This window comes from Homalodisca vitripennis, chromosome 1 (genome assembly GCF_021130785.1).
Source record: "Homalodisca vitripennis isolate AUS2020 chromosome 1, UT_GWSS_2.1, whole genome shotgun sequence".
NCBI lineage: Eukaryota > Metazoa > Arthropoda > Insecta > Hemiptera > Cicadellidae > Homalodisca > Homalodisca vitripennis.
In genome coordinates, this window is record NC_060207.1 from 163,920,288 (window position 1) to 163,992,376 (window position 72,089).

The following is a 72,089-nucleotide window of genomic DNA, read 5'->3' on the forward strand; positions in this document are numbered from 1 at the left end:
TACGAATAGTGTGGCCGATGAAAGCACCCTTTACTAACGAACAATATAGTATTACTTTAAGCTTAAATCTTTTATAAACAAACAAAAATTTGAATTTGTGACTACCGAGGGGGGGGGGCGCCCCTCGCGCCCCCCCTCTGGATCCAACCTTGCTAGAAGGAGTTGTATGAGGATTTCGGCCGAGCGTCATTGAAGCTCGTCATTCAGTAGGGTTAAACACTTTTGCATCTCGGGGGATTTAAATATGTTTTCTGTATGGTGGGAGTGAGTCTATCTGTCCTCAGAACATCTAAAAATGATATCTATATACTAAATAGACGTGTAAACTCAGGAAATCTTGTTACGGGATATGTATGCTGGCGTTTTAATACCTTGGTTTTATTATTAGTCACTGAAAGAGCCGCTTAACTCACATGATTCATAACTTCTTCAGCTGGGTAACAAACTAAAAAGAACGCTAGTCATGATACCCCTTATCCGATTGGCTGAGAGAGAGAGAGAGTGAGAGAGAGAGAGAGAGAGTGAGAGAGAGAGAGAGAGAGAGAGAGAGAGAGATTTAAGATAAGTTCAATAAATATTCCATATACTATGTTTAGAAGAACTTCTGAAAAAACAACCTCAGGTAATCGATACAATTACTGTCATTTGAATAATAGGTGTATCAAGGATATATACGTAGTATTTGACTTTAGCCGGATCAATCATCTCTCGGAATTGACTAAGACAATAACGATGGAACCGACAGCCACTATGTCTATTGTTCCCTCTCTTGTACGTTAATTATACAGTTTAGCTGTATACAATGTATAGTGATGTTTCGTCTGTTAACTAATGTAGACATAAATCACTTTAGTCGGTTACTCCTAATAGTTTGTTTTCTCCAAAAGTCCTATAATGTACTACATAATTATGTGTATCAAACATAATTTCCTTATTAGTAATGAATTAAACGGCATATAAGCATACAATTTAATGTTTTATTTATTTAAATACTGACATTTGTTAACGCCTGTTTTGAACTTCATCTAAAAGTGTCCACAGCTATTTCATGTTGATTATCTTTCGTAAATATTATCATTATTATTGTGAACCCCACCCAATCATACCGAACAATTTTCCCATTTTTCTCTTTATAAAAAGCTTTCTTGTATTCCAAAGAATATTTTAAAGAAATAATTAGCCAAGTTGGCGAAGTGTTCTCGAGATTAGTGTTTAGCGATTCATTTTATTTACATATTAAGATTGTGTCTTAAAATCAAGTCACTATATATGATTTGGTATGTGTTGGAATACTTAAACTACATTTATTAATATATCACATGTTTAATTCTCTTATTAGTGTATTGAATTCATTTACAAATTCATGTATTTTCAAAGTTTCTAGATAATAACATTGTTACCCACAGCACAAATGTAAAAATATTCACTCATGATCAGCAAAACACCATTGAGTGACATGCATTATAATCGAACTCAGTGTTGCTCATATAGAAAGAAAGCTTTATGCACAATTTTTATGTGTATGTATGTCAGATCGTTTTTGAGATATCTTGCGGGGACACGAATAGATATACAGACTAACAGAGAGACAGAAATGAAATTTTTATAGCCCTAAGAATGATAGGCAACAATAAAGCTCAGCCATTGATGAACTAGTTTGTTTCATATAAACATTTACAAAGTTATTCATCTTGAGCTTACAGTATTAGCGTAAAGTTCGGTGTCCCAAACTGTATAAGGAGCATAGAAAGAATGTTTCTTTTATTAGTTATCAACCCTAGAGTCAATTTGAATAACATAAGCACACAGCTTAGGTTTTGATGACATCAATAAGATGACTGAAAATATAAAAATAATGTAAATTTGGCTCACAAAAAAAAAAAAAATCGGAAATCTTCATAAAAGTTAAACTAGCGTCAGCCTACGAATTAAAGATTTATTAATTCACAAAAATTACTATTCTCCGTCATTTCGTCTCATTAGTTGACGCTTAATAACTATGACCGAGTTGTCTAATCGTTAGCTGTTAGCTTATAAGGTTTAAGCAAATAACCTGTTATACATTTATCTTAAGTCATTTCCATCGTTTTGTACCCTCTCATTATAACCTGATTAAAAGTAGTAAAGTGGATAATAGTATTCCTTTTTAGAGAGTACTCTTATATTTTTAAACATAACTAGGCTGTGTTCATTTACAAATACAACGCAATACCTTATCTCCCCCTCAAAACTATGATAAAAATTAGTGTTTTAACAGTAAATTGTTCTGCAAGACACAAGAAACCCTATGAATATGTTGTTTTTTTATTTAATGTCCATTAAACGGTGCTTAAAAGTATATATATATATATATATATATATATATATATATTTATATTTATATATATATTATATGGATTATTTACTTCTACGGAATCAACTATAACGCTCCGGTTTATAATATAGAAATACAAAACTGTAGAGAGTTGACTTAAAACCAGGTAGATTTTTGACATATCTGTGCTTCCAATGCCGCACAGGTAATGTATTTGCTGATAGAGACCTTAATCTACTCTAATTGCAGTTATTAATAGCTCTTAAGATTTATATAATAAATCATCACTAAGTCTATTATAAAGATATTTGTACGATACACACTACGTATACACTGAACGTACAAGCATGGATAAACAACTGATAAACTTACAGCTATGTCTCAGAATTTCTTTACTTATGATTGTCAATTTTAATCCTGCACGCCGTCTAAAATTACTTTGAATTATTTCCGAACATATTAGTCTGATAGCTTGTGTATTTATAAAATGTACGATATATAGTATTCTAAAACATACATTTCTTAGTGAATAATATTCTAAATGGATGCTTGTAAGAATATAGCAAACGGCTTTCATTGTACTTTACATACAAGTGAAAACTGATTGTTAAAAGAAGATATTTATTGCAATCATTCAATTGGTTTAAATATTTTATAAGTTACAGAATACCAGTTTATATACATATTTAAAATTCAGTCTCATTAATTTAGGACTTTTTATATATTTAATTCCGGCAAGTATTGTTTTCTTAATTTACTCTTTTCTTCAGCATAATATTTATTTTATAAACATTTAGTCTACTTCAGGTATAATGGAAGGCTTAACTGCCTTTTATCATGAAATAGGCTGTCTAAAACTACGATCAAGACTGCTGCAGTATCCATTAGCGTTCCACTTTGACAGATAAGTGACAGAGAAGCTTAGAGAAGGAAAGCTCAGCATTACAGTATGTTTAACATAAACTATAGAGCTTGAATTTATTATTAAACATTATGTATTAATAATTGTATTAAAATAAATTATCACCTAAACATTTTATGCAACTTAATTAACCTTTTTAATATTACAAACGTAAATATTTGAAGTACAGTTACAATACAATTTGCAACGTATAGAGGCGTTTCAACAAATATTTTTATGAAACAAAAAAAACGTATAGTGGTATTTTCATTATTGGCATAAAAGTGAGTTTTCGATGGTGTTTTATGAATGACATGAACAACGATGTGCCGAAACACGGTATTACAGCGTGTAGTAAACAATGTTTTCATCATACGGAAAACAAAATTGACGTTTACTAATTGTATTGAATTTTTCTCAAACAATATATAAAAGTAGTTATTTTTCAAGTTAAGGTATCGTAAATAGCTGTTATTAACTTGTACTGAAACAATTACACATTTGAGGTAATTGTACGAAAAAAAAACATAATTTTTGTACCAGATCATATTTAATTCCCCTTTAATAACGTATCAAATAGCAATAACTTCATAGACCAGCTTAAATAAATATAAACATTTTAAAAATTATTTAATATATTATAGTACAATACTATAACATGTAACACGTTTCAAACCATAGAACAAGTTTTGCTGTTTTGTCATTTTAAAATATTCACGATTAACTTAGTATCAATGATATTTCAGTAGCTCTAATATTGAGATATTAAATCCCTCACTACCCTAGAGACATTTGCAAGTCCGGCCCCATCCCTCACTACCATGGAGGTATCTGTACGTTGGCCGTCGTAGCACTCGTCTCTCTCTTATTGTACCTGTCAATTCTTTAGTCAAGTCCGGCCCCATCCCTCACTACCATGGAGGTATCTGTACGTTGGCCGTCTTAGCACTCGTCTCTCTCGTATTGTACGTGTCAATTCTTTAGTCAAGTCCGGCCCCATCCCTCACTACCATGGATGCATCTGTACGTTGGCCGTCTTAGCACTCGTCTCTCTCTTATTGTACCTGTCAATTCTTTAGTCAAGTCCGGCCCCATCCCTCACTACCATGGAGGTATCTGTACGTTGGCCGTCTTAGCACTCGTCTCTCTCGTATTGTACGTGTAAAATCTCTCGTTATGTTTATTTTATTCTTTTAAGAACCATATTATCCACCACAATCATACCTTTTATTGGTTTCTTTAATCAATGAAAAGTTTTGATGAAATCTCCCTCCCGCAGGTTTGGAGTTGTTTGGAGTGTCTGCTTTGCATATTATATAAATATTATAAAATATTTTATGTATATACTGTGGTACACCAGTATCTCCAATATTTTCCTTGTGCGATATCTATAGATACCTATAAAATCCAAATACCACTGACTGATCCACTCACTCACTCCCTCACTCATTCACTCACTCACTCATCGCTCTATCTCAACAACAAGACCCAGAATCCTGAAATTTGGCATGGTGGTCGTACTTATGATGTAGATGTGCAATAAGGCTGGGTTTTCAAAAATTCGTCTTTTAAGTGGTTTAAACGTGGATAGTTTGCGAACGAATTTTTGGACTCAATTTAGCCACTTTGAGCAATCCAAAAGTACATTTATAGTTATTTCTCGAGTTTGGAACTGTAAAACCTACTAAAATAAACGGTATACTACAGTAAAAGTTAAAGAAATACTTAGGAAAGGCAATATTAGTGTTGTAAAACATCGCTAAACGTAGCCAAATAAACGTTAGTTGGATAATATTGGTGGGGCTATTTTTTACCATGCAACTTTAAAATCTACTAGAATATATAGGATACCATGGGAAATTATAGAAAATATGTGAATAAGAATGCTATTTATGTTGACGTAGATCACTGAATGCTGCCAAATAAAACGTTAGTTGAATAAGCTCTATTTGAATGTTGTACTTTTTGCCCTCTGAAAGTAAGCTCATCAGGGTTCTTGGATTTTAATTATGTTGTAAAATATCGATAAGCGTGGCAAAATAAACATGGTCGCCCGATACGCTCTGTTAAAATACGCTACTTTATACCCTCTGAAAGTCTGGGCTCATTGCATTATGAAATTGACATCTCTATTGGAATAAATTAGATTCATTCGATAATATATAAAGTAATAAGAAATAAGTCATAGTTATGACTATTTGCTTAAAAAACCGTCCAATAACAATGCTCTCATTCACGACATTTACACAAGAGAGCAATTGAAGCTTTAGATAGGACTCTTCAGGACATCAGAAGTAACAGAAAACTTATGGGTGGAGTCACGCTTTTAATGGCTGGAGACTTCAGACAGACTTTGCCTGTTGTACCAAGAGGAACTCGAGCTGATGAAGTAAAAGCCTGTGTGAAGAGATCAGTTCTTTGGCCTAAAGTCCAAGTTTTTTCCTTGAAAATCAATATGAGGGTTCATCTTAAAGGCAGTTTAAAGGCAGGCGAGTTTTCAAGTTTACTTTTAGAGATAGGTAATGGAAATTTGCCTGAAGAAAATGGCGAAGTCAATATTCCAAAGGATTTGTGTGAAGTAGTATGTGATTTGCAAATATTGATTGAAAAGATTTATGCAGATTTAAAAAATGTCGAATTAAAAGACTTGTCTTGGTTTAAAGAAAGAGCTATCCTTACACCTAAAAATGACACTGCTGAAAGTATTAATAACCTATTATTGGAAAAAATGCCATCTGAGATTGTCCATTACCAGTCGGTGGACTCTGTGGTGGAAATAGAAGATGCGGTACACTACCCAGTAGAGTTCTTGCACACGCTTAATCCTCCAGGCATTCCACCGCATCATCTTTACCTCAAAGTTGGAGCTCCAATAATGTGGCTTAGGAACCTGGTTCCACCTAAGCTCTGCAACGGAACTAGGCTACAAATCAAAGCGTTGCGCAGACACGTTATACAAGCCGTAATATACACTGGATGTGGTCAGGGGGAAGAGGTTTTTATCCCACGCATTCCCTTAATTCCATCGGATTACCATTTTCAGTTTAAAAGACTACAGTTCCCTGTCAAACTCTGCTTTGCTATGACGATAAATAAATCGCAAGGGCAGTCCTTAAAAATGGCCGGTGTTGATCTAAGGGAAGACTGCTTCTCTCATGGCCAGTTATATGTCGCTTGCTCACGAGTTAGCTCTGCTGATAGTTTAACTATCCTTCAGCCTCGTGGAAAAACAAAAAATGAAACTGAACTACAAAGAAGTATAATTGTAAGTTCCGTAAAGCAATCCAGCTTATGATTTAATAACTGTTGTGATATAATCCAGTGACTGTTAAAGTATTGAGTTAGGTAAATAAGTACAAGAAAATTTAAAAAGGAGGAGTTGAAAACATTAAAGAAAAAGTAATGAAAAAAACGGCGAGTTAATAATATGAAAACTCATTTAATTAATTTGCATTTACAAAACTCCTGAAATCCTGCAGTAAGATTCATCAATAATTTTCCCGTAGCGAAGCACGGGTATTCTGCTAGTATTGTATAAATGTTCCACAACATAATTTGCTTCATATGTATACTGAGACTAATCTTAGAGAATATGTAGACACTCAAACCGTTTTAGACAACCAGTCACTCTCTCTTTCAGTCCAAAAATCTTGCAGCTACATCAAGAGTTCTGACCATAAAGCCAGTCGTCTTAAACAATGATCATGATATAAAGTAACACTTATATCATGTGAAATGTCTATAATTCTAGCAAATCCTTTTGCCCCCTTTTTATCCGTTAATTTACTTATATTAAATATAAAACAATAACAAATCTCTCATTAAAAAAAACCGTTACCTGTTCATACCTAATACAATATAAACATTATACAATAAGGTATTCTAATGACTTAGTTTATTAGCATCTATTTTATATAGATATAACTAAAACATTTTTAATTGATCTATTAAAACGAGATAGATTGTTACGTGCTTGTATCTATAATATATTATTTGAGTTGGTCCAACCAAAAGCAATAGGTAACGTGTTTTACTTTAAAAACATTTTAGATTAAAACTAAAATAGTACACAAATTTACAGTCTCTCATCCAAAAAAATTAGGTTGCCTTTGTAATCCAGTATTTAATTGACCTACAATTCCTAGTATAAATTTTAATTATTTATACAAATCTTATGGACTAGTAATTTTTTTAAACATAGTTCAATACTTGATTTGTGATGTTTGCAAATAGGGAACAATAGATTAATTATTCCGTTAACGTTTAACTCAAGTAAAAATTGATACATATTTAAAATTGGAAAGAGACATTTAAATTGTTTCAGTGATATTATGGATTTAAAACAATAATTTTTATCTTGGTAGGTTTCACTGGTACACTTTCGTTATATCAACACAGTCAACTCATGTTGTGCTTTACTGTGACAATAACATTACTTGCTATGAGCAGATACTCTGAACAAATGTCAAATGTAAACTGTAGTTAACTCAACAAGACATACTTTGAGGTTCATTGTGTTTATTTTGTCGCCCACACACTGGAAAGAAGACAATATTTCATATATTTTGAATAAAGAACAAATAACACCCCATTGTTGATATACTGTTACATTAAAACATTTGCAATGTTAATAAAAGTGTTATCTGTCATTTACCATTAGATATAAATAAAAAATAATCTACTTATCCGGTTATTTGAAAGATGTATAAATATATTGAGACCTATATATTGGCCTGGCGGATGTGTGTTCTCAAGTACCAAGTTATGTGACAGCCCAGATTTAGCCCAAGCTTTATATGTTTACACGAACTTTCTCCCTGACATTTCCTCTGCTGGATGTTATTTTCGTTAAACTCAGCTTTAGTACATGAACACAGATAATTTGGAATAATATGATTACTATTGTGTATATAATTGTATTGCTGTTAAGATTATCTGGAATATATCATTAATGAAATTGCAAGAATTAGATGATCATATTATCAATATCCATAACAATAAACTACTCCTTTAATAATATAGTTATTTATTATTGGAATGCAATGACAACAAAATTAGCGTTTTCTATCATCGCTAAACAAATGGAATTCCGTTAATATGTTTTAATACATAACGGTTCATGCTACATACCTCATTATTTCACTTTCAACGTTTTTAGTACTAGGCATATGTCAGTTTGTAATGTTTGCATATACTATAATATGATATAGCGTTGGATTCTTTTTTGTTACCTTGATATTTATATAACTTTATAACTCCATATTTACTGAAATATTGTGCTACTTTACGTTTACTTCATAGATTAGGAATTCTGTATCATAGCGATCATCTCCATTACTTTGTCTCTTGAAGTTAAAATGGCTACTTTTTTAAACATTTTCTTTCTTACAATATTTCTCATTGTGATCTTCTTTAAAGTGAGCACAGCTAGGTGGCGTTAAGATTTAATGCTTTTTAATAATCTCTCCAGATATACGTAATCATTCATCATAAAACTTATCAATTCTACAAAATCTATATTCTCTTAACTAGTTCTTAAGATTTGTTCAGTCATTAATCTATGTTTAAATCGACTAGGTATGTCCTAATTTTTTGTGTAATTTAGATGAGCCCAACCATGAAATATGGATATTAAGCAAAGATAAACTGTATAAATATTTAAATGGGAAATCTGTAAGTTTAGTCCATTTAAATCACAATAAAGGTATGAAAAGCTCTCTGCACCAGTAAACTCCATTATACTTTTCATCCTCTTTTATGTGAACTTTTCAGGAATAGCTTGGGTCATTGATATATTCCATATGCCTGGCTTCTTTGTCAAGAGGTATATACAAATGAGAGAGGTCGTGGTTATTACTCCAATCAAAAGTATTTTCTACTGATCAGCTTATCATTGGTTTTATTCAAGGTTTTAGAGATATCAGTAGAGATATACTTAAGAAGAGGAGTCCTTGTAGGTTGTACTCTTCATCAAAGCCACCATACATATAAGCCTCGAGAGTCCCGTAACAATGCCCAAAAATATAAAAAAACAAGGCTAGAGTGTGTTCGGAGGAGTCCAAGGATGTACAACTCCACCTTAAAACAAAAGCGGTTGCAGATGAAGTATTTCATTTGAGTCTAAAAAACAAAACTGACAGGGAGAAAAAATACCATTAAACTCAAAGAAGTCAAGCAGCCTATTATGAAAAATTGTATATATTTTACATTGATTAGAAGCAGATATGACAAAATTTGTAATACGTTTTACTAAATTTTTAATAGATTAGACTACGTTTGTAATATATTTGTCAATATTTATCATATATTTGACTTCATTTGTAATATATTTTACGTTTATTATAAGTAGATTTGACTAAATTTGTAATAGGTTTGACTACATTTTAAATATATTTCACATTGATTCGAAGTAGATTTATCATTTATAATAGATTTCACTACATTTGTAAATCATTTGACAACATTTGTAATATATTTTACATAGATTTGAAGCAGATGCGACATTTATTGTAGATTTGACTACATATGTAAAAGATTTGATTTCATTTGTAATAAATGTTATTACGTTTGTAATAAATTTTTCATTGACTGTTGCAGATTTTTCACAGGTTTTTTTTTTCCTTCATTGGCTGTAGCAGATTGTTCCTAGATTTATCCTTTATTGGCTGTAGCAGGTTTTGCTTCCTTAATTGTAGGATAATTTTCGTTGATTCTGAGTAAAACTTTCATAAATCTTTCAAGAGTTTTTCATGAAAATCGTAAGAAACACCAAGCTTTGTACACAATATATTATCTATTGTACTATTGATGGTTCAATGGACAGTATTTTACATTAATTTTCTAGTGGCCCAAAAGTGTGTGTGTGTGTGTGTGTGTGTGTGTGTGTGCGCGCGCGCGAGAGGGAGAGAGAGAGAGAGAGAGAGTGTGTGTGTGTGTGTGTGTCACAGATCAGACAAGCCTATTTCTAGCAAAAGTGAACTAAAATGGGTTTTGCATTAGTCTTAAAATTAATAGTAAAAATGTATAGTTACATTGTCTTTTAGATCTAATATTTGGTATTTAATCAAAATTTTCAATAGAAAGTACACTAATATGACTACGCATTTGATTTTTTAACTTAAAAAAACGTTGTTAACATTTAGAGCTGAAATTGGTACATTAGTCCAAAAGCACAGTCAAGCGAACTTTCATCCAGCTGTCTGCTTCTAAGTCTTTGGCGTCTAATTTTGACCATCTTATGTATCAGGCCATTTTAGAAGGTAAACAAGTATTTAATCGCTGAATTCTGAAGCGAAGTTGAACATATTTTGCATTCTTTAAAGTATGTACTCACTATAATTGTAAATAAATTGAAAATAATAATCAATGTTTTTGTAGATCAGTTGATTACATTATACATGCTCCTTTAATTAATATTTCTAACTTAAGAGAACGAGATGGGATATTCGCTAATTTAAATACCAGTGGGGTGTGACCGTAGGCATTTTCGAAAAAAAGAATAGGCCTATATTCATTCCATGGACCGTAAAAATGTCCATGTAAAATGTCAATACAATCGGCTGAATATTTTTGGTGTGAAAACGAAAGTAAAAAACAAAGGCACGTTTGCATTTATAATATTATTAGGATGTCTTATCGTACCAAACTCTGTAAACCTACCTTAAATGAAAAGTCTAGTAAGCTCGTAGTGTGGCAAGATAAAACAAGAAACTTACAAGACACAAATAGCAGTAAATTTCAACAATTAAATCAGACAACTTGAGTTGCGGCTGGGAACTAACAATGAGAATGGTGCTGTTGAAAAACTCATGATTACTTTGTCTTTGTTTATTGCAACGGTAATTATCAAATAATAAAATTTGGAGAATTTATTTGTTAAGTATTCGTAATGTGTAATGCCGTTGTAGAATAATTTTTTTAATTTATTTTGTGCACACAGCACATGTAGTAGCCTTCTCTTTTTTACTGGCATAAAGAAACTTTTAGCACAACTATGCTTCACTTGCATTAAAACATTATATTTCAAAATATATAAACTACGACAGTATCAATTAAAGACTAATTATTTTGCTTTACCCACGCACAAAACTATTAATGTGAATTGATTTAATTTGACTAAGTAGGTTTATGACTTATTTGGTTCAATACTAATAATTAATAGAAAAGCTGTCCAATCGTCAGATATATTCATATACATTGTTTAACGTAGAAAAGCAAAACAATACGTTTATGATTAAGAAAAATAAAACGTGTAACTCGTTACCTTAAATCGTATTAAAACAATGAAATGTAGGTTGCACTTTTAGACACACTAAACTCTTAAGATTGAAGATGGTAAATCCTAAAATTAATGTTAATTTTGGCTATATTCTGTTTGTAGAAAAATAATATGTCATATAAGTATCGAGCGAAATCTTATGTAGTGACATGCATCATATGGCCACTCAATGTTACTGGTATAAAAATGAAGCTTCGTGCAAAAGTTCAAGTACGTATCTCAGTTGACTTTCAAGATATAGTGCTAATGGACAGACCCAAATGAAATGTTTCTAGTCACACACTTATAATGCTTCGTTAATGCTCAGACAATAAATATTACTCAAACTAGACCCGAAAGAAAGATTGTCATTGGTAAAGAAAACTATTCAATCTATTTATTAAATCAGTATTATTACTCACAAAAATCATGTTATCAAAGGTGCTAATAAGTATGCTTATACTTTAGGATAAAACCTGTAGGTTCATTAAAAAGGACACATGATAGATTGAAAATGTAACATAATAGAAGAAAGTTTTGTTAGGTCATGCGGTTTAATATCCTCAACCCTATTAACTTTTGTGAGTGAATCGATACAAGATGGTTATTTTAACCGTAACCTCCACGTTGAAAGTTTTTCTTTATTTTATTTGCTTAACGTTAAAAATCGTTTCATACCAAAGAACAGTTAGTTTTATGAATTCGAACAGTAGAGGATAAATTCAATTTTGTGAAAGGAATGTTTAATTAAAACATACTCTTGAGAGAGAGTAATGAGTAGTTCTTCTGAGTTTGTGAAAGAAATTATTAAACCTGAGTTCCTTATATCTTTGGCAAGTTACATAGCCTAATACTATTAAGTTATCTGTATAATTACATCAAAAAGATACAAAACCCTTAACATTTATTATATTTTTTATACACTACACTAGGCTAATTTTATTTTACTAAAGATTGGAAAAAATACTTGTTCCGCAGCGATTTTGACGTTGAAATATTAGTGAGATACGTTAACATGCCAGGATTTGTTTTCATTTGTAAGACACAATTCAGTAGTAAGCAGTCAAAAATATAAGGCAATAATTTTTTTTCTAGGTCTGGAATATTATATAAATTACAGCATTATTTAATTAACATTTTATATTTTACAATATTCCAAATAAAACCTAGTATCTTAATAAATGTCTTCCAAAACGAAATTTATAATGATGTAGTATAATTAGGTGCAGTTTAAACATATCTAATTAAATATAAAGCAAGATTACAGCATAATCAAAATGTTTGAGAGTGCCCAGGGGAATAACAGCTATAAACAAGTTACAATCTGTTCCATAGCAACTATGAAAGTTGCAGCTTATTTGTGTTATGTGTTCGTTGTTATTGTTACAGGGACAGTCGTAGCCTTATGTTATTTAAATATTGAAATATTTTACAATGTACAAATACAATAATTCTGATACGCTTACACAAAAAAAGACAATAAATTTAAAAATATGTATATACCATGAATAGTTGTAACGTTTTTATAGCAATATTTTCTCGGGATTAAACCTGAACCATCGCAATTAGAATTTTACATTAACCTGTAGTAAAAATATTTACTTATTAGCGGCTAAAGCTGTGCACTTATTGATATTCAAAATTTGAATTCACAATAGTTATACTAAGTCTTGAACCACATAAATATTTCCTTTTGATGTTGAGATACATTCATATAATAATTTTGTAAATAATGTCACTACAATTAATAATTTCGGAATTAAATTTATTTCGCTGTATATTGTTGTTTTATTGGTTTCGCCTTAAAAGAATGCATTGGCTTATAATTGTAAAAAAATTACTTTTGGCTTTTGAAATTATTATTACTGTACAGTTGAAAATTATTTGATGTAACTCCAATCTTCTTCAGGTTTTTGAGTTTTAATGAATTGGCTTTGCTAGAACGGATGAAGTTGGGAACTATTTCCATACCAGTAAGCCCATGAGGTAAATTTTGTCTAATTTAGTGTAGTAAGAGCGGAGATGTATTGCAAACCCTATAGCAAGATCTTCTCTTCATCAAGTAGCCATATGTGTACCACACTTCATGGCATCCTTGAAGATTCTCAATATACGGACCGCTAAAACAATTCCTACTTAAAATACATTTTCAAAGTTAAACAGCTTACGCGTGAAATCCATTTTCAAAAACCCTTTTGTAGGACTTTTTTAAGTAAATCGTATTAAAAGGCATTATCCTATTAGTTAATTACAACATATTGTTTTTAATAATACTCCATTAATCTTTTAAACCCTTTTGCAATATGTATGCAAATACTACTAAGCTTCTGTTAGAAAGCAAACTGTAACAAATTCCTTTTTAGACTACTCTGGGGACTTACAGTACAGGGAAACTTGTTACAATCTGTGTCCGGGCAACTTTCGTAGTTGCAGCGTACTGTTTTATGACCCACAGTGGTTGGTGGGAGACAATTACACTTGATAACATGTGTGTTATAATGTAATGGTTCTCTGTAGAAGTCTAGTATCGGATACTTTCAAAGAATTGAAAAATGAAATGAAATGAAAAATTCTTTATTTTTACAGGCAAAGTTAGGGTCGCATGGCCCTTTCTTACACTTAACCTGTTGCAATGTAAAATTTAAAACATTAAATAAATATTATCTAAGAATAAAACAAAACATAATAAAAATAATAAAATAAAGAAATAATTACATTTACACAAAGTGGTGAAATTAATGTAATATTTTAACGTGTAATAATTAAAATTTAACACATTAATAAATTAACCATCTCTACTATTCTTAAAACATAATATAAATTTATATTTTTAATATACAAATAAATTAAAGTATTTATTGCTAAATGAACTTTTTCATACACAATCTCACATTCATCCCTCTGCCAGTGTCACGCCCACAGCATCTCAGACCGGAACTGCCCCGGCTAACCGCTCAAGATACATATCTTTCAGTTTCGCCACAAACCGGGAACTGCTATCGATGGAAGTAATTGTTTGGGGAAGGGCATTCCACAACCTACAAGCCATTACATGGAATGACTTATCAAACACTGCAGTCCTGTGCTGAGGCATTCTCAAAATGTATGAGCCAGAGCGAGTGCTTCTTACACCTACATGAGACACAGATTTAAAATATTCAGAAAAATATCTTGGAAAACCAAATTTCAATATTGAATGAACTAGTTTTAAAATTTTTATGGATCTTTGATCTTTTAATTTTAGAATATTTGACTGAATATAGTACGGTGTGATGTGCTGCTCCCGTCTCACATCGTAAACGTAACGTATACAGTAGTTTTGAGTTCTTTGCAGCTTCTCACTCAGCACTATGGTCATATCATTGATCACGGAGTTACAGTAATTGAAATGTGGAAGTACGAGTGATTTAGTCAAGAGCAGCTTGATATGTTCTGGTAAAAATCGTTGTAAACGTTTCAGTGAGTGAATAGATGCGAAAACCCGTTTACAAATCTCCGCAACAGCGTCAGTCCAAGTCAAAGTCGAGTTTATAGTCAAACCAAGATCCTTTACCTTGTCGTAGTATGGCAGGGTGTTACCATTTACAGTTAACGTTTCAATCGTATTGAAGTTTATTGAGTTTCGTAAACGAGAGTGACAAATAATGATTGGTTTCGTTTTTGCATGGTTTAGTCTCAGGCCATGATTTTTGGACCACATAACGATATTTGTAATGTCACTATTGATTTTGGTGATACATTCATTAATGGAGTCAATTTTAAAGTGTGAATGGATTTGCAGGTCATCAGCATACATGTGATATGAGCTATGTTTAAGTACAGAATGAATGTCGTTCACGTACAGTACAAATAATAGAGGACCAAGAATCAATCCCTGTGGCACCCCACAAGTAACAATTTCCCAGTCCGAAGTCATGTCATCCACTTTTACACACTGCCGTCTCCCTGACAGATAAGATCTCAGCCAAGTTAATACATGACTAGAAAACCCTATTAGCCTTAGTTTAGCTAGCAATACTTTATGGTTTACGTTGTCGAAAGCTTTTGAGAAATCGAAAAGAGTGAGAATTGTGCCCTGTCTGTGATCCATAGCAAGCCTAATGTCATCCGTCACTTTTAAAAGTGCAGTTTCTGTACTGTAGTTGGTCCGAAAACCAGATTGATAGTCACTAAATATATTGTTGTAAGATATATATTCAGTGAATTGGCAGTGCACTCTCTAGGCCTTTAGATAATGCAGGAAGAATATTTATCGGCCTATAATCTGAACATGACGCTGGTGCTGAAATCTTATTAAAAGGACGGACAAAAGCAGACTTCCATTGTGATGGGAAAATACCACTCCTAAGAGACGTGTTGAAAATAAATGTGATTATTGGAAGGACAGCAAATAGAATATTCTTTATGAGGCGTATTGGGATGCCATCGTACCCAACAGCATTACTGCGAATACGGCGTATAGCTTTCAACACGTCATCTTGTATCACAGGTTTAATAGTAAACTCAGGATAACCACAACTACGGTGAGGTAGGTTTTGAAGATGTTTTAAGTAGTCCTCCACTTTTTCCTGACTGAAACTTTGACTACAAGATGTAAAAAATTGGTTCAACTCATTCAGAGGTATATATATATACGAACTGGCTGTGAAATACGTTGTTTTCCTATTTCAAGGCTTTTAACCTTACGCCATAAGTCGCTTGACGAATGTTTCTTATTCTCAAAAAGACCTCGAGTATATCTCAGCCTGGAATTACGCAGAAGTTGTTTAACCCTGTTTCGAATTAAACGATACTGATCCATAAGTATCTGGTCATTAGAGCGCCTCGCTCTTCGATATAAGCTATCAGGCTAAGAATATCCTTTCTCATACGTGGCACTGGGTGCCTCTTATTTATTCGTTTTGTCACATAAGGAGCATGTTTATCATAAACAGATAAAAATTGTTTATTAAAACCATCCACCATGTCATCAACAGAGTCAAGATTCTCTAGGTTATGCCTTGGGAGCAATAAAATATCGGACATAAATTCAGCTTCATTCATGTTTTTAAAGTCTCTATACTTGATAAACCTAGTTTTAATCTTAGGTATATTTACTGAATAAACACAATAGATTAGGTCATGTTTTGATATGGCAGGGACTGGAAGCTGCGCATGAAGGACGATATCTTGTGGTTCCGAAACCACCATGAGGTCAAGAAGTGTGTCAGACTCGGCAGTGTGATGAGTTGGCTCCAGTGGCAGTATTGTAAGATTACACGAGTCAAACATGGAAGTCAGCTGTCTGTAGTTATAGTGTTGATTATTTTTCATCAAATCAGTGTTAAAATCGCCCATGATCAATATACGACTATATCTGTGCATGTGGTGCAAGAGAGCATTTTCAAAATCTGTCATATGTCCAACTCTGGGTAGGTGATAACACACTCCCAGTAGTAGTACATCTGAACCAGACAAACCAATTTCAATAAACATAAATTCTGGCCCAGCCGAGTACTCAGAAGGCGAAAAAAGGAAGCGGTTTAAAATTTAAGCCCTCCCTAATATACACTGCAACACCTCCGCTATTTTTTCCTGTTCTATCGTTCCGTTGCAAAACATAACCAGGAAGGAAAACTTCGCTTGACTGAATACTCGGCTTAAGCCAGGATTCTGAAATTCCAATTAAATCAAACTGTTGAAGGCCAAAAATCTCTCTAAGCTCATAAACATGCCCCCTCAGCGATTGCGCATTGATATGAGCGGCTTTCAAATGTCTAGGATAGGGAGATAAGGAAAGAGAGAGGACATCAGCTGTGGATGGAGGCGAGGAGGAGTTGGTGAAGGCGGGGAGGCGACCGGCGCGTGGCGAGGACTGTGTGGACCCACTATCCCGGGTCCACAATCAACGGCGCCGTGACATGCCCGCTCCGGACCGCGGCCGCGACACTGACAGACTCACGCACACGCACACACACATACAATACTCTAATTCTACGCAATAGGCCTAATACATTAACCAAAACACATGCCATGACAATTTCGGCTCCTTAAAGTTAATGAATACAATGTTAAAAGTATCAATTTAAGATATCTTTCAATGATAAAATTAAAAGCAAATGTTCTGAGAAGGAAATAAATAGCCAATATGAACTATAATAGTATTAAATAAAAAATCAAATTCGATGAAATATTCAGTTCTACAACATATAACCAGAAACAACAAAATAAACAATATTTAATATAAAACAAAATAAACTGATTACATAAGGAGTTAATACTTTATTACATAAATTAATAATACCCTTATTTATTAAATGAAAAATTAAATATAAATAAATATATATAAAGAAAGCATTTTGGATGGTAATAAACAATATAAATTATATTACAAAAGTATTCTAATACACCACAGTATGAAACACTACCACGGTGCATGATGACACTGGAAATATAGGTTCCTATATAATATAGGAAACATACACTTCCTCATTTTTGTTACATATTTTCGAAATAAATATTTAGTAATGCAAAGCCTAAAAAATCTACATAAAACAATCATATTTAAAAATTTAATTTTAAGGGAATTTCAACGTAACTTACACATTTTAATATAAAAATATATTTAATTCCAAGTTTACGACTAAAAGTTTTTGGACTTTCTGAAACATCCAGCTTCTTTGAAAATACTGCATACAAATTCACGTACATTTTTATCTTAATATGTATACACAAAGCAAATATTTTGTTGTAGACTCTTGGAGCAATTGGAAAATTCTTTAAATATTACTAAATGTTAATAAAAACACTACTTTTTCCAAATTGTTTATTTTTTTATTTTTTGGACGAGGCCTTTCGAAACCAAAGGTTTCATCTTCAGGCAACTCCACAAAAAAAATGTTTCGAAAGGCCTCGTCCAAAAAATAAAAAATAAACAATTTGGAAAAAGTAGTGTTTTTATTAACATTTAGTAATATTTAAATATTTTGTTATTTGGATACTTTGTTAAAAATGAATATTACAGCGTACTTTATAAAATATCAGTCACATTTCATTAAGAATACAAAAGTGTAATGCATGTTTATGAGAAATAGTCATCTTGTATTTATTATCATAATTAATAAAGAATAGTATTAAAACGTTGGGTATTCATTGTTCAATTACATTAAAAATCTTATAGAAACGTTTTTAGCTTAAACACTTAAAACCATTCAATTGTACCTAAAGGTTTATGTTTTGAAAACGATCGTTATCAAAAGCGTATTGTAAATCGCAACACATTCAGAACAATGATTGTCGGAGTTTCAGGTAGAACAAAAGTGCAAGTATAAGATTCTCGAAAATAACCTAAGATGCAATAGTGAAGGATGCAATCAGTGTGATAATAAGTCAGCAAATATGAGAAGTTATACACCTTGTCCAGTTTTAGAGAAAACTGGTCCTTAGTTTTAGGTTTAAAATATAAGCACTGTTAGTTATTTACTAAATAAACTATTTATTTAATTATACGTGAAAAAGAAAACTTGAATGTTAGATCATTAGGAATAAAATATAAGTGTGAGGCTGAAATTTGCCTTGTTCAACAAATATGCAAATCAGTTATAATCTAGTTTATTTATTTATTAGTCAGATTATTAATTGAATTATTTATTTGTGGCAAGAACCTGCAGATATCTCTCAATGCGCTTTGCCATAAAAGGACATTAACGCTTGCTTCTGGAGTGATGGGACTTTCTGGATGGTAAGGTAGTCGAGATTCCACAAGAAGGGATTGCGTGCTCTATATCTCAGTCATGTCACCTGGGATGGAGGGGAGGCTATCTCTGTACTACACTTCTCTAGTGAAAGCTGGTAGGGGATATTAATCCCTCATGTTTAAGCCAGCAACAGTTTTAAAGTTAAGGGAGCTCCACTGTTCCCACCTCTCTTCATACAAAGTAAACGAGAACTCTGTCAATAATTTTACGCAAATCCTTTAGTTTTAGTAACATTACGGTATTGTGATATGCCGCTCTTAGGCCTCCACGGGGTTGCCTAAATGTAGGTGAAAGTTTTAATTTTGATGTTAGACAGTGTACATTTTACTGGAAGATACAAACTAGCCAGAAGTGAACCCACATGGAATAAAGTGTATTTTGCATTGACATAACATAATTAATTTTAAATTATTCATAATTAAAACAGAATCATTCAAATTTATTTTTTAGAAGAAAGACTCAAAATGGCCATTAATATTTTGAATACACATTTGGCATATTTTTGTCATTGATTGGCTTTTTATTACTATTACAGTATCAAAAATTTGTTTAATGATGTGGTCATATAAAAAATGAAATCCAATTTGAATCACTTTCTTAATAGGAAAGTATTCGTAAAAGAATGTAATGGACAATTGAGTACGGTATTGAAAATTGCTGGGGTTGTACGAATGATTTTTAAAGATTTTATAATTGAAGCTAGTAATATAAATGAATTGTATTAATCATTTAAGGTGGTTCAGATAAAAGAATTATTCTTGGGTTGGATATTTTTATATAACTCATTATGGTCGGGTATTTTTAATTGTTGTTGATTCAGAAATTATTAATATGATAATGTAAATAATATCTTCATATCTAAATTAAGATTTTAATGCAATTTTTCTTTTTCACTTCGTAGAAACAAGTGCAATATGACATAATGCTTTATACCACAAATTTTTACATTTATATGGAATGTGCAACACTAGGAATGATACCTAACGAAAAAATGGTCAACAGATGAATAACGTTCTGCTGCAATGCTCTTTGACACTTGCCTACAACTAACATAAACAATGCTACAAAATAAAATTATTAATCAATTATATCATTATGAATTAATAATCCTTTTGCAGGATTGTAAGCAAAATAAAACCTGTTTTTGCTTAGACTAAAATGTACTAATATTAAGTCATTTATAAAAATAATAAACAAACTAGCAGACAAACACGACTTACGAGGCACGGTAACCCTGTAAGACAGCGCTGCTCTGTAATGATTACCGCCTTTAACTTATGTACACGACCAGAAAGCAAACTATTAATCCATCTCAAAGCATTATCTCCTATTCTAATAGATTCTAATTTCGATAACAAGAAGCAATTAATAACTCAGTCTGTTAGAGCATTTTCTGTAGACTTAGCTTCTTTAAACCTAACTTTTTTCGTTTTGAAAGTTTATTACTTTAAGATAATTCAATAATATGCTTTTTCATTATCCCTGTATAACGCATCCAGGTTTATATATATATATATATATATATATATATATATATATATATATATATAAAAGCCTTTGTGATTCAATGTTTATTGAAAAACAATATACATATATAATTATTTAATTTTCATTTAGTACTCTTGATTAATTGAAAACATTGAAGTTTCATAGAAGCTGCACATTCTTAAACGCTATAAGATCTCGTAAATGGAATCCATCATTGATCGAAGCTTACATATGCTATAAGTTTATAAATAAAGCATGGACTAGGATCACGAAACGCCACGATGTTATTAAAGGGAAAATTCTCTCAGCCAATCTCATCATTAAGTCCTGCCAACTCATTAGCTCCCTTAGAAAAGAAGCCCCTAGGGGGTAAGGTTTTCCAGAGGTTAGGTAACCTAACCTAAATCAGACTGTCTTAGAATTTAAAACCACTCAGACACCAGATAATCCCAAAGACCACGATATTATAGTTACTGGAGTCTTAAAAGCTGTAGAGTTTTAAAAGTCACGCACATGAATACATCAAGGAGAGACTTAACAAGAAGGCTAACTCAACATTGGCGTCGGAAATATAATTCACTCGAACCAGAAATGCTCATTAAGGTACAAAAGTTATGAATAACCTTGCGAAACCACGGGCAACTGCTAATATATTATAAATCATATTGTATATATTCCGATATATGTATTCGCCATTTCAAGAAAGAATATGAAATCCCTAGATATCAGAATGTACAGGAAAATAAATTTCCATGACCTTAAGGGACACGACGGTACATTAATCATATAACATTACCAGTTACAATGGTATAATGTTGCAGATTATCAACAAAGCAACAGTAACAGTCAGCCATATTAATAGCCTCTTAGTGTAGCATGATTCGCTCATTCTGCATGTGTTCATTTCATCACCTGGCTAAATCTTTCACGAATATGTAGTTCATAATCTCCTTCAGCATGAGTTTGTTATCAATTGTTTGTAATGCAAAACATTATACTACTATGTTTGTTTAAGTTAATATTAATTGTCCCTTGAGATTATTATAAACAAATAATAAAGCTATAAATAATATGTTGCGGCTCTTGGTACGCCTTGACTATCGGAAATAATTGCCTATAAATAAAACACTTTGGTTCCTAAAATTGAATTTATATGAACATTATACTAACTGCTATGAAACATAACTAATATAAAGTGGACTGTATTGTGAGTTGAATAATTCTAAATTGATATGATATTCAGAGAGCTGCTGCCTTATGTCTCTTACATGCATCATAAATGAACTATAATTGATACACAAATAGAATGAAAAGATCCAGGAACGGGCCGAAACAGAATATGGCATATCTTTCTTGCTATTTTAACATAGCTGTCTTATATTATTTTAACATAATTTCTTCTACACGACTCCAATAAGAATTGACTTAAACTCACTCATTTAAATTTAAAAAATTGAAGTGGTTTAAAAACAAATTTTAGGTTATAGTTGACATACTTCTCTTTGGGATGGACTTGTAGTACCGTGAGTCTCAAAAATCGCAGAAGCTTTGATCAAATATCAATATTATGGCTTTTGGATGCTTCAGCCAATGGAACCAGTTAAACACGTTTACTCTGAAATGTATGATATACTCTGGAGTTTCTTCGGAAGGAAAGTTAAGGAAACAAGCTAGGAGTGTCTGGAAAAATGCCTCCGCTAAAAGTTAAAATATAAGATAATAAGGTAATAAAGATACGAGGATAGTAAAAGTAATCTAAATCTAGTTACTAATCTAGTAATCTAACGTCAAACTACATAGCTTTCTAAAATTTTATCGTTCTCTATCCATATGTGCAATAATACTCTGATAGAAACTTCTTAGAGAGTTGTGAATTGGTCATAGATTGTTCTTGCTTCAAGGAAAAACTTAATTTGGTACAATAATAAAACAGCAAACGTCCGTATATCTGTCTGTCTGTACATATAGTATCTTCTTGTTTTGCTGGTTCCAGCGATACGACATTGTAACTATAACGGGAGTGGATCCTTATATAATAAGAATCTTCTGAGTACTATTTAATTTTTAATTATTTATTTCAGTCACTAACTTTGAACTATAGATTATTTTAGATTGATTTATTTTGCAAAAATATTCAAGGCCTGCCTTAAATGAGATTCAGGGTTCATTATTTGTTTTGTAGTACATTTCGTACGTCATGAGAAATTAAAACTGTTTATTTATATCAAGTTAGCCTATTTCATTACATCAAGCACTGTGAATTTTCAGCAGTACATGCATTAACACCACTAATATATTGACACGTAATTTCATTTCTTAGGAAAAAACGTGTTATATTATACTACGAATTTAAGTTACGTCTTGTCCTTCAAACAGAAATTAATATTGCAATAGTCAGATTCAATTACCATTATATTTACTTTGGATTTCAATTGACTCTATTTCTTTATAGTTAACTGCCCATTAGTGACACATTGAGCAGTTAACAAGCACAGATACTTTTCATAAAATAAGTACCAGAGTAAGGTACTTAGCGTCCAGTGGTGAGAGTGTCAGCTATAAACATCGTCGTGTGCAGCCTCATAAACTCTCGTTTACCGCACAACCTGTACTCTGGTTAGATACGTTACCGCTGTAAATTGGGATTTATACACATTTTCACTTTCTGAAGCAAACAAATATTATTAAAACAAAGTTTGAAATAAAAATCCAATCTAATTATGAATATGTGGCTGAGCGTTATGTAATAAATTTAATCAAAGAGCTAAAGTTTTTCTGAGTCTATCAGTCTGTTTTTTTGTGTGAACGATAACTCAAGAGTGAACCTACCTATATATAACTTGGTATATCGCATGCAGCTTCATGTCTGTGAACGAGATATCTAGTTTGATGTAATTATACATGTCACTCCATGGGATTTGGCTGAGCGTTACCGACTATTGCTATATATGTCTTGTGGGTAAACATTATAGTAAATAAAATAAAAAATAATTATATTTCTAATAAACATAAGTTGGTTAAATAGAAGGTCGGATGTAATACATTTGTGGAATTTTGTTTGGGAACCTAAGAATATAGTTTTCTGGCACATATAGTTTCAATTCAGTTATAGTTATGTACTTATATGTGACAAATACCAGTCACTATTAAGTAACGAAATGCATTTAAGGCTGATACTCTCTTTAGTTTTAAACATTCAGAATCATATGAAAGGTCTTTTTAATGTTTACTTTTTCAAGGAATAATACTTTTTCGATATAAAAAGACGATATAAGTGTTTTCCACGCAGTCCACAGAAGTATACCGTTAAGTGTTGCAGTTACTTTGAATTCCTAATAAAACAAATTTGTACTTAAAACTGTTATAAACTTGTTTAGTATGTTAAATGAAATGACGAAGATACGAGATTTTATTTTTGTAAGAGTATGCAGGCTTTAATGGAAAATTATAATTTGTAACTGTAAAATGTTCAGTGTGTACAATAACTATAAGGCCATTGTTCATTGTTTGGTAAAGTTAAATAGCATATGTCAGAATACGGGGTTCGGAAAAAACCACGCACCTACTTCATATGTGTGCGTGACTCAACCAAGTTGTAAGTTAAGTGTTATGTGCTATTACACTCAAACAATTTACGTCCCACTTTATTTGCACAACAAACCATGACTGAAATATTTGTCACCGGCATGTTAAAGGAATCGGTTTTTCACAATTTATTAAAACGGGATTTCTTAAATTTTATACTGCTTTTGGATGGTTCACCTCTATACCAATACTGTGATGTTAGAGCTGAACATAAACATCGCCTGTCCGGACAGCTAGATTAGTCTTCCTTGTCCTTAACATGGGACTCTCTTGATCTGGCCGGCTTGACCCCTTATATCACTTCCTGTGACTTTTTCTCATAGATATTGTTCAAGGATAGTTTTTAAACACCACATTTCCCAGAAAGGATGGGATTTATAGCAAAAACCTACAACCAAGTAACCGAGGCACTTTTCTAAAAGTGCAGTAAGAGGTCGATTAAAGGCTTGTTATTAATCATGGCATAAGGGATTTTACCCGCTCAAAATTTATAAATAAGTATCATGGGATGAAAATTTTTAGGCTATTTGTTAATTAGAGTAATTATAAATTGTATGAAAAATAGAACCAGAATCACGCACACATAAAATTGTCAAAATTATCCATACAACTCATATATTTATGTATTTATAGGAAGTACACTTTTTAATAGATGTAGCAGTAGAGTGGATTTTGCAGTTACACACTAACGTCTCTACACCCCCGAACTTCTTGGTTACTGGTTTTTAAAGACTTCCATTTATATTGATATATGAAACGTGTGATTGATTTTTAGCGGTGGTATATGAACACGTTTCCTGTTTCCTACAGATATTTTTACACAACTGTTTATTTAGAAAAGAACACAGCCAGGTCAAAAGTACTTTTAAAGATATTTGAGTGTTCCTATTATTAAAATCAGAAGTCAAACAGACGTCAAATACTATTGTTTCTAACTTATTCCAGTTACATATCATTATAGTATTAAATCCAGTACATAATTTGCTGTTTTACTGAGTTGTAAACTTAATAAAACACTTTTGTATCTAAATGTATTAAATATCAATATAAATAAAACTTTATTCCAGTAAAAATTATTAATTCGAAAACAAAAAGAATAAAACTAGCAAAAAATCAAGCATTTGTTTGAAACTGACATAAACAGATCGTAAAATAAACGACATTGTGAATATGGACTGACGTCAAAGCTGCCAGAAACATGTAAAACTTGGCCGCCATATTCCATACACTGAACTGTAGAGGCTATAACATGCAGATGTTAGCTCATTTACAAACGATCTAGATTTCTTATATTTTTAAAACTTGTCTAACATCGTGCATTTATTATTTCAAAGCATGATTACATTATGCATCCTACTATTTACAAATTCTGTTTTTACTCCAAGGAAAACAAGTTTTTAATATTCATGATGGTGTTCATTTTCATATATAAATATCGCTTTATCAATTTTCCAAACAAACGATGTAAGTAATGTAAAACGGTTTTTTAATTGTTTGTACGAGATATTGTTTTATATTACTTATAAGTTAAAGTAAATCGTGTATGGTATTTAAAGAGGTCCAAAGTTTGTGAATGTCAAAGAATTAAAACGTACTTAATCTGTTTAGCTTACACTTACAAGCTTTTGAGTATTGTTAGAATTTTATTTATTGTCAACTTGTTATAAATAAGTCTATCCTTAATAGATGTATTATTATTTTAGTCAGTAATAGCATATATTGTTACTTTTATACAAAACTAAATTAATCTTTCTTCGTATAAATATTTTTTATTTTTGACAGGAAATGCCTAATTAAATCTAAAACTTTATGTTTCATATATCTGTAAAATACACGAAATTCATACTATGTGTCAAATAGATGGATTTCTTAGTTCATCATATACCTGTGGCGAATCTAAAAGTTCGAAAAGGAATATAAATTTACTTACAGTTGCATATGCACAATAGATTGCATGAAAAATATTGTGATTTATATAGAGAACATATTAGCAGGTTATTAAAAACGTTATGTGTTAAAAATGTATCAATAAACAAAATATATCTATGATTGTAACTGATGTACCCAAAACCAATATCACGAAAAACTTCAATCCTCATAAGGTAATCAAATGGCTACGCCATTCTGATCTCAGGTTTTATAGAATTTATCTCGTAAATCAAGGGTGTCTAGTAAAGGGTTTTTGAGAGTATAAATTTAATGTACTACGATTTTATGTTTATAAAATTTCTTATTTTTTTAATAATTTAATAGTGGAATTTCCCCTCCTGAGTATCCACGTGACTTTAAATCTTGATATTTAGAGTGATTTATATTTCATTTCATTATGGCTAAGACCACCAACACTTGCTATTCATTAGAATATAAGTATTAACTTATATTTCTTGAATAATGTAGAACCTGTGGATAGCTCCACAGTATATAGTTCAGTTGTTACTGGCAAGTTAATATAAAAAATAAATAATCAAAAAAAGAATTATGAACATTTAAAGTTTAAATAATAAAAATTTAAATGAGCATACATTGTAAACATTACAATATGCATATATAGATGTATTTGTTTATTTAATGAATTTTTATAATAATAGCACCATAAAAATACACATTTTTCAAAGTATTAAATGTCAAAAAATATTTTTGAGTTTACTTTTTATTGTTAAATAATTTGTTTTTCAAAATTATTAAATACTATCGATTTTTGTATCATGTAACTAATTTATTTTGAAATGAAGGTCATTTACTGGGTTCTAACGAAGAATTTGTTTTAAGAGCAAATCGGTGCGTAATGGGCAATTTGGTGTTATTGCAAGCAGTGAAAATGCGAACAGTGGATGTGGCGACATCTGTCAAGGACCGATTAGTATGTGGTGCTATAATCATATGATCAAATAGCCAGCTGATGGCAAAGAGAACACAAAATGAAAGGATAGAAGGAAGTAGTGAATGTAGAGTTTTCGTTTTTTTTTCTAAATATTTGTAAATAAAATTTCTAGTTGTGTTATTATTTCTTAGGCTGGTTCCAGTAAGAGTAAATTAGTTATAAAAAATATAAGAACCAACTATAGCAAGCTAACTTTCTCATCTGCCGTCCTATAAACATCTTGAGTGGAGGAGAAGTGTTTCTGCCAGCTAGTCCTTGATTCCAGGCCAGGATAATTGGAAAGGTTTTGACTGCAAATTCATGCAATCAATGTTCACAATCGTATTACTTAACTTAGATTTTTAGTACAGTAAGGTCTTATTTGCCTGTTATATGAAGGTAAAGAACATGCAAACATGTATGCGAATATTTCACATGAATGCCCTAAAAATCCCAAAATTCTATTCACTAAGCTATATAAATACTGCACTTGAAATAAATATATTAACTGATGGTTCGATTCAGTAAATCAGTATCAATTGAAATTCCAATAAGGGACAGGACTTTGGTTCTGCCTATTACCCTTTCACATAGAATTGCGTCAGTTTTTGAGCTAAATGTTTTCATAACGACAGCGAAACGAGTTTCGGATGCGATCGTTTTATTTAATGGATCCGTTTTATGGCTAAACCGTAAACCCGGATTTCTGCTGACTCAGCTTTTCTCTTATGTACATACATGAAATGTTGTTTCCCTACCTCATTCATATTGTTATTTTGAAATTATTTTAATTCTTAAATACAAAGTTCAGTATACCACAAACAACAATGAATATAATGGTGTTAATAATTTTATAGTTTTACTCATAATCAATAAATAAATAAGTATATACTGCTATATTATACCTATATACACTACACATTACACTCGTCTTTTCTAAATGCAAGATAAAGTTAATATTCTTACAAGCTTAATAATTCTGATAGATTTCTAAATACGTGAGTGGACATTTGTAAATATAATATTTTAAATATATCTCATTACTAAAATAGGCCAAGTATATTTACAGATTATTCTTTATTTTCCACGGACAAGGAAATCATATTATACACAAGTAAAAAAGAGAAGCTAACTACTGTCAAAAAGTATCTTCTTTATTCTTTCAGCATTAGCACTTTCCTGTCTCATATATGAGTGTCAACAGTAATAAAGTTGAGATTCCCTCGACCCGATCAAGAAAATAGGTGCATACGAGTATGTAGATCTAAAAAGCCTACTTGAACCAAAATTGGCCACTTCTATCATTTTTAGTTTAATTCAATTGCATCCTAATATCATCACCAACCGGATCTACTTTAGTAAACAAGTTAAATTTATGCTGAGTAATATATTTGTTCTCAATATTATCTTCATTGAATGTCAAGAAGTATAAACACAAGAATAAATATTGTGCCGTTAAAGCATGCAGCACATTTAAACTACTTTATGTAGTTCATCTTCATATAAAATATTGACAATACCTGTTGAGAACATAAGACACCTGTATGCAAATTTAATTTTTAAATTTATGACGTTAGAAACTTTAAAAATCGCTATCCATCGTTAAACTGATACAACTCATTCGTTTTAGTATTCAAGTATAAGGGTGAGCCATTAAAACTTTCTGAGATATCGGGAAGTTATAGAATTAGTTAAGATAGGGATAGTGGGGAAGAACTTTTTGTTTTTTATTTATGTTTACAAAGTCAGCCTATTACAATCACTTTCATGAAATCAATAAGGCAAAATTTGCATAACTTCACCGAATATGAACCTTGAGCCATTCACATAAATGTATTTTATAAATATCCCGACTATGTTCTTTGAACACATTCCTTTCAAAATTGCAGCTGGCGGCTGTTTAAACGAAAGATTTAAAACTTCGTAATGTCGTAATGTATGAACTTAAAGAAAAATACAACATATTTCCGGAATGCTCATAATATTTAAGAAATGTCTTTTATAAAGTATTTTTTTTTTTTACCTCCAGCGGGTTTTAAATATTCAGTACATTTAAATGATATAAAAATAATTAATTATATTTCAGTTTCCAAGTAATATATCTATTTCTCACCATATATATTACACAGTAAATCATATATTCTTAAAAATAAAGTGCTAAATCTCGGCAATGGCTTGGACAAACTCGGCTATTTCTTTAATATGCATTTAAGTTCTAGGAAATTTTACAGAGAGAGAAAAATATGAAATAATTTTCCGGCATATTTTAAAATCCAGAAACATGACGATTTACTAAAGCTTACTAAAATTTAGGTGAAAGAAAACATTTCCAGCTGAAGTTTGCATATGTGGCGTAATATTTAATTTCCATTTAAATTTGATAAAATGTAACAATGCACAGTAATATAATAACATAATATAATGTAATAACAGTAATGTAATAACATTTGCAGTACTTGATCAATTGGAAATACAGTGGAATTAAACTATTAAAGAGACTTAATTACTATCTAATTTGTTATAGGCATTTCGTAAGTGGCAAATTTAAAACACTGAGTGCATTCGAAATATTAACAAAACACTGTTATAAACCCAAATTAATGAACAGAATTGTAAAATGTTGCGAAGTAGATACTACAAATTGATAAAATAAATAAAAATTCATTTTAATAATTAATAAAAATAATTGTATAGCTTACCGTCAACCAACGCAATGATTTGGGTTATGCACTATGAATTATAATAAATAATGATCTGAAATCTCTGCATTTGACAGTTAATGGGTTGGAATAGTGAGAGAAACAACCGGTGTAAATATAGTCATTATGTTTCATTGTTTTATAGAATTCCATTCAAACTAAAAATATTGTTATTTATTTATACTACAGGTATTTATAAAACATTTCGACTAAAGTGATTAAGTGCTATATGGTAAGTAACTTCTATGACGAAATTTGATGAATCATCCAAAATGAGGTTTTCTAATGATGTTATGTGTTATTCGGGTTATTGGGGAGAAAATTAGCACTGGTCTTAAATGTAGAGGTTTTAATTTTGCTTTGTAAAAATTTATTTATTCATACTGTTTAATAAAAACGAGTCTGGACAAGAAATTAATAATGTTGAAACGTTAGTCCTAGTAAAGGTTTTACTTCAACGTCACTTTGCTTATAATTAATTTACTTACATTTTGACTATTGGAATTCATATTGTGATATTTCTTCTAATATACTGACAAATAAAATATATGAAAACTTGTATAGATAAATTTGACATCGTAAATGTATGAAAACACATTGTTTATAATTCTTGAATCAAATTAGAGTGTTACATTTAATTTTGGAAAGTATGCTACACTTATTTCTTGGTGGCGTTCATTCGAGTACTGAATTATACTCATGTGTTGTTGATGGATGGTTAACTAAACACAATTAGACATTTACCACTGTCAGTGATACTGCTAATTGAACAGTACTAATCACAGGTAATGAAAGCTATATTAAGTTGGACATAATGATTACAATACATTGAAGGATATTTCATTGTCTCCTAGTTCGCCGTATCCCAAAATACCTACGCCTCAAAAACATAAAGATCTGTCCAGACAGAATGTGAAACTGGCCAATAAACCGGACTAAACTTTCATCAATGAATTTTACAGAGTAAATAACACTGTCTCAGGTTGTCTGTGTTGTAACACACAGTATACAGTTAATAATTGAAATATGTATTCATTTAGGAAAAGACACTTTAAGAAAATAATTAAGTACTATATCTGTTTAAATTCTCATTAAGAAATAGAAAACGTATCAATATATTAAATCAATCTGACTGTTATAGCAATGAGAAAAGTAAGGGACAAAACTGGCACTAACGAAGAGAACTTTTATTAACCTGTTATATTGTAATTTTAAATTACTCTTTCTGTAAAGCTTTATCAACTGGAATTTGATTACGTTAGTAGACACGTCATGCTATCGTGTATTTTCTTATTTCACCTGTAAATATTTTTAAGGTGCAAGCTATCCATTTTACATTACATAAAAAAGTCATATGTTAACATTATTTTTGGGATAAAATGTTCTTATCACGTTATTGAAGCAGTAAAATAATTTCCATATACAGATTCTGGACACTTTTACAATTGGAAATTACAAGCTGTTAATTTATAAATACGGTAGTGATGAAAAAAAGGTACTCATAGTAATATATAAAAATCGAATGGTGTCTGTATGTGTGTTACTTAATGATGTACAAATTACTAACCAATTGTACCCAAATTGTACATGGGCATACTTAAGACCCCTGGTTACTTTGAAACCTAATCTTATTTCGAGAATCTCTACGGAATAAGTCCAACTGGTCTCTTAAACTGCGAAAATCTTTCTCTCTATAGTAGAATTGTAGTAAACAAATGTTATTAATTATGGGGTTTGATATTGTAAGCTTCTACATATTTCACTATTGATTACTATTTTACATTGTCTCATAGACTCTGAAGTTGAATGGGTAAATTTTGTAAGTGGATTTTTTGTTGAAAGTTTGTATGGTCCTTTACTTAACATACTGTTTACTCTTTCATAATAATCATCTTGATTCAAGATTACTATTGAATTTCCTTTGTCTGATTTTAAATAAAACACATTTTTATTTTGTAACTTGTGTAATGCGTCTTTATTTTTCTTATCTTCGTTGTGGAATGTTAGTTTTTTTGAACTATTTAAGCTATTAGATATAGCTGAGTAAACATCAGATCTAATTAATGTTTTTTGATTTGAGTTTAAATTTTGAATGTTTGTTTCAATATCAATTACTAATGAATCAATGTCTTTTGAATCACGGAAGTTGAAGTTTAAACCTTTATTCAAAAGAGATATTTCATCGTCTGAAAATGATGTAGAAGAAAAATTTTTAACTAAGCTTTGATTTGGGAATACATTTTTATTATTTTCAGGTTTAATTTGATTCTTTATTAAATTATCAAACTTCTTTTCAAGTGTTTTCATTTTTTTATTACATTTAAACTCAATACTCTGAAGTAGTTTTTGGTATCGTTCTTCAAATAAATGTCATAATATACTGGTGACAACTTTTTGGTAATTTTTAAATGCTGTTCCATAGCTTCTAATTCCAAAGAAGCTTGTTTTGAATACATATTTTTTATTTCCAAACTAAGCCAATTAAATTTTGCATCATGAAGAATCTTATTAGTTGTCGTGTTTTTAATAGGTATGTTTATATACCAAATTAAATGTGATGACTGCAACAAAACATACATTGGACAAACAAGAAGAAAAAATTCATACACGATATAAAGAACATTGCTCCCACATTAAATTCAACAGAAAAGAAAAATCTGCCGTCGCACACCACTGCATCAATACCGGACATACTATATCACAGAAAAACTTAAAACTATTAAAACATGTTAACACTCCAAAATATTTAAATGCATGGGAGTCATATTACATAAATCAAACAAACACAGAAGATCTATTAAATCAAGAAGATGGACCAATTCAAAATTCAATATTACTAAAACGAAAACTACAAAAATAACATTTAAAATTTATATAGTATAATACCAGTAATAATTTAATTATATTTACACACTACGCCACCCAAGACAAATTATTAATCAATCACATATGTTAACTATTATTAATAATCAAATTTACTTTTTGTATTTATTTTGTGATGTGTCTGATGAAGGTATCTTGGATATCGAAAGGCCTCACAATAATATGTATTAAATATTGGTTTTGTATTTTAATGTAATTTAACAGTGACCAATATAAGCTCCATCTACAGCAAACTTGACATTGACGTTGAAAACATAATTCACTCCAACGATAGTGTTCATATACGTGCAAATCCTTCGAGTGTGCGTGCGGAACTAATAATATTTAATAGCATATCGTTTATCCAACGGTGGAAATGAGTTAGTTATTATTTAGAAGTAATAAATGACCAGAACATCGTACAGGGAGGACCCACCTTGTTCATGGTTATCCTAGGTCTCGGCTCTTCGGACCATTCAAGTCACCGCTCACAACACAGTCACCACAGGCACTACAGTCACTGCACGGTGCTCCTGGCCGGTCTCTGCGGCCTCACGGACGGGGAGGAACACTGTCACTGGACCCGCGAGTAGACAGGGTAACATATATAGACTTGCGCCCCTCCCTAGGAAAGTAGAATACTCACACAAGCCGGCCACAAGAATACCGGCACAGCCGCTGCCCGCCCGCCAGTCAGTCAGACTCTCGCTTGTCGGTCTTCACCCTCGGATCTCGCCCACATCCCACACCCGAGGTTGTGAATACTCAAAAACATTTACTCTTAACTCTAATGAAAAATTAAAAATTGTTAGTTTATGATAATATCAAACACAAAGTCAGCTCCATACTGCTTATTAAATTACGTGTCTTAGGTACTTTAAGCTAAATTTAGATTAGCTGTTATAATATATGTGCAATTAAAATCTACGAATATGTGTGATAGGAAATTATGATAATGTTTATCTGTCAATTACCTAATAGCTCCTGCAAAATTTTTTATTAAATAAGTGTGTGGGTGTGTGTGTGTGTGTGTGTGTAAACGTACTTGCGTGCGTATGTGTGAGTTAAATGATGTAAATAATATATCCACTAGCAAAAGCTTTTAATGGTGATCATAAAAAACATGTAAATTTTTTACAGTTGATAGTCATTCAAATTGCAACACATCCAAGATAAAAATAATCCTTGTGCATTCCTAAAGGAACACGACGATCCAGTCAAAAATGGCAGCGCATAATGTACTTCACAATGTGTACCTAAAACAACCCGCCATTTCTGATTGGATAAACCTTTTGAGGTGCGGTTTGTGGCATTCAACTCTACTAAGTGAGCTCTTTAAAATAAGGTATCGCTCGACCCATGCGTTAATTTAACATTTCCATGTTTTCCTCTGTGGGCCGTCCCCCCATGGTTGACATGTCATGGTAATAGCAAGGAAAAATAGTTTACATAGCCATATGACACTGTGCAAAGTTTATAGATGTTATCTGCTATGGTTTTTAAAATATTAAACCGTACCCAGACTTTTCAAATACCTTGTGTATATATATATATATATATATATATATATATATATATTTATATATTTATATATATATATAATTGTAAACATATATATAATTTCATTTCCGTAAAAACAATAAAATTATTAACACAAATATTTTTGTTCAATACTCCTGCTTTCTCATACCATTCTCAAACAAATTAAATGTTACCTTGAGATATAGCGAGTGTTATAGTGAAACAAGGGAATGGAAAGTATCTTATCTCTGGAATAAAGTGGTAACTGGTGGGCCACTTACACCGAGCGTTTACTACACTGCGAGACACTAACCGTCTCCCCAGGATCTAATTGTGGCACTTGGCTGAACCACAGCTCACTTACATTATCTCACGACTTTCTTCTAGAAAATGTATTTCTCCTTCATACAATACCAAAAGACATACTGAATGAACATAAATATCTAAAAGTGGCTGGATTAGATTTACATCTATTTCTACTATATTGCTAAATTAGATATTTTGTTTTTGGGTTAACACAATAAAACTAAAAGAGGTGGAGCTGAAATCCTACAAACCACAGCTGCATAGCATTTTATTCTTAAATATGAGTTTTAAAAGTAAATAAATTTTAATACAGCATCAACCAAACCCTTCACGCATAATTGAAAATTGCACACAACAGTGTTATAACATTAAATAGTAGTAGTTATGTATAGGGACTTCAAATTCTCTTTTCCAAATATTCCATTTTGACGTAAGAAGCATCATAGTATGTATATATTTTTTTTGTTTTACGATAGGACTAAATGTAAGCTGTCTAAGACAGTTCAAAGAAATATATACTTTTTGTCAAAATAAAAAAAATTATATTTTAAAAGTGTTTCTGCAATATCTGTAATGCATAAAGATACCAGTTATAATTTATATAAATTTTTAGATTATTTGAATATTGTTTTCCAAAACATTAACTATACATCGAAGATTTACCACCAAATTTAATATCATATTTAAAATCCAAAATCCATTTACATTATTTATTTAGGATTTAACTTGCAGTTTTATTAATATCTTTTATTAGACGGTATTATGTATTAGTGTCTGGATATTTTTTTGCAACGTACTTTAATTAGAAATGAGTAAACGTATAGAGGTATCAATAGAGGCTTTTCCGTTGGAAATTTTTATCATACTGCAAAGTTCCAATATGTTTTATAAATAAACAAATCACTAGAAATAGCATCACAACAGTTAGTTTTTTCTTGTTTTAATCAATTACTAAAAATTACAGGAAGAGTTTCTGATAAACTGTAATATTGTGCTAAAGAAGAATTTGAAATGCCCTTTGAAGAGAAAGCAAAAAATATTAATATGCAGGGCAAATATAAGCTTCATTGTTGCATTTAAATTTATATCTTCTTATATAATAAACTTAATATATTGTTAGGTAGTGATATACCTTCCTTCAAAATAAACTACATTCTAAGCACAATTAGCTTTTATAAGATAAGCTATTTTTTCATTATTTATTTTTACACACCGTTTACTTTTACAATTTTTAAGCAATTACATATTGCATAAATAACGTTTATTTGAAATTTATTTGATAGGAGTAATTAACATTTTTTATTGAAGAGTAAAAATTGTAATATCGTTTTATCTTGCTATATGGAAGCTTTAAATAAAATGATGATTTACGTAATTGTAAAAAAGTGATAAACAGTAATTTCTTTAATTGATGTATAAATAAAATATACTTTTACATTTTAATTACAGCAATATCAGTATATGTATTCATCATGAAAGTTTAAATATTTAAGTTGATGAGGAAATCGTATTTTACTAACTATGAAGAAAAGCGATATTTAACAGGACGAAACATTTACAAACTTAGATTTAAACTTTTATTTTACACACATTTATTATTTTTAAAAGCAATTGTTTTGAGAATTTAGAATTGCATTTGAATTAGACTAATTATAACAGAGTATGGTGCCGTTAAGGACACAGACATATGCAGGACTTTGTGAGGTTCTGAGTATTTCAATGGCAGGAAGCTTCTTTGACCAGTCAACTGGAAATTCTACGTCACTTGTAGAAGCCGGCACTGCTTTCTGTTAAATCACATGGTCAAATAATTAATATATAAAAATGTATGAATATTTTCTGCAAAAACTATTATTACTTACATTTGACGTTAGTTGTAAGAAATTTGTCCACTTCTTTCAATAGAAAGAGACAACTTATTGGTGATATAAATGTAACATGAATATGCATGATTAATTTGTCATGGACTTCAATTCAAAAAATATTGAATATCAATTTTGCTGAGTTTTCGGGTCAATTATGTGTTGATCGAGAAAACTGTATATTCCCGTATACGTGACGTCGTGACATAAAAAATTTTAGTTATATTACTAATAAGCATTTTTGTAATTTGCTAGCACATGGCTGTTTTAAAATATTACAACAGTAATTGTATGGAGACACTATTGTAAATGTAGCAAGGTGTCAATTACATACTTGAAAATTTTCAAGTTCCAAGGCATTCCAGCATTAATCGTTTATAAATAAGTGTAATTAGATAAAATGGTTCTATTTATTAGTTATTCATAGTTATTATTAATGGGATTATATTAGTTAAAACACATTATTTTATAGTAAATAACACCAAATTACGCACAAACAGATTAGTGAAAATTTGTTTACTCTCCATTTCGCAGATATACACCTACGACTCTACATCTCTGAAATTCTTGATTAACCCTTTATGAAAACTACCAATAAAATATATATGTATTATATTCGATTTTTTCAATTATATAAAATGTTTAATATTTGTCATACCTATAGATAATGTATTTAGTAAACAAATAATATAGCTATATTAAATTATAATTATGAGTAATTTTTTAAGTCTTTTTATTATTTAAGTACAACTACTATAAGTAACAATAATAATGTTTCTAGCTTATTTGAGTGACCGCATACTTTAGTATCCATTCCAGTATATGATTTTTCTATATATTGAGTTACAATTGTAGTAATCTAACTTTCTTGTATCAATATATTTAAATATATAACATTTTGACTCTGGAAAAATAAATTTTACAAAAACACAAAGAATAAAACTAGCAAAGAAATTAAGCATTTGTTTGAAACTGATACAAACAAATTGTAAAATTAACATCATCGTGAATATAGACTGATATCAAAGCTGCCAGGAATATATAAAACATGGCCGCAATATTCCACACACTGAGCTTTAGAGGCTATAACGTGCAGATGTCAGCTCATTTACAAACGATCTGGAATTTGTTTTTTTCCAATTTTTGTTCTGGAATTTTGATTTTCCAAACTTGTCTTAACATCATGCAGGATTGCTTCATTGAAAAGGAAAATGTTATTACCCAAAAAAAAAAAACTTAATATTTGCAGCCTACGACTTGCAGTATTTGTTTTTTTAATTCAAATGAAAGAAGATCATAGTATTCCTGATGGAGCTCATATTTTTGTTTTTGTTTGAAATAAAAATTTATATATATATATATATATATATATAAATTTCTAAAATAAATGTGTAAGTGAGACTATGTTTTTGATGTTTGTATGGGAAAATATTGCCATAGCATTGTTTTATATAGCATACGAGTTAACAATACAGTATGTGTAAAATTAGTATGAGTAAAATATTTAAAACCTAATTAAACTGTTCATAAACCTGTAGAATATTAAATAACTTTTAGTATAATTAGATTTAGATTTACTGTTATTGTTTATAATAGATAAGTTTAAGCTTATTGTTGTATTATTATATAAGTCAGCAAGTATGATATTATGCTATTATGTTGTGTGGATTTAAATTTTACATAAATAATTGAAACAAAATATTCGCACTTCAAATTAATATTATTTTGACTAGTTATAGGTAACGTGACATTAAACCTATAATGTTTCTTTGTTAATTGTGTATCTAAAGTATCAAGTACTTATATTCCGTAGCTTATATATTTTAGCAGTGGGGAGTCCGAAAAATAAAATAAAATAAGTACAGATTTATATGTATTCAAAATGAATTAGACGCACAAAAAAATTTTGATTTATATAATGTCAATATTATTATGCTGATAAAAATTATATTTGTAAAACAGTTAATAATTTTTTTAAATGTGATTATCCTTTAGTGTCACCGTAACAAATACAGCGTGTATCAAAATGAATTACCTGATTGTAAAACTCAATATCTATTGCTAAAAATGTACTACAATGTACCGTTTTACTGGCACATGAGGGGTTAGCTTTGAAATTTAAAACTTTTGTGAAGGTTTAAAAAATAAAAGAAAATCTTCTGAAATAAATAAAGTTCAAACTAAAATAAAACTTCTTCTTAAAAATAATTATTGGAATTAAAATTTAAATAAAAAATTCTTGATGAATTTTAAATTCAAACTTGTAATATATTCGTCACTCCAAAAATGTACAAAGTTCTTACAGCTTTTTATTCAATTTTCAAAATTCAAAAACTTTCACACTCTAATCTGATCTGGAAATTCGTCACTTTAATTTATCTTCAAAATTCAATTTTATTTTGTTACTAATTTTCTTTACTTTACTTTAAAAATTATTCTTCAGTGTTAGAGAATAAAAAAATTCTTCAGTGTTAGAGATTTAAAAATTCTTCAGCGTTAGAGATTTAAAAATTTATATTGCTGAAAGCATAGCAAGTTTTAGGTATGTTATTACAAATGTTCTACATGTCCACCAGCAGCAGCACGGACAACATCCAGACGATAGCTTAATTCCTCATAAACCTTACACAACGTATTTGCGTTCAGACCTTATTGCGACAGTTATTCTGTTCTTTAGTTCTTCGATGTCATGAGTTAGAGGGGGAACAAACACTTTTTCCTTCACATATCCCTACAAGAAAAAGTCGCATGGGGTCAAGTCTGGTGATCTTGGAGGCCAAGAATGAAGGGCATTGTCTCGAGGTCCCGTGCGCCCTATCCAGCGCGTTGGGGCGGAGTTTTTTGAGAAGCTGCCGAACATTGTTGTGCCAGTGAGACGGAGCTCCATCCTGTTGGAAAATGAAGTCACCAGAGTCTGCCTGAAGTTGTGGGGAAAGCCAATTCTGCAGCATTTTAAGATAGCTCATTCCATTCACAGTGTCTCCCTCAAAAAAGAAGACACCGTACACTTTTTTACGAGAGACTGCACAAAAAACGTTCACTTTCGGCGAGTCTCGTTCATGCTGAATAACATCGAGAGGTTGTTCGAGTCCCCATATGCACACGCTATGTCGGTTTACTTTACCACTAGTATGAAATGTTGCTTCATCACTGAAAATTAATCGTGATAAAAATGTATCCACTTCCATGTCCTCAAGTAGAGCATTACTAAATTCAACACGTTGTTTCCTTTTATCACCAACCCGGAGAGCGTGTACTAATTTTAGTCTGTATGGTTTGTACAGTAAACGACGTCTTAACACTCGCTAGACAGTGAAGTGAGGCATACCCAGTTGTCTGCTTGCACGGCGAGTAGACGTTCGTGGACTGCGCTCATACGTTTGCCGAACTGTTTCAATCATTTCGTCAGAAGTGCGAGGTCGGCCTGAACTTTTACCTTTGCACAGACACCCTTTCTCTTCAAATTGGCCATACCATCGACGTATGTTTTTAGGTGAAGGCGGATCAATGCCGAAACGAAGAAGACGCACTGACCGACATCTAGCGGCGATTTTATGAAACTTTAGACCACGCCCATTCCAAATACACAGCTTTCCTTGCCCGCACACATGTTTCGTAATATTATTACCGTACAAAATCAGGTCATTCTTTTTGATACACCTTGTATTATAAAATAATTTACGGCCCACTAGGCATCCTAATGGCATATCTATTGATACTACATTCTATAGACTTTCTTAAATCATGTGTTTATGGTAAATGTTTTTCAATATTCCTTGAAAGTATACATTGATGGTACTCTAATCATTGTTACAAAAACTTTTCAGTTTTAAAATCATTTAGCATTGGAATGTTACTTTCAATATCAATGTGACAGAGTGTTAGTTTCTTTTTATCTCATTTTGACTCTAACATTAAACATTTATTCTAATTTTTATGATTTTTGAGTAATTGAGAGCTTGTGGATCGAGCTGTTTGGTTGTCACTTACAAAATATTGTAGAAAAAGTTTTTAAACTATACAATTTTAGTACCAGCTAATCCTATAATTATATTAGTTGTGTATTCACAGAAGGTTATGTATTAGAGGGTTACAAAATGTATCGAGTGAATATTTTCGGATTGTAACTTGTTATTCTTGTAAGTAGCATATGCAATTGTAGTTACCATATTAGTAAGTCGATGTTCATTTTGTTATTAAATCGTGTAGGTTATATACAACATCCATTGGTAGAGATTTTTGTAGACCTATTGATTTTATAGCTCAGTGCCATATTGCGTGCTACGTTCGGAATATGTCTGTAAAAGAATGGTCATACATCTCCAATCCAGTATATTGTACGAGTAAATATGTTACGTCTTTTACAGTAAAACCGTCTGCTTATCTATCAACTAAAGCAACTTACTACGGAACATAGAACTTGAGGAGACTCTGAGCCTAGAAAATCGCTAAGAATGAATCACACAGTTGCGACGTCGTCGCGCGTCACTGATGGCAAACCCCTGCTCAACTCACCCCTTTTTTATTTTTTTTTTGAGTGATTTTTCTAAGTATAAGTAAACTTATTGTATTAGCTACGACTAAAGAACACAACTAATATACTGAAGAGACATACGTGTGGGGGTTTTTATTCATATATTACTAAACCATCAGTAGTATATATTGTATTCCTTTTCTCCACTGATACTTTTTTAGAATCCAAGAAATAACCAATCCATTGCACAATCTGAAATTTACTCTAATTAAAATAATACTCTTCTTATGATTTCCTTTAACAGGTACAAAATTCCGAGCGAGTTTATAATAAGATTTCACTAAGCATTATAATAAAACAAGAAGTTATTTACCTACAATAGTAAAGTTAACAATATTGTGTTACTATTATAATTATAGTAAAGTAAAAATTATATAAATATAAAGAACCTGTAAAACATCATCTATCGCAATGTAAACAATGATTGCCTCAGATGATGTATTATAGAAAGGTCTTTTAATTAGAATATATAAATTCTGTTCTTTAAATAAATACCTTTTTAAATGGTTTAGTTTTTAAATTAGTAAAGGTTGGAAATCCAGTAAGTGACAAGACTGTGGGTCTGACTATTACCATTTACCAGAGTGAATTGCGTCAGTTTTTGAACTAAATGTTTCATAACGCCAGAGAAACGAGTTTCGGATGCGATCGTTTTAGTTAATGGATCCATTTTATGACTAAACCGTAAAACCAGATTTCAGTTGACTCAGCTTTTCTCTTATGTACATACATGAAATGTTGTTTCCCTACTTCATTCGCATTGTTTTGTTGTAATTAGTTTTCATGTTAATAAAAAGATTAGTAGATCGCAAACAAAAATAATATCTAGTTACAAATTTTGTAAGTTTACTGCTAGTAAATGTATATATATATATATATATATATATATATATATATATATATATATATATATATATATATATATATATACATATATTTATACAAGATCGTGTTTTTTAATACAAGATCAAGAACATGTTAAAATGTCAAATATTTAGAATGATATGTCCAGTTGACAGATTGAAACATTAGGTTATTGAATGGTAAAAGAGGATTTGTATTTTTCATAAGTTTCTCTTTCAGGAGAAAGTATTTTATAACATACTTATGATTTATAATTGAGAAAGAGGTTTTGATAACCGTTTAAGTGAAATAGTAACTAAACTGCTTATTGGACTAATTATAATTACCCTTAAAAGATTATTATAGATTAAGAAATCATGATATTTTTATTGCTTCAGCAGGAATTTACCTGCAAATAATCTAATACTATATGTATTCATGAATCACTATACTAAAGTGAACAAATAACAACTGCTTTGTCACACTGTGTGGGCGAATTTGATTAGGAGAGTTGTTGGGAAGGGTTGGCATTGGTGGTAAGTGTAGAACGTTTTTTTATCTCAACTAAAAATAATCATACATATTTAGTGAATCAAAATAATTATCAAACATGAGTCTGAACAAGCAATCAAAATTACTGTCGAATATTAAGTGCTAGTAGTGCTAGTATTTATTGAAAAATCTCTTTGCTTGGTAATACAAATAATTCACTTACACTTAGTTTATTGGTATTTAGATTATGGGGAGTCGGCACATCTTGTAAATTTAATGTAATTAATTGGTGCGTCAATCTCAACTTTAGAAACCATTATGTCCTAAACTACATGAGCTATATGGCCCAATTTTTACCACTTCCCAATCACATTATTCTGGGCCTATTATAGCGCAATACATTAAAAGTACGTATTATTTCCACAAAAAATAAAAAGAAAACAATTTCAATATTGTTTTAATATTTTTCATTTATTATGCCTAAATAATACATTTATTTTTCAACACACCTAAATAAATCTGCTAGAAGACTATCACATAATAGTCTTTTAGCTTTATGCCAAATTCCATGCTTGTGCCTCAGACCGTTTGTAGAATATATGTACCTAAACTAAGAAAAACACACGTTTCGGAAAATTACATTTGTCACGGATAGGTTTTTTTTACTAAAAACCACCTGGACAGTAGCTTTCTTCATCTTTATCTTCCTGTCTTCTTTTAGCTTCTTTCTTAGCACCCTTGCCTTCTTATTTTCTTGTTTTACTTCCTTTTCAGCTTTTCTTATTCGTTCTAAGTCGATTCGCTTTAGACCTAAAACTGTGAACTTCCAGGGATGTATGTCAAGCCTTTTCAGAAAATTCGCTTTTCGCATGGATCCATCAGTAAAGCAGGTAACAGTATCTGCAACATCTAATTTTAGATGAAAGTATCAAAGCCTCCAAATACTGTATTTGGCAATCTTTGCCATGTGGGGACATTGAGGCTTTCGTTTTGTCTGGGTTTGACAATGGAGACAGCGGGATAATACATTTCTGTTTCTTAGGTCCTCATAAGTAGGTTTAATCACCTCACAAAAATCTTTTAGTAGTGGTTTGGTACGCATATAAGTATCTCCATTTAGTTGGTATTTATAACATATACATCATGTGTTCTCAAGAGTAGGCCTACGACTAGGCCTAACAGGAGTTGAGAGGTTAGATGAACTAGAAGAAATGGAACTAAGCCTATGTTGATTACCTCTGATAGCCCTTTTGACATTAAATTTCCTAATTCCAGATATTATGTTTAGTAATACACAATAGAAAATCACACAACTAAAAACAACACACTAAAAATAATTTTGTACAAACGTCAAAAGACTTGAAAATGTCAAAAAGTTTTTGTAAACAAACACAAATACCACAACACTGTTATCTGCAATTATTGTCATCTGGATCTATTTGTCTGACTGTTAGTCTTAGTGCAGTGTTATCAACACAAGACATCAGAAAGCTGTGTAGGTATAATATACACTATAACAAGTTGACTATTTCATAATTACATTACATCGCACAGAGGGTTGCAGATCAGACGCCCAAAATTTCATGTCATGCATTTGTTTTAAATGTTTTTTAGTAAAAAAATTTATTACATGTATAGTTTCATATAATTCTATAAAAATAGTAAAGCAGAGAATATTTTAGAAAAAGAAACTTAAAATAGATTTTTTTAACCCTAAAAGGTATCAACTCCCCTATTTCTTCCTATATATTTCCAAACTTTCGTTTGAATAAAATGAAAGAATGAAACTTCTTTATATTTTTTCGGGGCATAGTGTTGACTTTATTTTAAAAACGAACGTAACATTTTTTCGGTGGCGTTTATTCGAGTACATACAAGACAGATCCTCACGTGTTTTTGATGGATCGTATGTTGCATGACTGAAAATATTGGGCTCTTTACTACGGTAAATTTTAATCCTTAACAATCATTAATAGGTAGACAATTAAAATTCAAATTATTGAGGTTGAAAACAAAATCTTCAATTTATTATTCTGCATCGTATTCATAAATACAAATCTGCCGAAACAGAACGTGAAACCAGTGATTAAATCAGACTAAATGGTCCGCAATTCATTTTACAGGATAAATAACAGTGCCTCCGGTCTTATCCTGAAGCACCTCTCACGTGTGCCCTGCACATACAGTTAACTTTTTAATTCTTACTCTTGCTTGATTTAATTTCAATAGCACTTTAGCCAATTGATTGGCCAATAGTGTTATTATAATGACGAGAAAAGTAAATTTCCGGAATATTAAAAAAAAAACATGTCAATTTGATAATTTTTCACTACTGTTTACATATAATGTTATGAAACAGAAAATTATGCAGTCATTCCAATCAATTTGATGGTTGCTTTAGTAGGCAAAGTAAGGAACAAAGTTGGAACTAATCGAGAAGACTTTTATTTACCTTGTAAACCCTACATTGTGATTTTAAATTAGTCTTTATGTAAAACTTTCTAACCTGGAATGTGATTAAATATTATTGAGAAATTTATACTATGCTATAGATTTTATATTTTTTAAATTTCGTCTGTATTACTATATAATAGAAATAAAATCCTCAACAGACCATTAAATATAATCATCTGATTTGTGTTAACATTTATTTATGACCTCTCAGACACACTTTTAATATTTATTTAAGCTTATTTTTCGATTTTTTTAAAGATTAACAAAAATATAAATATAAAATATAAATTAACAATACTTTTTATTTAATAATTTAATTCAACTGCTGTTGAACACAGAGTAAGAAAATATCCAGAAAATTAAAAGTTGTAGGAAACATACCATTTTAACTGTACATTTCAGCAAATATTAAGTGCAGGCTTGTGTTGTACTGTTTGACGTATATAAAAGCCAAAGTTACAATGTAACCTTTGCTATAAATTTAAAAATGGTCATGAAAACCATCATAGATGTTTTGACAGAAGTATGCTTCCCATAACTGTGTATGTAAATTTATTTTCCTAGGTCAAATCAAAATCTCTTCCACGTGCAAAGCGTGTAATTTATGTGCGACTATTATCCAAGGGTAAATTTTAATTGAGGGTAATATTCAACACAAATAATAAATCTAAATACTGATTAAGGATTGCTGTCACATGATTTTTATGGGAATGTTTAAGCTAAGTTATGCTAGGCTGAGTACTTCGTATACAACATTATGATTACGTTTATGTGTCAGCCTCCTAAGAACTCTGTGAATTTTTATTCTCAAACGTAAAGATATTTTTAAACATAACTTGAGAGATGGTGGGAAGGATTGATTCAATGTGAGTGTTGAGTTTAACTTCATTCATCTCCCGCTTAATGCAGCGTTTGAAATCTGACGCTGTCACAGACTTGACTCCCGTTCATATCACATCTGTATGAACAGATCCAGATAAGACGGCAACGAAGAAAATCTTATCAAACTCTTTGCATCGTTTCAGCATCAAAAATACTTAGAGTACAAAGTCAAATGTAATGTAGGTAAATAGGTGATTTAAATGTCTCATCAGATGATGCACAATTCATTGCACTGCGATGCTTTAACACGTCTTAAAGCATGGTGGAGTTTATTACTCTTACATTTAAGTTAACTATCGGGGGAAGGGATGGTTTAATCTAAATGTGAATGAGTTTAACTTCGTTCACATTCGGGATAGTTAGTACGGCGTCAGATTTCAGACACTGCACTGTGGGAAGGTGAATCGGAGCATAACTCAACATTCCCAATTTTATTATTATACTTATATGGGCAATTTAATTCTCTCTTCCTGGATTGCGCAAACATTTAAGACTGTGAATAAACTGTATCTGGGCGAACGTTTTTATTTATTTTATTTGTATTTTTTATTGTGTACATCGATCACAGAAAGAGGATTTCAAGAATATTTTCAAAATAAATGTTAAGCCTTATAGAGTCTATTTTCATTCAAGTATCGAGTACAACACTATCAGGATTCCAATTAGCATTTAGTATTTATAGAGGTCAAAATGTGAGGCTCCAGTTTTTCCATATAAATCAAACATTTTCCGTTGTGAAATCTTTCAATGATAAATTTTGTTTATCACCCAAAATTTCATTTCAACAAAACGTTTTACAAAACTAGGGTTTTGTAATATAATCAATTTTTGTTATTAAATTATTAAGGAATTAAAATTTTAAATGTGATATGGCAAGTATCATTGTCAAAAGGGGGAATTGAATGTATATTTTCTCTGTAATACATTAAAATGTTAACTAGTGAGTAGCTTACACCAAACATTTACTGCACTGCGAGACACTAACCGTCTCCCCAGGATCTAATTGTGGCACTTGGCTGAACTACTGCTCACTTACATTATCTCACCACTTTGTTGTAGAAACAACATTTCGTGTTTCAACATCATATATCTAAAACTAATACGATAAGATTTGCACGGGTTTCTATATTATTACTGAATTATGTCTTCTATTTTTGTTTTCCACAAAATATCACTATAACGGGTGGAGCTGAAGTCTTGTACACCACAGTTTTATGGCATTTTGATTTTAATTATGAATTTTAGGAATACAAAAATTTAACGTAGCAAGAAACTCTTCATTCATAATAGCACATTTTGTATTTATAATATAGTGTTAAAATGTTAAATGGTACGTAACGTTAGAATGTCCTAGTTTTTGCTTAAAAATTACATAGATGAGGCCACAAGTTTCATGTTATGAATAACCTTGGTTTAGTTTCATGATCGGAATACATATATAGGCTGTCTATTACAGTTCAAATAAAGATATACTTCTTGTTAAAACAAAACAATGGTATAGAAAGTTGAGTGTTTATACAATGTAAGTAATATATGAAGATACCACAACTAAATTATATAAATAGATATGTCTAATTTAACACATCAAAAAATATTAATATGTAGTACTTTAACGATTGATTACAAAGTGAATACCTTATTTAAAATCTGAAGCCCATTCCACTTATTTATGAGGAATTAACATTTTAGGTACAATATGTTTTATTCCACAGTCTTCTGTTTCAGTGTCCCAATCACGTTTTACATCGCAGGTTATTTTGAAAAATACGTTTGAGTGCAATCTGCTTTAATAGTGATAATTCGTATTTTATTTATCTAAGAGTACCAAAATTTATATTCATGTCATCTCGTTATGGGACAGATTTTAGTCATAATGTATGCCTGTGTAATTGTATAAAAGGGATAAATGGTAAACTCTTCCTTTTCTACGTATAAATAAAATCTACTCTTTACATTTTAATTACAGCAATATCAGTATTCACTAAAGAAGAGGGAAATAGTTACGTTAATAGGGAAATCGTATTTTATCAAGCACGGAAAAAATAACAAAACTATTTACCGTTTCAAGGATTTAGCATTACATTTGAGGAAATCTAAATATAAGAGACAATAATAAGAGTATATTATTAAGGACTGGAAGACAGAAATATGCAGGATTTTGTGGGATTCTAAGTATTTCAATGGCAGGAAGCTTCTTTGACCAATCAACTGGAGATTCTACGTCACTTATAAATATCTACACTGATCTTTTTTAAAATTGTATGGTGAAAAGATTATTATATAAAATTGTATTTGACATATTCTTTATATTTATTTTCATTTTATGATATAGAATATTGTATGCTAAGTGTTATGATTACTTATATTTTAACGTCATTAGTTTATATATTTCAGTTCTTTGAACGAGTAAAAACCTAGTGTAATAGCTAAAACAGTGTAATGAGTTTTAAATTTAATTTGTATGGAAATAGGAGCAAGAAACTACTAAGTTAATGCGTTATATTAGTAGAAGATGTTACTAAAGATAGTTTAATAAAAGTCGGTACAAGGTTATCAGATCAAATACAAAAAATTAAAATTGGATATTAGACTCTAGATGGGAAACTTATTTCAGAAAAACATTGAATCGCAAAAAGTACTTGCTCCGCCGGGATATATATATATATTTGTATTTGATCTGATAAAAACCCTCTCTGTGAGAGAGTTATTTGATTCCACTATATATATATATATATATATATATATATATATATATATATATAAAACAACCAACCATTTATATAATATTAAATGTATATATATATATATATATATATTTAAATATTTATGCCCTAAAATCATTTGACCATACCATGGTGATTCAGAGACACAGATAGATCAAACTACATGGACATTCCTTTGTTTTAAGTATGTTATTGGCGCTGGATAATTTGAAAGGATAGTACGATTTCAACACTTGCCATCGTTGAATGTTACAATAAAAGTATAATACTGCATTAATTCAGGTATTACGTGTTTACTCGTGCCTTGTTCACATTTAGTGCCATACCTTGAGTTCATTTTCTCCAATCTCTAGTCGTTCGTTTACCAGATATTATTTATATCTTTGAATGGCAGTCTATTTCCGCGGTTTATAGTTTTATTAATTTATTAGGAGGTGGAGAAAGGAGTAAATTATAATTCTTAAACGTTGTGTTATACTCTTTTATTACATATAACAATGTTAAATCTCCAAAACCCTTCTATCCTTTTATACTGACATTGTTGATTCATGTTCCTAAATTTATATCTCATACATAGAAATGGTTTTTTTCTGTTTCTTGATGAACAATTGTTACCGTATTGTAATTCAGAACCTAGACCAATCAATATAAGTAGGCTTTGTAAATTGTGCACCACCTGGGTTGTGAAAACTGTTATTTCGTAACTTTCGCGCCATTATTATAACTAAACCTTCTTTCTTTCTATTAAACACAATATAACAGACATGCCTATACACATTTAGCTATATTATGCTAAAATTATTATACTAGAATGATTAGTGTAAATATTACAGTATTATTACATTGAATTTAAATGTAAATAAATTGTGTACAAAATCAAATGTCCCACTATTGTTTTTCATTAGAAAAATAAACTATTTTTGTGGAGCCAAAATGATACTCTTTAAATGGAAAACATAAGTTTTATGAAAGCAGTATCTATAAATTAACTTTTAATGAATATAGATTATTTTATATGTGTTGGTTCTATCAGGAAACATCAGTCAACAGTTAAAAACTAGATTAACGAAGAAAAGCAACTAATGTAACTAGACAGATTTAATACCTATCGTTTAGAATAAAGGGTTGCAGTCCACTATTTATCATACTACCTATTCGTCTTAATATACGTACTATTTATAAAATATTCGTCTACAACTCATATTATAAGACTGTTGATGGTAGTAAAGTCACCTTTAAGCCGTTGGTAGCCAGGTTAAGTACTATGAAGGGTTTCTCAGCTCTGGTAATATAAGAAGTTACTTACTTTTTTCATATTATTTTAAACTATAAAAAATACAAAGATGGTTATTTATTCACGATAAAACATATTCAATGGTATTATGTGCTTTACAAATATTTTGCGATCTAATAATATTTTGGTTAAGTTTGTGTTTTAAGACGAAAAGTCACTAAAGGTTATCTCATACTCACGAGAGACTCTTTGAATAAAGAAAGACACGTGCATCTTGTAATGACTAAAAGACACCATTACTTAAAAAGATTTTCTACGAATCAGTCTCGTTAAACCACTATGATACGTGGCCTGAATGCATAGAATAGCCTCAGTTATTTTTAATATTTCATCTTTTCGACTTCTCTACACACTAAATAATAAAGACTACTACATTTTTAACAAGGAATCATGAAGCAATTAAGTGTTCCTTTCGTTCCTACATAGTTTTAATCAAGTCAGTGCAACACATCATGAAATAATATTATAAATAGGATATATAAATGTGTATGACAATAATACGTAACTAGAAATGTTTGTAAGTATGTGTTTTAATATTATTTGTGGTTTTCATATCACATATAACATATATATATTATATTTACACAATGGATCAAATAAACATAATAATTTGGAATCAAAACATCAGTTAATAGTTGAAGGTACGAATATCTGGAAACGTGATACAGTGCATTATATGTTCCTGTTTCACAATACCTTTTCGCCGTATCATTCTATTTCCTTGGTCATTCTAGGAATTGTATAAATATGTATATAATGTTACTATATTTGTCACAAAATTTCTGTTCTTGCATTTAGTGCATGGTACTTAGCTTTGTGATTAATCTTGCTATAGTCACGTACTCGTGATCGCTTGATTCCACATATTGTAGTCACGGAGCGATTGGTTAATAGAATAACGATAGTGTCCGGTATTCTGGTTAGAGAATTTAATATTCCTTTTTGTGGGTGATGACAAACAATAATAATATACAAGCAAATAATACTACATATGTAGTCGTTTTTACAGGCATGAACATAATTCTATAGAGTGGTTCATACATTAAAAAATTTTGAATTAATACAAAATCAAATTATTGTTTCCACAACGTATACTTCCAATGGACTGTATATTTTCTGCTATACATATAGACAATTGGCATGTTAGTGTTATTTTAGTAGTTATTATTTAAATATTTATCTTTACACTTATAATAAATATTTCCAAATATTCTTTTAATAAAAGCTGTCAGTATTACGTGTTATAACACGTTAAGATTTACCGTTACCTGCAACTGAATAATCCACTTACTATGTGATCAATTCCAATAATATACTTTCAAGGAACTAAAAATCACATTTAGACGTAGTTTTCCTATGGCATAAACAGGTTAAGGTTATTATTATTCGCAAAGCTATGGCATGTCAGCAAAGTCTTATTTCATAGTTTCATTACAAACTTTTAACAGGTAAGATATTGAAAATCCTAAAATTAATTATTATTTGTTCACAAATAGAGAATATTTATATTTTAATTACATTTCCTCTTTGAATTCAGATCTAAATGAAAAGAGCAGGAAAGAATAACAATATACCCATTGTAAAAATGAAATAAAAGTGATTTCTATTAAAAAAAAAAATAACATGACCCTTTTAGCTTATTATTACAAGTACAAAGTCTAAAAACTTTTCAGTAAATATGACATCAATAAAACATATGATATAGAAGTACATTTTAAAATTAACATTATTTTAAAAATGCAATCGATACTAACCCTTAATTGTAACCAAATCTTGAATCGAAGTCCAATAGGTCTGATTAAGCAATTTTAATACAACAGATGCTATTGCAATATATGCTAGCACATGGTTGCGGTAGGTCGATCCAATTTTAATGGATTATAATCCCTTCATAGATTAAATATCCAACGAATTAATTAATGTTATATTTAATTTAGAAAGTTTCTCAGATCGAGCGTATTTCTCAGATCGACGGATATCGTTGACGAGGGTCTTGATGCCACAACTACCTTCACTAACTCTGTCCAACGGCGTACCAATATGTCATTTTATCTTGCAGGGTACGACGTATAAAACTGCAGGTCACTGCCTTATAACCAGTTGATCGACAACGACTAGATTCCAGCAAGAAAACTACGTTACCTATTGTTAATGAATACCTTACATTTTACTGTTGTACATCCAGTGGAAGATTATTCGATCAATGACCCCTATTAATGTTGTATCCAATCATTAAAGGCGCGCACACCAACTGGATTTAACAGTAAGATGATCAATCTAACGAAGGATTTCTAAGAAATCAAAATTAATCCGTTACACAGTAGGCAATTTTCAGGACAGAGTTCAAGATCACATTAATAGTAATAACCTCATAAAATAATAAATGATGATATAATTAATAACTCAAATTAAATCAGAAAATACTTTAAACTAAGGATTTTGGTTCTTTGTATTTTATGTACGCTTTTCTTTTAGAGCTTATAATGTTTCAATAAGAGGTTTTTAGTATTGATTTGTATAGGCTAATGCTTAGTCCATTTTGAGGGCATTTCTCAAAGTTTATTAAAATGTATAATTCTTTTTTTACATTTCCCTATTTTATTCAAAACTACTGTAAAGTTTCTAAATTTTTTTGTCTATTCATTCATTAGAGTCGTATGGTGTTGCTCCATTTTCTTTTAAATGTTTTTAAAATTCTTATTTATAGTATACCATGTATCATAATAATTATATTCTACTTTTGAAGTACACTTGGTTATTCACTGCCATCCTTTAAGTGTCAACTAATTTTACTATATATTTGGAATACAAAAGAGACAATAAAATAAAACAGTTGTAAAATAAATATCTATAAATAATAGGTAGTGAATTACAATCATTTAAAATATAGTTCATTCTGTTTATTTGTCGTAATAAAAGTATGTTTATAAATATCATCAGAAATATTTTCTTAAAAATATTTTATTCTATATTCTGAGACAATTTTATTCTATTCGATTGGCTTTGTCACGTAAGGATTCCTTTAACATAATTACTCACAAAGTGATAAATTAGTAAGATCTTCATAACCTGGGATAGTCTGCACTTCTATTATATGAGCGTAATTTGTAGTTACGTTTTTGTATAATACATTATCTAAGACTTTACTTAGAAAGAGACAAACTCTAATCTTTCAAATGTGTACGCTATAACACAGCGGTAGCCAAAATCTCCAGTACGTGTGCATGATGAGACAAAACAATGTGAAAACAACTTTCACTAGAAGCAGTTTGTAATTCTATGCCCCATCAAGCTTTTTCAATGGAGCCGTCTTGCAGAAAACTGTATGAGCTTTCTATCTAATTATTTTGAACTCGAAGATGAAATTAATTGTAAAGATAAGGAAAAGGCAGTTGAGTTCCTTCTGCCATCCATTTTGCCAGTGTAATTGTAGAGGGTATAAAAAATTTTTTTAGACTAATTGAAAACCAACATTTGTTACGTATATATGAATGACTCTTTTATTATATTCAGCCCATGTAAATACGAAGTCTGTGCGGAAATACCAGTAAACGATTAGATGTGAAATAGTTTCAGCCCCTCCAGTTTTGGCTTTGCTATCGCTAAGACAATAATATTCATACACGCATTCATGCGGATTATAATCACCAGTAATTAATACATTCCTTGACTGGTTCATATTATATCTGTATATATCTTCAATTTGAAACTACAAAATGTATCTAAGTCTTTTTGAAGGCCTATTCCATATAATTGTTAATACATTGGTATGCACTCAACTTGAACTATAATGCATAAACATAATGCTTTTTCCTAGTTGAGACTTATCGTGGAAAACTGGTCCCTAAATTAATGCAGCATGTTCAAGGAAACTATCTTCTCGGTGATTTCGAAATAATTATTAAGATTGTTTACGACTCATTATGATTTCCCTGTTGTATTTTCTCTTGTTTCTTATGAACGTGGTATTGCTAATACTAACTTCATATATTCTATTTAGTTTCTCAAGTTGAAACATACTAAACCATATCTTTAATTAATTTTCAAACTGAACTATGAACATTGACAGATAGATGAACGCGCACTCAGACTACATTGCACAAAGATATTCTGATATTGTATTGTGTCGTTTTAAGTAAAAATCTAGAGATTATAAATAAAGTACTAATTCACGATCTTAATAAAACACGCTTTAATTATATAAAAGTAAATTTTCCTGCCCCATTTTGGGGGGGGGCGGAGTTAATTTCCCCTTTTATATGTATATATGATACAAATAAAGTCATTTGAATTCGAATTTAAGTTTCGAACTATTACAAATACACCTACAGAATTGATTGTGGTATTGTTGTTATACAATTAATTATATTTTTGCAAGAAAATAACATTATATATGTGGAGAGTAATATGTACCGCAGCTTATTTAATATATTTTAAAGTCTTCGCTTAGACGTTCGCGGATTTCATTGAGATAACTACCTACCAATTTATATAAAAACTGCAAAATAGCGATATGTTGTTAGTCTTTTTATACCTGATGCAAAACTGCTGATACCTTTAAAATATAAAATTGTTTCTGGCTCCAATCTTGTGCAAGCATACCTCAAAAGTAGTCAAGCTCTCTTAAGCGTGTCCGATCGGATTTCTTTGAAAATGTACCTTGAGAATTACTATAAAAATAACCACTTATTAGTTATCTTATAAATAATTTAGAACCATACTAATTTGTTTGAATTAAAAAAGTTCCAACATATACCATGTACATTTTTATTAAGATTTTTTTAAGTTTAGGTCATCCCTCAATGGGAAATCTAATTAAACACATTTGAGAAATAAGGAAATTTAGTAAAAATTACGGCGAAGTTAGCACATATCATTTGTAAAGTAAATTGAAAATTGTCAACCACTCAAAATTTGGAGTAGGGAAGGGAATCTGGAAACTCGTACAATTCATTGAATAACAAATTATAGTAAGTTGTAAAATTCAGTGGTTAATAGCAGGTTGCATAGCTATTTATAATTCATAGACCATGGCTTTATATGTTATATCATTACACTTCTGATTTCTAATAACCTTTACCCGTGTATTAGGGAGTAATTATATGACTCAAGAATTGATATTTCAGCCTTCTACAAATATATTACTTGGAAAATCCGGAATTGCTACCATTTTTCAATGACCACGTTTTTTAAGCCTAGCAGGATATTTTAACGTAACTTTATATCCTTAAATCCATGAAATTGTGATGTGAGGGACTATAACACTTTAAAAAAAGTGTTTTAAGAATTATTTATGACCACATTCGCATCCAGACAAAGACAAACAAGAGATAAATCATTTGAGAAAGAAGACAGAGTTTGGATTAGTTTACTGTACAAATGGCAATTATTAGTTTTGAAGAAAGACGGCCGAGAAAAAGTACACTTCTAGTCCGTAAAAGTTCGTAAATGACAATCGTCGATGTAAACAAAAATATATCTTATGTAGTAGGTCCTGCATGCCAAGACCGATTTTATAAAGTTATGAACAAATTTCTACAAAATTTTCGCATTAAGAACGCTGAAGTGTAACTATTCATGATTTACGTTTTTTTGTACAGTAATTCACGTTATTTATTGTACATTATTTTCAAGTCACTGATTCACAATAAAATATATCTTTAAAGTAATATTGTACGACAAAAAAACGGTATGTAATGGGATAATTTGATAATATGCTATATACAAAATATAGTTTTGATCAAATGCTTCATTAGTAGAGTAATGCAGATAAAGAAGACAAAAATATACAATAACATTTAATCAAGATTGAGCCAGTTACGAATTAAAAACATGAAAGTAAAATACTATAAAAACACTGTTATAAAACCCACCTTAAGGAGGAACACTGTGAAAGTTTATGTGCAAGAGTGAATGTTTAGATACTCAAGACTGGTTGACTTTCTTGGCATTGTGACTTTTTAACAGGCTTCAAAAAACTATTCTTTCATAGTCTGCAGTCCGAAAAAAAGACTTGTACAGCGCAAACCTTTACATAAATAAGTACTGAAATGTTTTTAAAATGCCTAATAATTTTACCCTTTTTCCATTATATAGGAGTATATATGTTTTTGGACCGTAGTCTGAAGCCTAAGTATGAATATATATTTTCTTCGTCGTGGCAACAAGCCAAACCTAACTATGGCACTGGAAAGACAGGGTATTGAAAATGTGATAAACCACCATTTTATATATTGAGTGGTTGAAAAAGAATTTAGATTTTGCATACGGGTATACCATGGTTTTACCTATCTTTTGGTGCCTTATGTAATGTTTTATCACTGATAGGGGACGTCCTGGGGAGGATACAGTAAAAGGTTCTTATTGTAGCCTATAATAAATGGCAATATTTTTTTCTGAGCAAGTACCCACAATTTTAATCTTAAAAGGACTACCCTAGCATAAATGGCGACTGTTTGAAATTAAAAACATTGGAATCTTATTTGGTACTTCTGTTAAAACTAAGTTAAGTAAAATAATATAATATTATAAATAATACATTTAGAATTTTTTCTAGTACGTTTTTATTTAATGCACTGCAAGACAATGGTGTTTATGATCAATTTTCCATATTCGTTTGTAAGTGGATTTCATAGTTTTTCTAATGGCAATAATAGGCCGAATTTTCTGATAACTAGCAGACATTTTCTCTCAACGAAAAGTTTTGCTTGTTTTGGAGTATTGAGTTTGCAAGATCGCTAGAAAAACAATAAACTCTTTAGTCTGTTACTAAATGGACTACAGACCAAGTAGTGTGCTGTAATGTAGAACTGTGTTGTTGTATTCTGCAATAGCTTTAACTGAACGTGAACGGGTGACGCTATTGATGGTGCGAGGCTATGGCGACCGTGTCAAGTTCTTTCGTAAAGTGAGAGGTTTGTTCAATGATTTACTTCCAGATAATAATATAATATCTTATGCAACAGTCATAGAACTGTTCAGAAGTTTGAATTCACAGATATTGCAAGAAACCGTTCAAAGTCCCATTGGAAGACCCAAAAGTACAACAGACGAAGAATATTCTCTGGATGTTTTGCAGAGTTTTGTAAAACATTCCACATACTTCTCTCAAAAAAGTAGACCGAGAGCAAGAAGTACATTTCAGTTCAGTCCATAATATTTTGAAGAAAAAGAATTGTAAGCCATTTAAAATACATTTATTACAAGAACTGAATGAAGATAATTTTGATAGGAGATAGTTTTGCGAAATAATGATGAGGAAGTGTGATCAAAATCGTGATTTCACAAGTCTTTACAATTTTTTTATGAGGCCTCTTTTACACTGCATTGAAAAGTAAATCGGCACAACTGTATATATTGGGCTAGTGAAAGTCCTAACTGGATGGTAGAATCTCTTCCTCAGCATCCGCCAAGTAATTAGGCCTTTCTTCAATGGGAATTTGAACTCAGAGACTTACCTAAATATGCTTCAGAACCAAATGCTCCCTGCTATTAGGGCTAAACTTTTCTACCGTCTGGTTTCAGCAGTACGGATCACCTCTTCACTTTGGAATACAAGTATGACAGTACTTGAATGAAATATTCCCCCAAAATAGATTGGTCGAAGGGGAAGTTTAATGGCCTTCAAGGTACCCTGATTTGTCCCCACTAGACTATTTATTTTGGGGGCATTTGAAAAATAATGTGTAAAAAACACAACCTCATAACTTATATGACCTGAGACAATGAACTATGTAAGAAATAAACAACATTTCTGAAGAGGTTTTACGCAAAGCTGTAAGGACTGTTGAAGGAAAACATTTTGAACATTTTTATGATTTCTTTTTAACACTTTGTGACTTGAATTCCCATATCTTCATTTATACTGTATTTTACACATAACAATTTAATAATTAGATTGTGAATTCTTTTTTGATACTTTAAAAGTCATTTTAAAGTTTACCAAATGTTCTGAACACGAATATCAAAAAAATTTTAAAAATTTATATATTACTATAGATTAATATTAGAGAAAAAATGTTTCTCTTTACAGGCAGTAAAACCGGTTCTAGTCATGTAAGTTACTAGCTTTTATATATTTTTATTTCACAATTAAGATGATTTCCAGTGATTTCTACTTACGTTTATATGCAGTACTTTTTTAAATTAATTATTATGTCAATTAATTCAATGTGATATTCTAATTAAAATATATGGTAAAGCTTTTATCAATTATAGAACGCTATTACTATACAGGTGACATTTAAGGTCGATGTATGGATACAGAAAGCAATATAATACAGCGATATTGCTCAGAACAAGAGAATGTTCCGTGTTCCGGTACACCGATTCTGTGATATTGGATATTGTGGCCAGATGTGACTGGGCCAGAGCGTGCGTGCTGGTCTGAAATTATGAGGTCGGTGAGAATAAAGGATCCGTATTGGCATTGAATTATTATTCAAGCATTTCTTTTCAATAATGTACAGTTGTACTTAAGTTTTATTTACGAAATTAATAAGTATTAAAAGCGCAAATATACATTCATATAATACATAAATACACTACAATTTAAAAAAAATATTATACTGTCAATAGAACTCTTAACTTACTATTAATATTCAAATAAGAAACACATAACCTTATATACGTGATGATTTGAAATACCACTTGATGAATTTAATGGTTAACATTTAATTTTACTTCGTATTTCTACATACAGAATTTCCGATTTCTTTCTTTGCAGATTACTTATTTAAACAGTCTTTTTGAATTGGTTTGCTAATAGTACTAGAGATGTATTGTTAGTAAAGAAAAATGTCAATTAGAGATGCTACTGGATGCCATAACTTAAAAGAACAAGATTCAGTCTGATTCAACAAGTATGAAGGGCTTTAAACACTTCATGAGTTGTGGATTTCTTTTCCTAATAGTTTTTTAACCTTTTCAAAATAAAGCCCATTATACTTTCCCTCGAAGTATTTTTTTTTTCAGTTTATCTTTCTATCTGCCTGTATTTTCAAACAATATCTCAAAATAAATACTAATCTAAAAATTTTAAAATATAAATTAAACTTACATTTAGTATAAGCATTATCGATTTCAATTATGATGTAGTGAGTGACATGCAATTTTGTGAGATTTAACAAAAACATTTAATCCGTTTTATAATAGAAATCGCATAATAAGATATGAACTAACAAATTAAGTACATTCCTGTGTATGTATCCTGTGTGTGACACATTAACACACAGTCCAATTGAATGACCTCCAACCTAAATTTTGCATGTAACATGAAAGATGCCTGTTGCGTCACACATGGCGTGGTGTACTCCTACAATATAAATTAGTGTTCCTGTTTTCCCCTAACATAATAAATAAACGTAATAAGATGGTTATACATCATAAAAGGTTCTGGTGTATAAACTAAAAGCTGACACTTAGCTAATGTAGAGCAAGTATTAACTATAATGAAAGCTCCACTACCATGTTCTTGTGTAATGCGGCTCTTCGAAAGATTCCATTACAAGAGCGGCACATTACCACTAGTAAACAAAGCAGTAGTTGCTGCTTCTCCTTTACTTTGACTCATGAAAAATTACGAAATACTTCATTCTTCCCTCTTATCTTCCTTACCATATTTCAGGAAACAAATCTCTTATTAACTGGGTTTCTTTAACTGTCCAAAATTGTATGTGGTAAACTCTCAATTATGTATAATATATAATTATACTATATTGTTGTGAATAATTATTATAAATTAATATTTAAGTTTTTAAAGAAAGTCATAGTTGAGCAAAGGTTTGCGCCCCTAGATCGTTTGGCTATCCTTCAATTCACTAACTCGAGAACAGATACTGATTTTGTCTTAAGATGATATAAATGGAGGGACTAGATCCGGAATAGAACTTGTTCATATTTTCACCATCAAATAAAACTATTTTCTTTTTACTTTTTAAAACTAGAATGATTAAATATTTGCGTTTATCATTTACGACAACATTTATTATAGCTGCTAGCATTTAGTTTCTTGTAATTAGATAGTATTTTTTAACATCTACAAATGTTACGTTAGGTTCCAGTATTACGTTAATTTTGAATATTACGTAAATCACATGCGGGTTTCAAGTTACTCTAAATGTGGATATTAGTGCTTGTCAACTAAAGAATTTTCAACATAGCATTATTCGTAGTCTATGAATGTTCTACTTAGATAAAACTTCTTAAATATAAAAAAAGGTACTACGGTTCCAGTTTAGATAGTACAAATATTTAATGCTTTTAGTCGTTAGGGGCTGCAATATTTAGTACAAATACCCCTGCATAATAATGTAAAAATGAGAAAAATTTCAGTTTTAAACACTGGCAAATACACAAATATAACGCAAGACTCTATTGAGCTTCTATCATGCGTGTCAATGGAAAGTTTACGAGATTTATTTAAGAAAATAAACAATGTAGTGTTAAACAAGACTAAATTTATTAACTGCCGTTGTTAATTGGTTGTTTTTTCCACAACACAAGCCATTAAGATTTTGGAACTTCAAGAATATATTTAGAATTAGAATAGGTCAGATATATTTATTTATTTTATACGTGTGTACATAATTTATTCTGTGTAGTTATCAGAAATAAAAAATATTAAAAGCCATGTCGAGTTAAATCCGACAACTTTTACATTGTTCCCAGGAAGACAGAAGAGAAAACAGTAGCTGCATCCTACCGAGGGAAAGCTTCAATGATGCTCAGTCAAATCTCATGGACAGACATACACTTTCGTGAACCACATTCTTGTCTGTATACGAAAAAACTCATACAAATCGGAAGGATCCAAGGACCTGATATAACTTAAAGTAAATACTATCAAACAGGTCTGACGTAGTAAAATCTGTTTATTCTACGATCTTACCATTGCCATTTAGATTATCAAGAAGGTAAGTTAAAATTGTTTCCAAAAGCTTGAAAATCCCTTGGTGTAGTGGGTGGCTTTGTAAAAATATAGGAAGAAATTAGTCTAAATTTGATAGCGTTAATGTTTAGATTATTAGGTGTATATTATGTATTTGAATGGAAAGTTATACCTTACTAAAACTCAAACCCGATAATAATTCGATTTCTGAATTTGTATGATCATTATTAATTCTTCAATATCTCTTAAAAATGAAAAACCAGTATCTAAAGTTCCAGTATCTGTTCCCATAAAAAACCTTAAAAACAAATATAATAATAATATAACAAAAAAAATAAAACGAAATAAATAAATAAAATGAATAAAAACGTTAAAAACTGGACTGGTAAGTGTTTTTTTATATATAAAATTGTTTTGAAAAACAGTTCTTCGCTAAAATAGTGTAGTAGATAGTATGAAAAATATCTAAATTTAAAAAATAGGATATTACTCGAATAATCAGCAGATACTCTTATCTAAACAAGTACCTAATATTTATATAATATATAAATAATCTGATACTAATTAGATGTATAAAGTATGCAAATAATTTCTACTTTTCTAACTTTAAAATTTTCTAATTACATTTCATCTCTTTTAGTTTCACTTCCAAATATTAATGTCACCTACAGACACTGCTCCTCACTGCATGAATTCGTTAGCAATTACATGTTAAGTTACTGTAAGGGATTTTACAGGTTTAGGAGCTATTTACAAAACTAATACAAGTGTATGCTGATTTATTTGAAACAAGTCATATACAATTATCATAGAAGGGTAAGCAATTATTAAAACCGATAATGTAAATTACCTGATGAACAGATTCAGCAGATGTATAAATTGGCGAGGAAAGTTTGCATTATCCAACCAATGATTATTATTGGAAATCGGTATTACCTTATTATTTAAACACGCTTGATAGTAAACATAACGTGTGTCAATCAATTCTATCAGGTTGACATGTCTACAGAATACTATAGTGACGTAAACATGTACGTCATAATGTAATAGTTTCATTAGTTATTTCCCCGAAATAAAATATGACTGTTTAAAATATCCAGTATATATAATGGCGTGTACAAACTGTAGAAATATAGCAGTTAAGTACTTAATATTATATTAACATATAACTGTCAATGCAGTACATAAACAAAGAAAAATGTAATAGTATACCTGTACACTGCGTACTCAGTTGAAGATGAGCTGTGTCAGCTTCATTATCCACTGTAGGAGATTATATTCTACTGTTTAAATGTGTGTGGTCAAGGACTTCAAATCTATATCTTGACACTGAATATTATATCTGAGTTTTCTCTCAAGAAAGTGGTATCCGAACATTTAAACTATTTACTTAGACGAAATTAAATATTCTTCTATAGCTATAGTTATTCATAGTTATATACGCAATATATAAAATGGGAAAGCGGTCTGTCAGCTGATGTAATATATAATCTAATGTTATGAAAACAAAAACTTGAGATTTACTGTATTCGGTCTTTCTGTGTGCCCTTACAATATATCGAGAACAGATTAACCTACAGAAATTTAATATTGCAAGAACTTTTATTTTGATACGTCTAGAAATCCAGTTATTGTGTATTTCACGCCGAGTGATTTAGCTGAGGATTTGTGAATATTTTACCTTAGTTTTAACTGTGATTTTAATTAAAAATTTTAATTAGGGAAGAATTGCAGATTAGCTACATTCTTAAGTCATTTGAATATAACTATAAGGCATTTTAACATGTAAATAGCAACGAATGTATCTGTAAACTACTAATTTTTTTATACAAGTTCAATGACGCCATTTGATCAAGGCTGTACACTACACGTGGTGCTCTAGCATGCAATAACTGGGTATTTCCTCTGTAAATCACGTACATGTTATACTAATGATAAAGACAACTTAAGCTATTTAACCACAGATCCTTTAAATGAAATAATAAGATATTATTATATATATATATATATATATATATATATATATATATATATAAGTAGATAGTAATATGGCGGTTCTAGCTCACTTTTGGGACAGTCAGAAAATCAACGTAAAATACTGTTTAAAGGACAATAAACTAATCTGTAAACTCATGAATGAAAAATTAACCGAAATCTATAGCTGTTTTAACTGTTCATTGTAGGCTTCTAAATTTCTTAAAGCTGTTTTAATGAAAAAAATCCAGAAATCTTCGAAATCTTTATTCCACGAAGTTAATTGTAACACAGTCTTTATCTTTAATAGTCTTCTTTCCAGTAACAACCAAGTGTAATTTATCATGTTTATTCAATTCTTTAATCTTTTTTTTCATCCAAAACAGTCAAAATCTGTTTGGCAAGTGTACTTTTACAATCTTCCAACTCGGCAATTATTGTAAACCCGAATTTATCTTTCATTTTCCCCCTCCAAATTCACAATTTTGTATTTCTTATTTACTTCTAATTCTATTAATTTCTTGTATTCTTTGAATGTTAAATCACCAACCTTATTCAACTCTTGTAACAGTGCCATTTACATAGAAAAAAATTAATACTTCTACAAACTTTTAAGGTGAAAAAATCAACACTATACTTCCAAAATACACAAAAAACCCGGGGTTTTGACCCTAAAAACGGTGTTTTTAGGGTCAAAACCACAGCTCTTAAGGTGCATATATACTAGAGTTTTTTTTTGAAAAATCCTGAAAATCTACTGAATTTCTCTAATTATTGCGAATTTTTAGCTTTAAAGTTGATAATGTGAACGATATTTCTCGAAAAAAAATCACTACAAAATTGAAATTTAAAAAATCTCTAAATAAAATTTTTTCTATATAAATAGAAGAATCAAAGGCTGTTTAACCATAAATTGTGCTGATTTGTATCAAATTTTAGTAAAAATCTGTACTTTTCAAAGTGTTTAGTTAAACAAATTTTTCTTCTTTAAATATAGAAGAATCAAAGGCTGTTCAAACCATAAATTGTGCTGATTTTTATCAAATTTTGATAAAATCCTTAGAAATCTACTGAATTATTGCTATTTTTCAGCTTAATAAAAAGATATTTTACTAAAAAGTAAAACTTGGCAGATTCAAATTTTCCCTATTTAAATGGAGAGGAAAAAGATATCCTGCCCGTACTGCAAAAAAGATGTTTTTTCGAACATCATTTTACCCGACATTATAAGTCGAAAAATCATTTGAAGAACAAAGAAATTTATAATAAAGAACTAAATTATTTGAGGACTTGGGCTAAAGAGAATCAAATCGATGGTCACGAGAAGATGTACAATATAGAAAAAAATTGCGTGAACTAAAGAAAAATTTATAAGGAAAGTAAAAAAGATCTCAATCTATTTAAAGATGAAAAAATTCAATCAATCGCTGAGAAATTGTCCATTGAAACAAACGATAAAACTAAGTCTGAAATGATCGAAGAAATTGACAAAACCTTAATGAGAAACCTGAAAGTATCATTGATGTAGAAGTTTTATCCTCAATACATGGTCTATTTAAGCAATACATTTTAACAAATTTGAACGACAATTTCATGTCAATTTACAAATATCTTTCTATTTTGCGGCCCAGAAATTAAAAGTTTTAATCGAAAAAATTTCAAGAAACTGTGAAAAATAGTAAAGGATATCTCTCTTTAGAATGCGAATTTACGAACGAACTTTAGTGAACGGTGAAACACAAAACTTGTCCAATGTACTTTACTATAAAAGCAGACGAGATCTTTGATGTAAACGACTTTATTACTAAGCAATTTAATAAATTAACACATCGAGAACAGACAAATCATCCAAATTAAGGGTTCTGGATGGACATTTAAAAGCTGCAAACAACTAGTTTTGAGCCTTAATAAACACGAAATAATGAACGCAAGGATCATATATCGATTTGCCAAAGAAAATCAAAGATAAGAAAGCTTGTGTAAATATCAAAAAATAAAGATGAATTTCTGTTTTGTTTATTCTATCCGATGCGCTATTGAAAAACCCGAAAAGAATGCTGACAGAGCAAAGCAATACGAGAAATTTGTAAATGACGAGATATTTTCAGGTTTCGAGTATCCAATGTCCTTAAAAGATATACAATTATTTGAAAAACGAAGTCACAATTCCAAGTACAAATATCCAAAAATGTCTATAAATATCTACAGTTATGATGAGAAACTCAATATTGTTCCATTACAAATTTCTGAAAAATACGACGCTGAGTTAAACATTGACTTATTGTAATGTTAAACAAGAAGACAAATCTCATTATGTTTTGATAACAGATTTAAATAAGCTCGTTTTCTCTCAGTTTATCTAAGCATGAACACAAAAAATTTCTATGCAGAAGATGTTTAAGCCATTTCTACAAATCTGGAGATTTTAACAGACCATTTAGAAATTTGTAAAAATCACGAAGTTTGTAAGCCAATTATGCCGTTTCCAGGTCAAACAACAACATTTATTAATTTATCAAAAGAAATTTTCTCATCCTTACGTTATTTATATGGATTTTGAAAGCATATTAGAGAAGATTCCCACATGCAAAAACAATCCACAAAGATCGATTACAACCAAGATTCAGAAGCACATTCCTTATGGTTTTACTCTATATTTAGTGTCAAATGTGACAAAATCGCATGTACAAACCTATATGTTATAGAGCAAAAAATGAAGAAGATTTGCCAAATGTTCCTGCAAAATTGTTTGAAGAACTTAATAAATTATCGAAATACATAGCTAAAAAGTATAATTCTAAGAATAAAATACCTATGAAATTGACTGAAGAAGAAGAAATTTCATACCAAAATGCAAACGTTTGTCATATTTGCGAATGGTCTGCTTATGATGTTGAGTCAATTCAGTATGGTTTTACTCCTGATAGTTGGAAAGATAAGAGTTATAATAAAGTAAGAGATCATTGTCATTTAAACAGGTAAATTTCGAGGCGCAGCTCATTCATGTTGTAATCTGAATTTGAAATTTCCACAAAATATTCCAGTTTTCTGTCACAATATGAGTAACTACGATACTCATTTGTACATAAAAGAATTGGCTAAACAATATGGAAATGTTGATTTGATCGCAAACACAGATGAAAAATATATAAAATTATTCAGTAAATTCAGGATATGGGTATGAGTTTGAAGATGATAAACCAAGAAAAGTTCATCAAGTTTTCATTCGTAGATACGTTCAGATTTATGGCATCGTCTATAGAAAAGTTAGCTAAAAACCCTCAAAAAAGATGATTTCAAACATACAAATCATTTTATACAAGATGGTCTGAACGCAATTCTAGATAGACAACCAAATGACGAAGAAGAAATCTTTAAAATTTTATCTGGAAAAGGCATATTTCCTTACGAATTTATCGACAGTATTGAAAAACTTGATTACACAGAAGGAATTGAGAATTCAAGATTTCTATTCACTTTTGACAGATGAGAGCATATCTGAGAAAGATTTTCAACACTACTTAAATGTTTGGAACAAATTAAAAGAGAAAAATCTAGGAAATTACTCTGATCTCTATAACATTCAAGATGTTCTATTGCTCCGCTGATTATCTTTGAAAATTTTAAGGAATATTTGTTTTGAATTGCTATACAGCTTGATCCAGCACACTATCTAACAGCTCCCAGTCTTGCATGGGATGCTATGTTAAAAATTAACGAAGATAGAATTACAATTAATTAGTGATTATAATATGTATTTGATGATCGAAAAAGGTATTCGCGGAGGCATTTCTCAATGTATTAAACGATATGTGAAAGCAAATAACAAATATTTAAAAGATTTTGATAAGACAAAGCCCGAAAACTATTTGTTGTACGTCGATGCAAACAACCTTTATGGGTATGTGACTTATGCAAAATTTACCATATAACGAAATCAAGTGGATGGATCCTAAAACGTATACAACAGCAATAATAATCCTCGGTGACTCCTCGGTGACTCCTCGGTAATCCTCGGAAAGAAACAATTTTGGAACTCACTGGCGACGAAGAATTAATGGATATATTTTAGAAGTTGATCTTGAATATCCAACAAATTTGCATGAACATCACAAAGATTTACCTCTTGCTCCAGAACATTATAACAACAAACTTTGCACAACTCTTTTAAAACAAAACAGAATATGTTGTTCATTCTAGAAATTTGAAATTCTATCTAGAACAAGGTATGATTTTAAAACATGTGAATAGGGTTATTGCGTTTGATCAGAAACCTTTCATGAAAGAATATATCGATTTTAATATACTAGTATGAGAACCAAGGCTATAAGTGACTTTGAGAAGGACTTTTTATAAGCTCATGAACAACTCGGTTTTTTGGAAAATCGATGGAAATGTAAGAAATAGATGTGATATTAAAAACTAGGAAACGAAGAAATTTTCAATGAAACAAGCTAAGAAAACGAATTTCAAATGTTTTCAATATCTTTGACGACAACTGTATAGCGAGTCACATGTACAAACAAAAGGTTAAATTTAACAAACCGATTTACATAGGATTTTCAGTTCTCGACCTCTCAAAATTGCTAATGTACGAGTTTTATTACAACAAATTAAAGAAGTTTGATCCAGATTTGAATCTGTGTTACATGGATACAGACAGTTATTTTCCTAGAATTGAAACGAGATCCTTTTAAAAATTTATTAAAGAAAATATAGATGACTTTGATACAAGTGATTATCCAAAAGATCACGAATGTTTCACTACTAAAAATAAGAAGGTAATAGGGAAATTCAAAGACGAATTGAACGGCGAGATATTAGAAGAATTTTGTGGATTGAGATCAAAGATGTACTCGTACAAATATCTAGACAAAAAATCCAGTAAGATGTAAAGGAATTAAGAGAAGCGTTGTAAATAAAACAATAAATATCGAAAACTTGAAGAGATGTTTGTTCGAAGATAAAGAAGAATTTAGGGAGATTACTGTAATAAAAAGCTATAAACATGAATTGTATACCATCACCATAAACAAACTGAGGCACTAAACGCTAAAGATGATAAGAGAATTGTCCTAGAAAATAAGATCGATACAGTACCTTATGGCTATAAGAAATGAAGCAAAATCTGATATATTAGATGAGTTAAATAAACTTGGAAACTTTGACATGTAAATGGAAGATGATTTGATTCACTGCCACAAAATGCAAGAAAAAAAACGAAAAATATAGATTCTAAAATCGTTCAAACTCAAAACGGATTGTATAGAATTGCTGCAAAATGTTCAAAATGTAAGACAAATAAGAGTAAAATTTATAAAGAATCCAAATGAAAAACAAGTAAAGAAAGAATCTAAGAATAAGGAAGGAAATCGAGATTGAAGCTAGCTAGAGAAATTCATGCACCAGTAACGAAAAAAGGTTTAAAAAGAGAAAAATTATAACTTTTAGGAATTGACGATTTATGGGCAGCAGATTTAGTTATAATGTCTAACTATTTAGATCAAAATGATGGATTTTTAAGTATATGTTTAAATGTTATTGATACTTTTCTCAAAATATGCTTGGTCAAGAGCTATCAAAAAGAAAAAAAACGGCAAGGATATTTCAAAAGCTTTCGAAGATATAGTAAAAGATGCCATAAGGATCAATCACAAACCTCCAAACCTACTTCATACAGATAAGGGTTTAGAGTTTAAAAAATAAAGAATTTAAACGATGTTTTGAGAAAATACAACATTAAAGATTTTATCATACTGAAAACGAAGAGGAAATCAAGTATTGTAGAGAGATATAACAGAACTCAAAATGAAGAGAATGAAAGTAATTTTTGAGATTAATAAAAAACTTTTAATGGATCGATATTCTTCAAGAAATCGTAAAGAAATATAACGATACTGTTCATAGCACAATCAAAATGAAGCCTAAATACGTAGATAAAGATGCAGAAAAAGAGTTATTAGAGTCGGTTTTTAAGTAATGTTTCCACCAGAAATTCACACGAAAAACTAAATTTAAAGTCAATGATCATGTAAGAATTGTTAGTAAAAAACAAACATTTTTCGAACAAATATAAGAACAATTGGTCAAGAGAAATCTTTGGTGATTTTATCAAATTAATAACACAGATCCTGTAACTTATAGTATAAAAGATTTAAATAATGAAGAAATAAACCGGAAAAGTTTTTATGAATATGAATTGAGAAAGTCAAAGATTTTTTTCTATATAAATGGAGGCCCAAAAGAAATGTTCAGTGTGCAAAGAAATAAAAGGTTTTGAAGCTTTTTATAAAAATAAGACTAAAAAAGACGGATTGAATATTATTGTAAGGATTGTCGTAAAAATATATGAAAGAGATTTATACGATACAATGGAAAAATTAAACTTTAGAAGAGAAAGAGTGTCACATTTGTAAAGAAATTAAGAATATTTCTGAATTTAATAATCGACATTATAGTAAAGATAGAAAGACGCTTTTTGTAAGGAATGTGCTAGAAGAATGTACCGAGAAAGTCAAATGAAAGAGACTCATTGTGAATGTGGAAGAACTCTTCAGTGTTACCTTAATCTTCAAAAACATTTACAAACAAAAATATCATAATTCGAGAGTTTAATAAAATTTATTAACATTTTCATCGTGTAATTTTAGATATTCTATAAATCAGTCGAGATTCCTGCCATATTTGTAGTAAAATGATTTCCGTTGTATAAAATATTCAAAGATTCTTTCATTTGGTTATACAGATTGATAGAATTTGGTTTCGTCATCAATGAACAAAATCTCTAATTCAGGATAATTTTATTTTTAGATGTTTTAATCTTTTCGGTATTTCTCTCTTTTTTGAGCTCTGATAACGTAATAAGGATATTCCCACATGTGATTCTTCTTAATTAATACAAAAACATGGTGTTTTTCTTAGCAAAAATCTTTACAAACAAGGTCTGGGGTTTCATTAAGTCAATTTTACACTTTGTTTTACAATTATTTGCGTTTTTATTTCATCTTTAATTTGTAACTGTTTTTATTTCATCTTTTAACTGCTTATTTTCGTTTTTGAGTTTGTACTCACCAAATTTTACGAATACTTGCCAAAACTTCTTTTGTAACCCAATTTTTAAACAATTTCGCTTCTGATTTATGCGATCTCAAAATTAAAAGAATAAAGTCCCAGAATTCATTAACGAAAACAGTGTTGTTTTGAAAGTTTGAAGGTAAGCTATTCAAAAAGCTCCCCTTGATTCATGTCTTTAAACGTTAATTTATCATCTTCGTCAACGTTTTAATCTGATCGTTTTGCATAGTATTTTCATAATTCTAGAATTTTTGCACATCTTTAGCCTTAAACACCAGATCATATTGTTTTCGTCTACAATCGTTAAGATATTTGTGTTATTGAATTTGAGTTGATTATTGAGTAGCCTACAAGTGACTCCATTTTAGATAGAAAAATTTTTTAACTAGTAATTTTTATTTCAGTATAAAGACCAGATTCATTAATGAAAACAGTGTTTTTTTGAAAGATTGAAGGCGGGGGGCGAATCACCCCCTACCTTCAGAAGTATGTTTTCGAAGCTTTTTTTATATTTTGGGGTCCATTTTAATCCTTTTTTCAATCTTAAATATAATTGTTGTTTTACTATCATTATTTAATAAATTTCCCTCAGAGTCTTGTATAGTTAGAACGATTTTTTGAATTCTTTTAATATTTTTTTCTAATTGGAATATAGTCTATTTCATTCGGTTTTTCGCTAATTTTTGATCCATAATAAAACATTTGGAAAGAAAGTAGTACAAAATTTTCCGATTCTTTGTGAAGATGTTCGGTATGATTTTCAAAACTAGGTTCAAACGAGATTACAATGTACTTCAATTACATCAAACGGTTCCTAAATTTTGGCGTTTTATTTCCTAAAATATACCTGATTTGGCTCAATAGTTTCTTGAACAAACCCTAACAAATCTACAATAATTTGCTGAAAACATTATTCTTACTGGTGATTTTATTTGAATTTTATTAGAGAGATAATTTTTTTTTTTGCATTTCAAAACTTGTTTTCGTCAAAGTTTAAAGACTTATCTGATTGTTTGAATGTTTTCAGATAATTTTTAAGGGAATTTTTTATTTTGATCGAAAGTATAATATCCTTTGTTTAAACCATAATATTTTGTTATGGTTCTTCTCACTAAATCCTATACAATAAGAGAACTTTCACTAATATTTATTACAAAATTGTCAGAATAAAAACCGCTTAAAGTAAACCGATAAAATAATTTGATTCTTCCTCTAAGTGTATAGGATGTTCCAAGTTTAAAACTAATTTAGAGCTTTCTGAAGTCAACTTGAACATGCTTCATTTTCGCAAGCGTTGCTTCAAGATGAAAATCTTCTATTTAAATGGAGAAATTTTTAAAAGCAAAAAGATCAGATAAAACTTCAAACGTTTTGAAGAAAATAAGAAAGATAAACCAATCAGATTGTTAATTGTTGGTTCAAGTGGATGTGGAAAAACAACTTTATTATTGAATTTTATCTACAATAGGTTGATTCCTTATTCCAATTTGTATGTTTTTTAGTAAATCTTTAGAACAAGACGCCTATAAAAAATTACAAGAAAGATTTGAAAATATTGAGAAAAACTTAAACAAAAAAATATCACATTTTTTATAATGCTTCTGAGGACATAGTTCCGTTAAGCGAATGTAAACCCAATTCGTTTAATCGTTTTTGATGATTGTATTTTAGAAAATCAAGACGTTATTAAGGAATATTTCGTAATGTCCCGTCACAAAACATATCTTGAATATGTTGAAATAACCTGAATATGTTGTGTAATATTTTTAAGCAAGATGATCACTATTCGAGAAAGATTTATAACAATTAATGTGGGATCTGATATGAGTTTTTAACAACTTTATTGAGTTATGTGATAAAATTTGGAAGGAAGACTACGGATTTTTAAACTATTAATCTAACTTTGAAGCCTAAAAATGGTAAATATCTGAATAAATTTTCTAATATAAATGCTGCTCAGTGGTCTGACAAATCTACTTGATAAAATATTTTGTTACAATTATTTTTATATTATCTTTAATTTTTATTTACATTATGAAAATAACAGAAAAAACGGTAAATCTGTTCACGTTCCACGTTCACGTTTACGTTCCACGTTCACGTTTTTACGTTTCCACGTTCACGTTTTACGTTCGTGTTTTCACGTTTCGTGTTTCAACGTTCGTGTTTCACGTTCATTGTTTCACGTTCATGTTTCACGTTCGTGTTTACGTTTCACGTTCATGTTTTACGTTCGTGTTTACGTTTAACGTTCGTGTATTCACGTTCGCGTTCACGTTCTCGTTCACGTTTCTCGTTCACGTTTTACGTTCCACGTTTCATGTTTTACGTTCCACGTTCACGTTTTTTACGTTCCACGTTCACGTTTTTACGTTCCACGTTCACGTTTTTTACGTTCCACGTTTCACGTTTTTACGTTCCAACGTTTTTCAAAATTTTCCTAAATAAATGGCGAACGTAACTTCAGAAGAAGCAAAAAAAACTTGATCAAATAGAAAAGAAATTAATCAAAGAATTTAAAGAACAGATTCGAATGGATG

General features: G+C 30.3%; 1 protein-coding gene across 1 annotated transcript; it reads left to right on the forward strand.

Moving 5' to 3' along the window:
- The first annotated feature begins 5,943 nt into the window (after positions 1–5,943).
- LOC124353900 lies at positions 5,944–33,295 on the forward strand. The gene is made up of 4 exons (XM_046803954.1): positions 5,944–6,472; positions 8,988–9,039; positions 16,611–16,758; positions 33,116–33,295. The coding sequence occupies exons 1-4, from the start codon at positions 5,944–5,946 to the stop codon at positions 33,293–33,295; spliced, it is 909 nt and encodes a 302-aa protein (XP_046659910.1).
- Positions 33,296–72,089: the final 38,794 nt, after the last annotated feature.

Bases quoted from the DNA above. Each gene is read 5' to 3' on its own strand.
- LOC124353900 (XM_046803954.1), top strand. From the start codon at position 5,944: ATGCCATCTGAGATTGTCCATTACCAGTCGGTGGACTCTGTGGTGGAA. The intron at 6,473-8,987 runs GTATAATTGTAA...TGAACTTTTCAG, and splicing joins TGAAACTGAACTACAAAGAA to GAATAGCTTGGGTCATTGAT. The intron at 16,759-33,115 runs GTAGTTATAGTG...ATAAATGACCAG, and splicing joins AACATGGAAGTCAGCTGTCT to AACATCGTACAGGGAGGACC.